Below are 72,089 nucleotides of genomic sequence, written 5' to 3' on the forward strand. Positions count from 1 at the left end.
TCCTCCGAGCAAGTTACCCATTGTTGGCGCCTTCGGACAGTAAAAAGGCTTGAGGAATGTGGCTACAGGCCGCTTTCTTGGCAAGTGCTACTCTATGTCTGCTCGTTCTTCGCCATTAACACACATGTAACACCTCGCGGGGATCAGCAAAACGATAAAAAGCGGAAGTCTGGGTCTCTGTCTTGTATAAAAGGGGAAACTCAGGCAGTGGAGAAGCAGTCGATCGCTAGCACCACAACGATTCATACCACTACAGCAATGTCTCGTGCTCAGGTAAGAGACCGACCTACTGGGATTCGAGGCTGATTCCTTTGGATGTCGTGGGCATCCGAGGGAGCCTCGCTAGCCTGTCTAGATTTTATCAAGAGACGAGCTTGAGAATAGCTTTTACAGATGCACAACTCCCACGGAAGTGTAATTATGCTTTATCATAAAGATAAGAAAAAATTCTAGAAACTTCCTGGCAGATTAAAACTGTGTGCCGGACCGAGACTCTAACTCGGGACCTTTGCCTTTCGCGGGCAAGTGCTCTGCCAGCAGAGCTACCCAAGCACGACTCACGCATATATGGAGTGGTTACTTTCGCTCTTCAGTGGCCTTATATGTTCTTTGTACTTGATATTAACATTTCTTGCAGTTGATCCAGTATATTTAGAGTAGCAGTTCATATATTCCTGAATGAGACCATGTTCAGTATACAACAGAATACGTAATGTGCAATGAATTTAAATGTGACCTATCAATAGGAAGTCAGAATTACGTGCATCTAGTGCCTACAGAAGAACACATCAATACGTCAAAAGGACATAAAAATGAATTCAAGTGTAATAAAAAGGCGCTACCATATACCTGTAGATAGTTAAATAACTTCTATGTACCGCCAAGACTCATTGCAAATCCCCTAACGAAATAACATGCTCACGCTAGCATGTAACATCGGTGGCTCGCGGTATATCGTCCTATCAGGCGACCTGTGTCACCGATGGCTCACGCTCGACTCTACCAACTATGGTACCAGCAATACTCTAACTACGATGTATTACCTAAGAGCCAGAGCTGTGAATACAATTTTGTGTGATCCTTCAGCGGGACAGCTTTCTAAACATATAATTTGTGATTTCAAAACCAAGCGAAACTAACTAGGTAGACGAATAAGACAAATAACATTAACAATTTTGTGGGTAGCTCATTCACAGTTAGAGCTAGTGATTGACACATGTAAGCACAAAGGATTATGTATTGTGACACATTCTGATTCCTGAAGACAACTTTTGCCAAAACGCGCTAATGTATTTGTTTGATAAGAACTGAAAGTGTTGTACAGGCGGAACACTGTCATAAAACACTATGCAAATGCTGCAGCCATTTTGAAGCGTAACTTTTGCTTTTAAAACCGATGATCCCTGAATCTGTCAATTTAAAAGTAAAAAAAAAAAAACAAAAAAACAGCTCAATAGAATTTAACTGAGAACATCACAATCACCCAGTGGGATAATTATCCACAGTGGTTGGGGATTGTGCAGCCGAGAGGGGAAAATTGTTTTAAATGTACGTGAGTGAAAGTAACTTTCACTTAAACTAGCTGCTAATTTCTGATAGGAAACACGTAGATGGAATTGATATCATTTGCATATCTGAACAATTTTTAGAATGTTCATTTCGTGGTTAAGCAATCAACACAAAGACAGCCTTGAGGCGTCTTCTCCAATACACGCAGCATGATTTCAAACAGAGCACCCAGCACACCCGCGGCACAATTTTTGTCTTTACGTACTTCTCTACAGACGTAATTGTGCTCTTTCCTACGTGTAGAAAAGTACCAGTACAGTGATTATCGTAATTCTTAACGTCACAAATGCTGGAAACATCCGATACCTCTTATGGCACTGGTGTTTCCCCCTTACTTCTGATTTTCAGTTTCTTCTTTTCCGGCTTCCAAGTAATACACCCACGTACAGCTTTCCCGTTCTCGTTCCTCATTCAAATCTGTTGTTTCCTCTTTCCATTCCTTACTTTCCTGTTCATTTCAGCCTCTTTCAGCTTAATTTTCATCGGGGGTGCACACCTGTTCCCCTACAGGGTGCCATTACCCCAGCCTGATATTACATACTAACACGATCAGATTCCGTATATTGAAACACATTTAGTAAGCAAACCCATGCAACGATGAAATGAATTACAGTTATTCTAACATTCAGATAAAGTAAAATATCAGTAATAACTGTAAGCATTCCTTCCTATTTTTAGTCTGCTGAAAATAGCAAGAAATTGGTCTGTTCTGTTTGCAACGCACGCACGTATTCCACAGATCAGACGGCACCTGTGTTCTTTTTCCGACTTGTCACTTACAGGAATTAGAAAATGGGTTGCAGTAGTTGAAAGTCATCTGATTTACCACGAGGTTCAAATACTGGATGGTACCATTACCGTTACTGTTTACTAAATCTGGACAACGTGACTACGGTGAAATTAGAGCTGTGAGATGTCAAACAAAACGAAAAGTTAGAATTACATTAATACCTTCAGCTGCTGACGGGCGTTGATACTCGTTTATCAACTGGGACAGGTGAAAATGTAAGCCTCGACCCGTACTCGAACCCGCGATCTCCTGCGTACATGGCAGACGCTCTTTCCATCTGAGCCACCGAGGGCTCAGAGAATAGTGCGACTGCAGGGACTGTCTCGCGCACGCCTCCCGCGAGACCCACATTCTCACATTGTATGTCCACACACAACATTCGTAGTGTCCCTCTCCAACACACTCATTACTTGGTGAGAACATTCTTACCAAGTCCCGTAAGAGTTCGGGTACTTCTTCAGTAACAGAGATGTATTTCACATTAGGGAAGATGAACAAGTGCTCATAGTTCTTAAGGTTTTCACGTTAGAGCCCTTGTTTACTGGACGTATTTTTCTTGTTTTGAACCATATTACCACCTCCGAAAGTCGCCTACCTTAGAATCTTAACAGCAACAGTACCGGTGTATGTATTCCACTGTCAGAGGTATCAGAAAGATTTTCGCACATAGCTCGTTTTCGGACCAGGGTACCTCGCCTGATACACTTACCCATCTCATCGTCCCTGAAAGATTGTAACTTTTACCCAGTATATGAGAGAACCTGAGTTAGTGTTTTGCAGCTAAACAAACACTCGGAAAGAAATGGGGCCAGCTATCTCGGTGAGTACGCGAGGAAGCCCTTATTTGTTGCCCGTGTGCTGTACATGGCTGTATCTCGTCGCAGGTGTCCGTGGCCCTGATGCTTGCGATGGCCGCCGTCAGCTGCCAGCAGGCGCTGTGCTGGCGCGGCCGCTCCTACGCCCACCAGACGGCTCCTGTGGTGGGGCCCGCGCATCGTGTCAGCGTCGGGGCTCACTCTTACGACTACGTGGTGAGCAACATTGTCTAGCTTCCATTTCATTTTTTTAGCTCATCTGCCTCTTGACTGGTTTGATGCTGCTCGCTGTCTTTTTCTATCTTGTGCTAATTTTTTCCCGTCTTCGTAACTACTACATCAAACGTGTTTCACAATCTGCATTGCTTAGACCTATTGTTATTCCCTTCTATGGCTCTTTCCAAAATAATGTTAACAATTACTCGGTGCTGTAATAGATCTTCCACTAATTTATTATTTTATTTTATATACATGTCTAGTTCCGAGGAACCAAACTGAGAAACCAATGTCCGTAGTCCCGGAACAAGTCAGTACATCAGAAAAGTTAATCATGAATAAAACAAAAGGTACACGAATCATCTACTGATAAGCTGCTGAGTCTATGGCATACTCAACAACTTAACACAGAAACGTGCTTGATTTTTTCCAAAAATCTTCCGGTCAGATCATAAGGATTGATCCATGAGGACATTCTTCACTTTGGACATGAAAATGCAAGGGTCACTGCTAAAATTTTTGAATTCTTGTGGTAGCTTACTGAAAATGAATGCAGCAGTGTACTGTACATATTTATGCACAAGAGTCAAGGAAGTGTGATCCAAACGCAGATAGGATGTCTGCCTAGTATTAGCTGAATGAAAGCTGATAATTCTTGGGAATAAGATCACATTGTTAACAACAAACGACCTTAAGGTAAATTTATATTAAGAGGCCAGTGTCAGAATTTCCAGACTCATGAACAAGTGTCATCAAGATGGTCTTGAACTTTTACCATACATTGCTTAAACCGCCCGTTTCTGTGCCAAAAATACCCTTTGTGAATGGGTTTACCCCAGAATACAACGCCGTATGTCTTAAGCGAATGAAAATATGCAAAGAAGACTAACTTTCGTGTCGGATTACCACGAAATGGAGATACTGTTGTAATGGTAAATATAGCGGTATTTAGTTATTAAACAAGATATTGAATATAGGCTTGCCATCACATCTTAAAACTGTGAAAAATTTGTCTTATTTTGATTAGTACCAATTTATTTTCCTCAACCCGTGAACTGCACTATTTGGTGTACTGCCTATATTGTAATCATCATCCTTCTCTAACAAGCTGTGTCATCACCAAAGAGAAATATTTTAGAATAACCTGTCATGTTAGAAGGCACGGTGGTTCCATCACTGACCGCTGAGGCAGCCTCCTCTCATCAATGTCCCAATCAGACCCCCCTTCACAGCTGTTCTCATTTCTGGCCCTTCTTTTTGTATGGGTATTTCCACAGACTTCTTCTCTCATCTATTCTGTTTAGAGATTGTTACATCTTACTGACTAATTAAATTTTAACTTTCTATGGTAGTGCCGCATTTGAAATGCTTCTAGCTTTTTCTTACCTGGCTTTCCTCATTTACACATCAATATCTGATACCAGTAGAGCTCTTTTATTGAAGAAAGCTTTCTTAACCTGCGCCACTTTACATCCACCATTTACTTACTTCCCATATAGGAGAATGCTTCCCACTTCTTCCATCACTGTGTCATTCTCAATTTTCATGATGAGCAAGTCTTTATTCTGTTGTGTATGATTCTTCGCCTTTGTTATTGGTATCCTTACTCATGATTCTGTGCTAAGTATGCTCCCCATTCCATTCAACAAGGCCAAGTTTTCCTTTCATCCAGCCAGAAACGTCACGTCCTCTGTACGCACTGCACTTTTATTTATCCGTAATTTTGCTTCACTTTCTTCAGTGCGTCTTCGACTTTCAAGTTGAATAACAGAGATGGTACGATGCATCCCTTCGCAACATGGTATTATCTTTCTTGGCCTTATTTCCACGTGGGTTTTGTAGATGTTTCAGAACACACTATCTCATAAAAAGTGTGCGGACTCCCTTACGTATTACGGAATTGACGGCTAGATGTCACGAGAGGGAGACGCGCCAGTGTAAATGGAGGAGGGAGGTATTGTGTTGTCAGGTGAGAAGCAGTAAAAGCAGAAACGCTCGGTCAGCGGAGCTCAGTGACTTCGAACGTGAACTAGGCGTTGGACGTCACCTGAGTAACAAATCCATCGGGGACATTTCAACCCGTCTGAAGCTGCGCTAGTCTTGGTGATATGGTTCTGAAGTGGAAACCACATCTAAACAAAGACCAGGCATCCCTTAATGTACTAACGGACGGAGATGTCAAGTATTGCAGAGGGTGGTTGCAAAAAATCGAGTGAAATCTGTGGCAGAAATCACTCGAGAGTTCCACAGCCCTGCCAACAGTCCAACTAGAAGAATGTTGTGCGTAGAGAGTTAAAAAGATTCGGTAAAATGGTGGAGCTGCTCTTCATATGCCACACATTTCTGTACTCAATACTAAAGAGCGACCCACTGGAGAGTGGGTAGATGGAAACGGCTGATTTTGATTGATGAATCACGCTACATTCTGTGGCAATCAGATGGAAGAGTTTGAATTTGTCGAATGCCTGGAGAATGTTGCCTGTCATCAAATGTTGTGGCAACAGTGAACTTTGGAGAAGATGGTGTTACGTTGTGAAGATCGGATCCCCTTATTGTTCTCAAGAAAACTTTAAATACGGAAGGATATGAATGTATGTTACAACATTGTGTATTGCGTACGGTGACGATGATTCTTTGTATCAGCGTGATAACGGACGCCGACATAACGCACCCTGTCGTAAGGCAGCATTTCTGAGACAATGGTTTTTGGACAATAAAATTTCTGAAATGAAGAGACACACCCAGAGTTTCGACTTGAAGCTATAGGAACACCTTTGTGATCTTTTGTATGTCGATCCTTCTAACTGATGGTCTATGGGATTCGGCCGATCAGGTACGTAATGAAATGAAACACCTGCAGCCGTCGTTTTGATGTTATTTTTTTGTATTGAAACCAGTTTCGGTGTCTCAGTACGCCATCTTCGTCTTCAGCCTCAGTTAAGCTCTGAAGATGATGTAATGAGTCACCGAAACGAGTTGCAATATGATAAAATAACATCAAAACGACGGCTGCAGGTGTTTCGTTTTATTACATTTGAGATGAGTTAGAACGTGGACTTCAGACCCGAGTACCTACCATTACTCTCTTTCCTGGCTTCAGTCTTGCTCAAGAATGGGCTGCCATTCCTCCTCAGAAGTTCAGGCATCTCACTGAAAGTGTTCCCAGGAGATCTGAAAGCCTTATAAAGGCGAAGTGCGGACGCACCCCATCTTATAGTCCACTAATAGATGTCCGGATATTTTTTTTATCGTATAATGTACTTGTGTCTCACTGAACTCCATTCTTAAAGTTTCGACAAGTGTGGTCTTTGTTTCACATGTAGATACAACACGCCGTACACCCCACTGAATGTTCTCTGGCTCACATCAAGCTACGAATACGAATTCATACAAGAGGGTAAAAGTGATAACATCATGGATTTTTATTGTTCTGACCACTCAACAGAGGAAACGAAGTGAGACAGAACGAAGCATGATCATAGAGGCTCCCTAGACTTCATAGAAATTATACGTGCCCTTAGATCCACTGTTAAGATATTGCTGTGAAGTGTAAACGGCAGGGAAGTCTGAGGTTTTTGACGTACGAATAAATTAAATGTAACCACCGAAGTTCGTAACAACCTTTCGTGAAACGTCCCTGTCCACTACTTCAGATAACTTTTGTTCTTTTTCCGAAAGGACATAAGGTAAAGTACAGAATGATCAGTCAAAATTCTTTATAATTCGGTTTGGTTGGTAATGCCATTGTAGAGAAGCTGCTCGTCACACAATGAATGCGTAACACAATTTGCAATAACACTAAAAGCGTCATCACTGTCTTTTGCAACAGCGTATGAAGATTTTAGGAAGAGATGAATCACGGTATTTTGATGTGCCCTGAGGTATCTGTGGTCCTGGCGTATAGCTCGCGCACACCAATACTCACGGTTCGATAGCAAAATGAAAGCAAGTTTTTATGAAAATGATTAGGACTACAGGATAATTGTCACCCGGTGGCAACAGTTTGGGATCGGACCTCGGCAATTGTGCCCGCAAAGTAAGGATCATTCCACTGTAGTTCGAGGAAAATCGAGTGGATTTGCTGGATTGATCTACTCTAGTGCCGAGTGACTAACGCCAAATAGCTTTACGGTGAACTAGAACGTCGGTTGCGTACCAGATCAACTTACACCTACCTCTCGTGAGCAACGATAAATATGGACGTGCATGTTCATTGTAACAGGACTTAAACGTAATTCTCATTTGACGATTAAACTGTGTTGAATAGCATAAGGATTATGTTCGTATTATTAAGATCGTAATTGCCTTTGGAACTAACCGCAACAGGTGTTCGGGACATTCGGCCAAATAGCATGTTATAATACAATAGGGCTTGACATGAGGTGGAATTGAAGTATGTGCAGTTTATCTCAATACTGTAGCTTAGCACATAGTTTCTCTCAGAACACCTGACGTACAGGTACAAGTGATACAAGATGTATCAAAAAGAATCATCCTATAAAAAAATCATAACTGCTTTGTTATTTGAGATATGTGCGTGCACAATACACCGTTGAAAAGAGAAAACTCTCGAGTTTTACATGGTTCCCGCTAGGTAGTAGAGTGTGCGCCCATTTCAGTTCTAGAAAAAACGGTGTCGGGACAACAGAAAGCGTTTTGTGCTCTACATTTTGCGCAGTGCCGGTGGGTAATAACTGTTGAGCGTGACTTTCTTACTAGCTATGGTGTGGATCCTTCTACAGCACAGGACATTAGACGATAGCATGAACAATTCAGAGAAACAGTTTGTTTGTGTAAAGGCAAACCACCGGGCCCGTCCCCGAGTGTCTTACACAGACGTCGAACGCATCTGCTATACTTTCACAAGGAGTCCGCAGAAATCCGTTCGCCGCGCGGCTCGACAGCTCGACGTGCCCCTGATGTCCGTCTGGCGTGTGTTGTGTCGACGTTTACAGACGAAACCACACAAAATTCAGCTACTGCAAGCTCTTCGTGAAGGTGACAAACAACAACTTGTGGCCCGCACCTCGTGGTCGTGCGGTAGCGTTCTCGCTTCCCACGCCCGGGTTCCCGGGTTCGATTCCCGGCGGGGTCAGGGATTTTCTCTGCCTCGTGATGGCTGGGTGTTGTGTGATGTCCTTAGGTTAGCTAGGTTTAAGTAGTTCTAAGTTCTAGGGGACTGATGACCTAAGATGTTAAGTCCCATAGTGCTCAGAGCCATTTGAACAACTTGTGGTGTTCTGTAATTTCGTTCTTGGCAAGATGGAGGATGACAGTTTTTTCCACACTTAGTGTTTAGTGACGAGACAATATTCCATTTTAATGGAAAGATGAGCCGTCGTAATGTGTGAATTTGAGGTAGAGAACAACCACACAAAGTTGTACAACATGGGAAGGACTGGCCAAAATTTAACGTGTTTTATGCACTTTCACGGGAAATGTGTACGGTCCATTTATCTTTGGCGAGAACACAGTAGCAGTAAGCACATATCTCGATATGCTTGAGAACTTTCTCTTCCCACAGTTGGACTCTGATTCGAACGACTTTATTTACCAACAGGATGGGGCACCACCACACTGGCATCTCGAATTGCGGGAATTTTTAAATCAAAGGATTACTGAACGATGGATCGGTCGCACTGGACCAAATGATCCAGCCTTACGTAACTGGCCTCCAAGATCACCACACCTGACTGTATGTGATTATTTCTCGTGGGAGCTTCTAAAAAAAACTCTGTTTATGTGCCTCCGTTAACAACAGCAGTGAATGAACTGAGGCATCGCATAACAGCAGCTGTGGACGCTCTAACTCAAGGCATGCTCGCTGCAGTGTGGTAACAATTTGAATACGGTATTGACAAATAGCGTGCATCTCAAGGGGGGCATATTGAACAGTTATGAAAAGGTATGAAAAAAAACCTTTTTCATCAAAAAACATTCATTGTATATGTTTATTAGTTTCAGAAATATAGATGTGCCAAATCGGATGATTCTTTTTGATACACCCTGTATTATGGCAACTATTTGTATTTATATTGTTTTCTCCGACTGGTATTTGAGTGATAACTCGGTCTGTTGTTGAGAGAAGAAGTCTTGTTGGCATAATAACTCAATGACAATATGTCGCCATTTGGTGCCATTGCTTTCATCAGGCTCTACTCCTGGTCCTGGGAAACCGTACAATTGCACAGAGTAATAATGCCCTCTCACCAAACCCTGTACCACGCGTATGAAGTGGTTTGGTTGTACCTCTGATGTTAATGCTTGACAGGCTATGTAGGATACAGCAAGAGCGACAACATAAAAACGTAATTGTATGCTCTAAAGTGTAACCTGACTTGGGTGGTCGCTACGTGTCTACGGCAGGCAGTCCTGTGTCTGTACTGATGAAACCGTAGTATACTACTCTGTCGGTCTGGTAGGAAGAAGACAGTTGTCGGTGGACGTGTAAGCGGGTAAGACAATTGGGAAATTAATATTCAAATATCCTTTCCTTTGGCAGGCGTACCCGAAGTACGAATTCGAGTATGGGGTGTCTGACGGTCACACAGGGGACCACCACTCCCAGAAGGAGCACCGCGACGGAGACGTCGTGACTGGCGAGTACTCGCTCAAGGAGGCGGACGGCAGCGTGCGCACCGTCAAGTACCACGCCGACAAGTCCGGCTTCTACCCCGTCGTGCACCACTCGCACCACGGTGAGTGACTAATACCAAAAATGTCAACTCGTTTGTCTATTCCGAAGTCCCCAAGTCGTAATTCAAGACAAATAACAGTCCAATCGTCTCTATATCACTGTTGAGACCAGAGGACGGCATTGCTTGACTAGGCTCGGTACAATCGGAGGCGGCATGCACTGAGCTTCGCCAGACCCTTTAACTGGTTTACCCAGCCGCTTATATGGGAACCAACAGTCATAGGTGGATTCTGAATGATGCTACTGCTTGTCATTTTTCAGATGGCACATCTTTGCCAGAGGTGACAGTCTGACACTTGCCGACTGGGTCAGCCATCCACACAACCACTACCTATATCTTCCCCAAAAATTGCTGAACGTCAGTAACAGTCTGCTCTATTAGACGATTCACTTCAAGCCAAAGTGGATCTCATTTTCTGTAAGGCCCATCCAAATCTCTTGGTAGTCTCGGGAAGCTAGAGATAGAGGTTCAAGAACGCTCCTTGCTTGCTAACTCATACCAGAACATCTATAAGAGCTAGTATTTTTAATACACTGCTTCACTTGTGTACGTATACTTTACCACTTTGATACGAGTTTCATTTGAGTTTTGTTGTTACTGTCTCACACTTATTTATAATACTCCAGCCCATGGAGTATATTCATCATCTTCTTAGCCAGCATTCATTTACTTTTCTAACATGAGTTTCACAGTCGCTAGAGAATTCACACTTCTTTCTTTCCTTCTGTCCCTTTCTGAGCGTGCATCTGATGCAGTGCATGCGTTTTAGATAGCCCAGTAGCCTTTAACACGTTGTGACTTACTACGTTTCATTCAAAAGATAATTAGTGTTTTTTGATTTCCGATTCTTAGTCGCATCGGTGTCCACAGGTGTGACATTTCTGTTTTATACTGTCGGCAGTCCAACAAGCGAACAACACAATTAGATTTTTACTCAAAGTGTTAAAGAAGACGATTAGGTCTTTCATCGAAATATTAGACATAAAAATCCAATTGTCACCCACCTAGAAACCCGTAGGAATATCTATCAACTATTGTTTTTCTTCAGCAACTAAGCTTTTCGTTGTTTACCTCCTGTACCTGAAATTTTCATTTTCAATTTTTTATTTCTGTTTTTCAGCCAATCTCAGTGCGATATTCAAACGTGTTTTCCATGTCTCTCAATGATTCGTAAACATGCAGCCCGTTTGATGTCTATTTATAAGGCTGTGGTTGCTTACTGCTGTTCCGTTATGAACTTCCTGTAATGAAAGCTAGTGCTACAGAAAGAAAACTGGCTGTCCGTACTGCACAGAACAACGTGAAACATTAAATTATTCGATGATATGGAAAATAAAAGCATTAAGCAAGATTGTCGTAAACCAGAAGTTAAGATTTATTGTTGTGACTTCGCAAGACAGCCAAGTCACAATGAGAGGAAGCCGAAAGGCACGCGCTTAAACTCACGCAGGCTGGTGTGAGGTCTGAAACAGGATACGTAATGAATGCTATAAAGAAAAGTACGTAGCTGCTGGAATACTTAACTTTAATCCACAATTGGTGAACATTGGTTTTGTTGATACAGTATTATCATCTCAATATAACTTGGTGATGGCGCCTTGCTTGGCCGTAGCAATTGACTTAGCTGAAGGCTATGCTAACTATCTTCTCGGCAAATGAGAGCGTATTTGTCAGTGTGGCTTCGCTAGCAAAGTCTGCTGTACAACTGGGGCGAGTGCTAGTAAGTCTCTCTAGACCTGCCGTGTGGTGGCGCTCGGCTCTGCTATCACTGACAGTGGCGACACGCGGGTCCGACGTATACTACCGGACCGCGGCCGATTTAAAGCTACCACCTAGCAAGTGTGGTGTCTGGCGGTGACACCACATTTATCACTTCCGTTGCTTTTCACATGACTGTAAAATGAGTTGTCCAGGGATTTAAATGTGTCGGAATAAGATAAATTGAAATGATGATATAAGGTACAATAGCTCTGCATCTCTTCCCATGCAAAATTCAAACCCATCAGCCATTAAGCTCCAGGGCCATGGAACAGCTGTTGTGTTCCTCCACCATTATTGTCCACATAACTGACGGACAGGACTTCGATGTGATTATGCTTTGTTTAGCAACGAAACCAAGTATCATTTCAATGGGTTCGTTAATAAGCATTTCGCGTTCGAGAAATCTCCTCACCATCAACGTGTGACCGTGTGGTGCGCAATGTCAAGTCACGGGATAAACAGCGCGATGTTCCTTGATGACACGGTGACTACCGCACTCTCCGTGAAGGTTTTGGGAGATGATTTCATCCCCATTATCCACATTGACCCTGATTACGACAAGATGCGGTTCATGCAAGACGGAGATCGATTCCATTCAAACAGGAAAATGATGTCCTGGAGGAGAACTTTGGGGACCGCATTCTGTCCCTGGGTTACGCAGAGGCCACTGGCATGATCCTCGATTTGACGCCATATTCTCCTGATCGAAAGATATGCGACTCCTTTTTATGGGGCTATGTTACAGACAAGGTGTACCTCAATAACACCACAGCCATTGATAAGCTGAAAACAGCCATTCAGGAGGTCATTGACAGCATCGACGTTCCGACACTTCAGCGGGTCATGCAGCATTTCGCTATTCGTCTGCGCCAAATCATCCGCAATGATGGCAAGCACGTCGAACATGTCATAGCCTAAAACCAAAAAAACACTTTTATATGTTGGATAAAGTGTGGGCACGCCGTAATTTCTAACTAATTTACGTTCTTTTTCATACATAAACATCAAAAAAATTTTGCATCACCTCGGTTCCGAAAGTTCCGGAATCTGAACAGAAAATTGGAATAGAGATCAACATAAACATCATTTCCGCCCTTTTTATGACTCATGAAAACCACACCGGTACCTCTAATACACAGTAGCACGTCTTCGGAGGTGGTGGTCCAGATTGCTTTTCACACCAGTACCTCTAATACACAGTAGTACATCCTCTTGCAATGATGCAGGCCCGTGTTCGTCGTGACATACTATTAACAAGTTCATCAAGAAAATGTTGGTCCAGATTGTCCCACTCCTCATCAGCGATTTGGCATGGATACCTCAAAGTGGCCGTCCGGTGTGGCCGGGCGGCTCTAGGCGCTTCAGTCTGGAACCGCGCGACCGCTACAGTCGCAGGTACGAATCCTGCCTCGGGCATGGATTTGTGTGATGTCCTTGGGTTGGTTAGGTTTAAGTAGTTGTAAGTTCTAGGGGACTAATGGCCTCATATGTTAAGTCCCATAGTGCTCAGAGCCATTTGAACCATTTGAACCCTCAAAGTGGTTGGTGGGTCACGTCGTTCATAAACAGCCTTTCTCAATCTAAACCAGGCATGTTCGATAGGGTTCATGTCTGGAGAACATACTGGCCACTCTAGTCGAGCGATGTCGTTATCCTGAAGGAAGTCATTCACAACATGTGCATTATGGGGTTGCAAATTGTCGTCCATGAAGACCAATGCCTCGCCAATATGCTGCCGATAGGGTTGCACTATCGGTCGGAGGATGGCATTCACGTACCGTACAGACATTACAGCGCCTTCCATGGCCAACAGCGGCGTATTTATGCCCCACATAATGCCACTCCAAAACAGCAGGGAACCTCCACCTTGCTGCACTCGCTGGACAGTGTGTCTAAGGCGTTAAGCCTGAGCGGGTTGCCTCCAAACACATCTTCGACGATTGTCTGGTTGAAGGCATACGCGACACTCATCGGTGAAGAGAACGTGATGCCAATCTATTAGCCATGTTGTAGGGCCCATCTGCACCACGCTGCATGGTGTCGTGGTTACAAAGATGGACCTCGCTGTGGACGTCGGGAGTGAAGTTGCGCATCATGCAGCCTGTTGCACATAGATTGAGACGCAACACGTCGTCCGGTGGCTGCGTGGGAAACATTATTCAACATGGTGGCGTTGCTGTCAGGGTTCCTCCGAGCCATAATCCGTAGGCAGCGGTCATTCACTGCAGTAGTAGTCCTTGGGCGGCCTGGGAGAGGCATTTCATCGACAGTCCCTGTTTCTCTGTATCTCCTCCATGTCTGTACAACAAAGCTTTGGTTCACTCCAAGATGCCTGGACCCTTCCCGTGTTGAGAGCCCTTCCTGGCACAAAGTAACAATGCGGACGCTATCAAACAGCGGTATTGACCGCCTAGGCAAGGTTGAACTACAGACAACACGAGCCGTGTACCTCCTTCCTAGTGGAATGACTGTAACTGATCGGCTGTCGGACCCGCTCGGTCTAATAGGCGCTGCTCATGCGTGGTTGTTTACATCTTTGGGCGGGTTTAGTGACATCTCTGCACAGTCAAAGGGACTGTGTCTGTGATACAACAGAAATGTTCAGAGTCACCTTATGGCTATTCAGTTTACTTAGTTCTCCTGACATTTCTATTTTTTTTATATTGGAGATGTTAAATTTCGTAAATATTTACCTCAATAAATTGTTCAATCTGAACAAGATCAACCACTATCTGCTTTTGTATGTGTTACAGGACATGCCGCAGAATCTGCGATAGGAACATCTGTCGGTGCAGGAAATGGCTTGGGGTATTACTAAAATTCTAAACTTCTTCGTAGGAGAATATCATTGAAGAAACCACCTTCAGCCCCAACCATTTCGCATACCAATCGCAACAACGTGTCTGCATATCAGCATTGTACATACCTGTTATTAATTATAAGATTTTATTTGCAATATGTTTTTTACATTTTTGAGAAATAAAACAATTCTAAATCTCACAGATGTCATTTTGTTTCAAACTTACTTTTTCCAGACTTTGAAGAAAAAGAGGTTTCTTGTAGAACAAGGAAAGTCTGTAACCAAGTCCAAGATTTTCTAGTGTAGTTGCGGAATACGAGATGCCTTTTACCGGCCGACCGGAGTGGCCGAGCGGTTCTAGGCGCTACAGTCTGAAGCCGCGCGACCGCTATGGTCACAGCTTCGAATCCTGCCTCGGGCATGGATGTGTGTGATGTCCTTAGGTTAGTTAGGTTTAAGTAGTTCTAAGTTCTAGGGGACTGATGACCTCAAAAGTTAAGTCCCATAGTGCTCAGAGCCATTTGAACCTTTTTTTTTTTAATTTTTTTTTTTGCCTTTTACCTTATGAGTAACTTACAGACTGTAAATGAACTGGGAGATATATTACTGCTGATCTAACGGCTGTGATAGTAAGACAGCTCTGCTAGCTAGCACCCACATTTTTTGTTCTTGTTGTTGTTGTTCGCGACAGTTGAAGATATGACATGAGTGAGCACTTCATACTCGAACGTTTAACTTGATAGCACCTTCTGTTTGAGTGGCCGATTTCGTCAGCATCCTTGAGGTATTATCTCCACGTGATCTTTGTATGAGGTTCACACCCGATGTTTGCTTTCCAGCTGGAATCATAGCTATCAATTTCTCGTTCCTATCATTCTTACAATCCTCAATGTCAGTGAGCGTAAGATTTCTATACCTAAACACGGACACAGTAAACAGCACCTATGAACTGGTTCATGGACTTGTATTGTGATGCCAGTATATTTATGTAGTTTTTGTATTTCATTTTCTATCTGGCTACGAACAATAAAACTAAAATGGGGTGTATACAAATTTATTTCAGATGGAAACCTTAGGAGTCTCTCCTATTGACATAATATTCTGCGGCTCTGCATCTCATTGTAGATCGCCAGTTCATTCTGAAGTTGCTGAGAGCGAATAGTTTAGCTAACGCCACGCTGTTATGAGATTTAACAGGAAAGTCTAATGACAGAACAGATCACGATACATATATATTTCATTGTCGAATCGGTAGCCATGCCATCGAAGACGACGACGACGAAGAGAATAGCAGCACAAACAATAACATTCATTATCATCAAAGGCACCTCTTTGCGCAATATAAAGCTGTATGTGAAACATTGTGAGTGGCTTAGCGGATTGGAGGAACTGTGTCTCTGATATTTTGGCAAATAGAACGTAATGTTTCGAAGAAAGTCAAGCGACACACATGTCGGACTGTGTAGTGGAATGTCGGCATATGTTTATCTCTCAATTTTTGTAGGGTATGGGAACCAGGTAACGGCACTCATTCGCCAATTAGCACAATACATTTTCATGTGGAGGTGGAGAACTAATTTATAAATTTATAAATAATCCAAAAATATTCCACATCATTCAAAAATATCGTTTTCCTGATTCCAGAAACTTGAAGAAATTAATAAACATTCAAGAAAAGTCATAGAACTGTAAGAAATTCACGAAATTCCTTTCGAAAACATTTCTGAAATATCCAGAAAGCATACAGAACTTTTTGGAGTAGAATTAGGTTTCGATATACACTACTGGCCATTAAAATTGCTACACCAAGAAGAAATGCAGATGATAAACGGGTATTCATTGGACAGATATATTATACTAGAACTGACCTGTGATTACATTTTCACGCAATTTGGGTGCATAGATTCTGAGAAATGAGTACTCAGAACAATCACCTCTGGCCGTAATAACGGCTGTGATACGCCTGGGCATTGAGTCAAACAGAGCTTGGATGGCGTGTACAGGTGCAGCTGGCCATGCAGCTTCAACACGATACCGCAGTTCATCAAGGGTAGTGACTGGTGTATTGTGACGAGCCAGTTGCTCGGCCACCATTATTGACCAGACGTTTTCAGTTGGTGAGAGATCTGGAGAATGTGCTGGCCAGGGCAGCAATCGAACATTTTCTGTATCCAGAAAGGCCCGTACAGGACCTGCAACATGTGGTCGTGCATTATCCTGCTGAAATGTAGGGTTTCGCAGGGATCGAATGAAGGGTAGAGCCACGGGACGTAACACTTCTGAAATGTAACGTCCACTGTTCAAAGTGCCGTCAATGCGAACAAGAGGTGACCGAGACTTGTAACCAATGACACCCCATACCATCACGCCAGGTGATAACGCCAGTATGACGATGACGAATACACGCTTCCAATGTGCGTTCACCACGATGTCGCCAAACACGGATGCGACCATCATGATGCTGTAAGCAGAACTTGGATTCATCCGAAAAAATGACGTTTTGCCATTCGTGCACCCAGGTTCGTCGTTGAGTACACCATCGCAGGCGCTCCTGTCTGTGATGCAGTGTCAAGGGTAACCGCAGCCATGGTCTCCGAACTGGTAGTCCATGCTGCTGCAAACGTCGTCGAACTGTTCGTGCGGATGGTTGTTGTCTTGCAAACGTCCCCATCTGTTGACTCAGGGAACGAGACGTGGCTGCACGGTCCGTTACAGCCACGCGGATAAGATGCCTGTCATCTCGACTGTTAGTGATCCGACCGTTGGGATCCAGCATGGTGTTCCGTATTACCCTCCTGAACCCACCGATTCCATATTCTGCTAACAGTCATTGGATCTCGACCAAAGCGAGCAGCAATGTCGCTATACGATAAACCGCAATCGCGATAGGTTACAATCCGACCGTTATCAAAGTCGGAAACGTGATGGTACGCATTTGTCCTCCTTACACGAGGCATCACAACAACATTTCACCAGGCAACGTCGGTCAACTGCTGTTTGTGTATAAGAAATCGATTGGAAACTTTCCTCATGTCAGCATGTTGTGGGTGTCGCCACCGGCACCAACTTTGTGTGAATGCTCTGAAAAGCTAATCATTTGCATATCACAGCATCTTCTTCCTGTCGGTTAAATTTCGCGTCTGTAGCACGTCATCTTCGTGGTGTAGTAATTTTAATGACCAGTAGTGTAGTTCTTTCTGATTCAAAAAATACTTTATTTAAATAAATACGTATTTAAATCTAATGGGAGTGTAACAGCCAGCTGCTACATCGTCCGATTCTCAACCTTTGCCGTCTATCACACCCCAATACGCAATGGAAGACGCAGGGCTGCGAATACACACATACAACATACAAACACACAGTCACAGGCGAGTGGCAGTGAGGACTGTAGAGACAAACCTGCATAGATACATACTTTCATTTATATATAGATTCATATACTTATTTTTAATTTCCATGTTATTGATAGCACAATGCATTTTGCTGTATACTTCCTCAGTTCTTATCTCGTCGTTGCTGCTCCTCATGTTTGGATAAAAACAAGCTATTGGAAACAATAGATCGTCGTATAACGGACTGCTAAACCATGTGATCAAAAGTATCCGGACACCTGGCTGAAAATAACTTACATGTTCGTGGCGCCCTCCATAGGTAATGCTGGAATTGAATGTGGTGTTGCCCCACCCTTAGCTTTGATGACAGCTTCCACTCTCGCAGGCATACGTTCAATCAGGTGCTGGAAGGTTTCTTGGGGAATGGCAGACCATTCTTCACAGAGTACTGCACTGAGGAGAGGTATCGATGTCGGTCGGAGAGGCCTGGCACGAAGTCGGCGTTTCAAAACCTCCCAGAGGTGTTCTATAGGATTCAGCTGAGTACTCTGTGCAGGCCAGTCCATTGCAGGGATGTTATTGACGTGTAACCACACCGCCACAGGCCGTGCATTATGAACAGGTGCTCGATCGTGTTGAAAGATGCAGTCGCCATCCCCGAATTGCTCTTCAACATTGGGTGCTTAAAACATCAATGTAGTCCTGTGCAGTGATAGTGCTACGCAAAACAACAAGAGGTGTAAGCCCCCTCCGTGAAAACCACGGCCACATCATAACATCACCGCCTCCGAATTGTACTGTTGGCACTACACACGCTGGCAGATGACGTTCACCGGGCATTCGCCATACCTACACCCTGCCATAGGATCGCCACATTGTGTACCGTGATTCATCACTCCACACAACGTTTTTCCACTGTTCAATCATCCAATGTTTACCCTCATTACACCAAGCGAGGCGTCGTTTGCCATTTACCTGCGTGATGTGTGTATTATGAGCAGCCGCTCGACTATGAAATCCAAGTTTTCTCACCTCCCACCTAACTGTCATAGTACTTGCAGTGGATCCTAATGCGGTTTGGAATTCCTGTGTGATGGTCTGGATAGATGTCTGCTTATTACACATTAAGGCCCTTTTCAACTGTCGGTGGCCTCTGTCAGTCAATAGACTAGGTCGGCCTGTACGGTTTTGTACTGTACGTGTCCCTTCACGTTTCCTCTTCACTATCACATCGGAAACAGTGGACCTAGGGCTGTTTAGGAGTGTGGAAATCTCGCGTACAGACGTATGACACTAGTGGTATCAAATCGCTTGACTACGTTCGAAGTCTTTGAGTTCCGCGGAGCGCCCCATTCTTCTCTCTCACGATGTCTAATGACTACTGAGGTCGCTGATGTGGAGTACCTGGCAGTAGGTGGCAGCAGAATGCACGTAATATGAAAAACGTATGTTTTTGGCAGTGTCCTGATGCTTTTGATCACATAGTGTATTTGTGGATATCGTAGTTTTAACAGTACATTCCATGAGTCAGACATGATAAGCCCTGTTAGCAATGCTTAAGGAAGAGCCTACAGCACTTAAAGATGAGCACCATGCGTGTGATTCACAAGTTAACAATAGTAGTAGCTCGTTTTTGTTATTACAAAGGGTATTCAACCAGATGTACTCAGCTTCATGAAACATAAATAATAAATGAGTTTTGATTATACTGCCATGGCAATTTATAAATGTTCATCTCGGCTTCTCAGATAATTTTCAAACGATAGTGAATTGATCCCATACTTTGCGTGAGTGAGATCTCAACAGCTGAAATACAGTTTTTCAATGCATTCGTTGTCATTTGGTGGAGACAGCAGGGGAACAGTTTATCTTTGGAACCCCTCACAAGAAAAAATCACACGGCGTGATTTCAGAGTGTCTAGAGACGAAACAGAAACGTTGATTCCGATTTCCTCATGATTTGTGATGTCAAAACAGTCTTGTGTATGTTCAGGGCGGAGTATTACACTCTAAAATTAAAGTTTTCCTTTCACCACACCACTGGTTGCCCTTCAGCTCTTCTTCCATTATGTCTGCAGTTTCGGCGTGTATTTGGAATTCAATTGTCGTTCATTTGGTCGACATAATTCAGCCACATTTTTTGGTCCAAGTTCATGGAGGGTCTCATCATTTCTTTCTCTGTCCCTTTGCGTGCTGCCTCGTTTTGGGCACTTGAACTTCATATCATTAGTTCAACTGCTCTTACCCTTCATATGTGAGATCCATGCCTCATTATCATAACAAAGCATTAGTTTTGCTAATGTTTTATGAACAAGATCTGGTTTCATTACCTTGTTTATTATTCCCATAGCCTTATTAAACTTCATGGTTTTTTACACCTACCAGAAATTATAGAATCCATCGTTGATACAGAAATTGAGAAATTGTTGATCTCGATTCCAAAGAACTGTTTTCCTGAGCGGTTAGAAAATTAAATTCTGTGCATTGTTTCGTTGACGTCGTCTTTCCAGCATCTCGCAGGTGTACCGCACTTTCTTCTTTCATGTGGAGTCCATTGCTATACAAGTTTTGGCCATGCGCTGTAAGTTACCATGCCAGAGTAGGTGCTTCCTTTCTATGTAGTCTAGGATTGTGCTTTCGACATTCATAACCTCTCTGATCCTATCATTTGTAAGTTTGTGCGTGTGCTATTTTGACGAGTTGCCCAACGGATTGATCTGACAAGTACCCTTTGGCTCCTGCAAGAAGAAATTTCCATCCCACACTACTACAGAAGTCAGACGACGCTCCTAACGTACTAAAAAGAAATGCCTGAAAAACTTTCAGCAATAAATATCTTCTGGAGTCGTACACTGTGAGGAAAAGACACAAAAATATTCTATTTTCTTACGTAACTAGTGGAATACTTGGGTACTGGAGTATTGGAAGTTAGTGTAAGAAAAACATTAAACGAACGGAAAATATTACTTATTGCAAAATCTGAGAAAATCAAGTGAAACTTTTATTTATAAACTGATACACAAATTTCTGGGTTCTTTTCAGAATAGGAGGTTACCTCTTATGGATAGGAATCCTGTTAATGAAATTTATATGCAAAGTGTGGGAAAGCTCTTTTATCCCTTTTCTTTAAGAATGTTATTTGATGATGATGAGGTCCCATACTCCGAGGAGCGTAGAGAACGATGCGGGAGACGCGCACCGCTCTACTAGGCAAGGTCGTAGTGGAGGTGGTCTGCCATTGCCTTCCTCTGGCCGTAATGGGGATGAATGATGATGATAAAGACGACACAACAACACCCAGTCATCACGAGGCAGGAAAAATCCCTGACAGCGCCATTTACTCGGCAGAATAGTTGGGAGCCGCGCCTACTCAACTTGAATAATTATCCGATCGAATTTTTCTAAGTATGGTCAAGGCTGTCGCGTGAGAAATGTAATGGAGTGACGTGAATGAAGTATGTTATTTGTAATGGAGGAAAGATAGGGCTTGCTACGCTGTAGCGCACAATACCATGAGCTGGAACGACTGCTGCCTGCATCGTTCGCTGCTGAAAAATAACAAAACTATCTCTTTCTATCTGGATTGACCTTCGCCAGTCGAACTCTCACCACGCCCTGATGAAGTCAAGGACTCCTATCTGCCCCTAGTCTAACTATTGGCGTGGAACACCTGTCAGATAACCAGTCCACTATGATGCCACTCAATGTTCGCTCGCAGGCGCTAACTAATACTCTGTGTTCACACCACACATTAAGTGTCGCGGCCAACACAGTGAACAAATGCTTAATCGCGAGTGACTCAATATAGAGTTTTACTCTGATTTGCTAGCGACAGAGGTGCTCCCACAGTGCAGTACTGAGTAGAGACTTTCTTCCTCAGTCTCTGCGTACACACACGAGCGCACTCGATCCCGTTACATGTTCCCACTGCAAGAGCATCACCGGAACTCCTCTCCACGCAAAAAGTGGAAGGCTAGATTATCCGCTGTCTTTCCCTCACTCCTCCAGCTCATTGTGTCAGAAATAGTCCGCCAGTCAGCGTTACTCTTAGAAACGGGAGAATGGCGCTCCATTTAAGCCGACCAATCCGGAAACATATAGCATCTGCGTTAAGCGTTTACTGTCCACCTGTGAGAACTGTGAAACTGCACACTATGTCCGTCAGAAAATGTGTATGCTGGGGCTCTCCCAAACAATACAGCGGGTTTTGCTTTTAAGGTGAACACGCAAGCCATTATCCCTTTTCTCTGGCAAAAAACTGTTTTGGTCCCTGGGTGGACAGCCGGCCAGCTCAGCTGCGTGCTAACTCACCCTCCTACGGACTTTCCAGCGGGCTGGTTGCCTCTGTCGAATAAAAACTCCTGTGGCGGCCGTGTCTTGAATGTTTGTGTATGCCAGTCTCTGTTTTTTAATCTTGGTGTGCACTTGCGATTTATTTATTAGATTTGCAAATCGATTAAATGGAAATACACTCCTGGAAATGGAAAAAAGAACACATTGACACCGGTGTGTCAGACCCACCATACTTGCTCCGGACACTGCGAGAGGGCTGTACAAGCAATGATCACACGCACGGCACAGCGGACACACCAGGAACCGCGGTGTTGGCCGTCGAATGGCGCTAGCTGCGCAGCATTTGTGCACCGCCGCCGTCAGTGTCAGCCAGTTTGCCGTGGCATACGGAGCTCCATCGCAGTCTTTAACACTGGTAGCATGCCGCGACAGCGTGGACGTGAACCGTATGTGCAGTTGACGGACTTTGAGCGAGGGCGTATGGTGGGCATGCGGGAGGCCGGGTGGACGTACCGCCGAATTGCTCAACACGTGGGGCGTGAGGTCTCCACAGTACATCGATGTTGTCGCCAGTGGTCGGCGGAAGGTGCACGTGCCCGTCGATCTGGGATCGGACCGCAGCGACGCACGGATGCACGCCAAGACCGTAGGATCCTACGCAGTGCCGTAGGGGACCGCACCGCCACTTCCCAGCAAATTAGGGACACTGTTGCTCCTGGGGTATCGGCGAGGACCATTCGCAACCGTCTCCATGAAGCTGGGCTACGGTCCCGCACACCGTTAGGCCGTCTTCCGCTCACGCCCCAACATCGTGCAGCCCGCCTCCAGTGGTGTCGCGACAGGCGTGAATGGAGGGACGAATGGAGACGTGTCGTCTTCAGCGATGAGAGTCGCTTCTGCCTTGGTGCCAATGATGGTCGTATGCGTGTTTGGCGCCGTGCAGGTGAGCGCCACAATCAGGACTGCATACGACCGAGGCACACAGGGCCAACACCTGGCATCATGGTGTGGGGAGCGATCTCCTACACTGGCCGTACACCACTGGTGATCGTCGAGGGGACACTGAATAGTGCACGGTACATCCAAACCGTCATCGAACCCATCGTTCTACCATTCCTAGACCGGCAAGGGAACTTGCTGTTCCAACAGGACAATGCACGTCCGCATGTATCCCGTGCCACCCAACGTGCTCTAGAAGGTGTACGTCAACTACCCTGGCCAGCAAGATCTCCGGATCTGTCCCCCATTGAGCATGTTTGGGACTGGATGAAGCGTCGTCTCACGCGGTCTGCACGTCCAGCACGAACGCTGGTCCAACTGAGGCGCCAGGTGGAAATGGCATGGCAAGCCGTTCCACAGGACTACATCCAGCATCTCTACGATCGTCTCCATGGGAGAATAGCAGCCTGCATTGCTGCGAAAGGTGGATATACACTGTACTAGTGCCGACATTGTGCATGCTCTGTTGCCTGTGTCTATGTGCCTGTGGTTCTGTCAGTGTGATCATGTGATGTATCTGACCCCAGGAATGTGTCAATAAAGTTTCCCCTTCCTGGGACAATGAATTCACGGTGTTCTTATTTCAATTTCCAGGAGTGTATGTAAAATCGACTCTACCCTATCGAGTTTGGGCTCGAATGAAACGTCTTGATACGCTGAATACGATAGTGAGGTCGGAATATGTAAGAAATAAAGGTCACGAGACCACGCCACCTTACACATTTCTAATATGATCAAGCCTGGAATATCCACAAGTCCGTTCCCAGAAATACATCTCGACAGCCAGCAGGCGATCTTTCTGTCTCTAAGTTAGTTCATACAACTCTGCGCCATATGTTGTGATACTTTCAATAATTGTGTGGTAGATGGTATGTTTTGTTCTGCACATTATGTTTTTGTTCCAGAGAGGACCATTTAGTTGTTTTACGACTCGCCTACCATGGCTAATTATATTGTTTATATCATCCATACTTCTACCACTGGACGACAGTGTCAGTGGTTAGCGCAGCCAGCAGGGTGCTCAGCATGTTCGGTCAGAGAGCTGGATAGTCTCTGAAATAATAACAATAATAATAAAAAAAACCTGAGTGTGGGGATCAAAAACGAACTTCTACGAATGTCATCTGACGCCGCTATGACCGAATATAACGAACAATTAAGAACAAAATGCAAAAAAAAGCGCATCTGAGTTCTATGGCAAGGACACAAGTTCGATTCCCGAGATTGTCGAAGATTTTTCTCTGCCCGGGAAGCAGGTGGTGTGTTGTCTTCATCATATTGTCGTCGACCCACTCGTCGCCCAGTGTGCCATGACATGAAAGGACTTGCGGCCGAGGTTCCCCAGAAGGGGACACCCGGCCATCAGTGCCCAATGATCATTTCATTCTGTGGGACTATTTCGATTTTAAGTGTTGGGTGAGGATTCTGCATTTCTCAATGCGCCATATGTTGTGATACTTTCAATAATTGTGTCGACTATACTACTTCGACTATACTAATTTACTTGATGAAAGGAGAAAATATAAAAATGCAGTAAACGAAGCAGGCAGAAAGGAATACAAACGTCTCAAAAATGATATCGACAAGAAGTGCAAAATGGCTAAGCAGGGATGGCTAGAGGACAAATGTAAGGATGTAGAGGCTTATCGCACTAGGGGTAAGATAGATACTGCCTGCAGGAAAATTAAAGAGACCTTTGGAGAAAAGAGAACCACATGCACGTATATCAAGAGCTTTGATGGAAACCCAGTTCTAAGCAAAGAAGGGAAAGCAGAAAGGTGGAAGGACTATATAGAGGGTCTATACAAGGGCGATGTACTTGAGGACAATATTATGGAAATGGAAGAGGATGTAGATGAAGTTGAAATGGGAGATATGATACTGCGTGAAGAGTTTGACAGAGCACTGAAAGATCTAAGTCGAAACAAGGCCCCCGGAGTAGACAACATTCCATTAGAACTACTGACAGCCTTGGGAGAGCCAGTCCTGACAAAACTCTACCATCCGGTGAGCAAGATGTATGAGACAGGCGAAATACCCTCAGACTTCATGAAGAATATAATAATTCCAATCCCAAAGAAAGCAGGTGTTGACGGATGTGAAAATTACCGAACTATCAGTTTAATAAGTCACAGCTGCAAAATACTAATGTGAATTCTTTACAGACGAATGGAAAAACTGATAGAAGCCGACCTTGGGGAAGATGAGTTTGGATTCCGTAGAAATGTTGGAACATGTGAGGCAATACTGAGCCTACGACTTATCTTAGAAGAAAGATTAAGGAAAGGCAAACCTACGTTTCTAGCATTTGTAGACTTAGAGAAAGCTTTTGACAATGTTGACTGGAATACTCTCTTTCAAATTCTGAAGGTGGCAGGGGTAAAATACAGGGAGCGAAAGGCTATTTACAATTTGTATAGAAACCAAATGGCAGTTATAAGAGTTGAGGGGCATAATAGAGAAGCACTGGTTGGGAAGGGAGTGAGACAAGGTTGTAGCCTCTCCCCGATGCTATTCAATCTGTATATTGAGCAAGAAATGAAGGAAACAAAAGAAAAATTCGGAGTGGGTATTAAAATCCATGGAGAAGAAATAAAAACTTTTAGGTTCGCCGATGACATTGTAATTCTGTCAGAGACAGCAAAGGACTTGGAAGAGCAGTTGAAGGGAATGGACAGTGTCTTGAAAGGAGGGTATAAGATAAACATCAACAAAAGCAAAACGAGGATAATGGAATGCGGTCAAATTAAGTCAGGTGATGCTGAGGGAATTACACTCCTGGAAACTGAAATAAGAACACCGTGAATTCATTGTCCCAGGAAGGGGAAACTTTATTGACACATTCCTGGGGTCAGATACATCACATGATCACACTGACAGAACCACAGGCACATAGACACAGGCAACAGAGCATGCACAATGTCGGCACTAGTACAGTGTATATCCACCTTTCGCAGCAATGCAGGCTGCTATTCTCCCATGGAGATGATCGTAGAGATGCTGGATGTAGTCCTGTGGAACGGCTTGCCATGCCATTTCCACCTGGCGCCTCAGTTGGACCAGCGTTCGTGCTGGACGTGCAGACCGCGTGAGACGACGCTTCATCCAGTCCCAAACATGCTCAATGGGGGACAGATCCGGAGATCTTGCTGGCCAGGGTAGTTGACTTACACCTTCTAGAGCACGTTGGGTGGCACGGGATACATGCGGACGTGCATTGTCCTGTTGGAACAGCAAGTTCCCTTGCCGGTCTAGGAATGGTAGAACGATGGGTTCGATGACGGTTTGGATGTATCGTGCACTATTCAGGGTCCCCTCGACGATCACCAGTGGTGTACAGCCAGTGTAGGAGATCGCTCCCCACACCATGATGCCGGGTGTTGGCCCTGTGTGCCTCGGTCGTATGCAGTCCTGATTGTGGCGCTCACCTGCACGGCGCCAAACACGCATACGACCATCATTGGCACCAAGGCAGAAGCGACTCTCATCGCTGAAGACGACACGTCTCCATTCGTCTCTCCATTCACGCCTGTCGCGACACCACTGGAGGCGGGCTGCACGATGTTGGGGCGTGAGCGGAAGACGGCCTAACGGTGTGCGGGACCGTAGCCCAGCTTCATGGAGACGGTTGCGAATGGTCCTCGCCGATACCCCAGAAGCAACAGTGTCCCTAATTTGCTGGGAAGTGGCGGTGCGGTCCCCTACGGCACTGCGTAGGATCCTACGGTCTTGGCGTGCATCCGTGCGTCGCTGCGGTCCGGTCCCAGGTCGACGGGCACGTGCACCTTCCGCCGACCACTGGCGACAACATCGATGTACTGTGGAGACCTCACGCCCCACGTGTTGAGCAATTCGGCGGTAGGTCCACCCGGCCTCCCGCATGCCCACTATACGCCCTCGCTCAAAGTCCGTCAACTGCACATACGGTTCACGTCCACGCTGTCGCGGCATGCTACCAGTGTTAAAGACTGCGATGGAGCTCCGTATGGCACGGCAAACTGGCTGACACTGACGGCGGCGGTGCACAAATGCTGCGCAGCTAGCGCCATTCGACGGCCAACACCGCGGTTCCTGGTGTGTCCGCTGTGCCGTGCGTGTGATCATTGCTTGTACAGCCCTCTCGCAGTGTCCGGAGCAAGTATGGTGGGTCTGACACACCGGTGTCAATGTGTTCTTTTTTCCATTTCCAGGAGTGTAGATTAGGAAATGAGACACTTAAAGTAGTAAAGGCGTTTTGCTATTTGGGGAGCAAAATAACTGATGATGGTCGAAGTAGAGAGGATATAAAATGTAGACTGGCAATGGCAAGGAAAGCGTTTCTGAAGAAGAAAAATTTGTTAACGTCGAGTATAGATTTTAATGTCAAGAAGTCTTTTCTGAAAGTATTTGTATGGAGTGTAGCCATGTATGGAAGTGAAACGTGGACGATAAATAGTTTAGACAAGAAGAGAATAGAAGCTTTCGAAATGTGGTGCTACAGAAGAATGCGGAAGATTAGATGGGTAGATCACATAACTAATGAGGAGGTATTGGTTCAAATGGCTCTGAGCACTATGGGACTTAACATCTATGGTCATCAGTCCCCTAGAACTTAGAACTACTTAAACCTAACTAACCTAAGGACAGCAGACAACACCCATCCATCACGAGGCAGAGAAAATCCCTGACCCCACCGGGAATCGAACCCGGGAACCCGGGCGTGAGAAGCGAGAACGCTACCGCACGACCACGAGATGCGGGCAGGAGGTATTGAATAGGTTTGGGGAGGAGAGGAGTTTGTGGCACAACTTGACTAGAAGAAGGGATCGGTTGGTAGTACACGTTCTGAGACATCGAGGGATCACCAATTTAGTATTGGAGGGCCGCGTGGAGGGTAAAAATCGTAGAGGGAGACCAAGAGATGAATACACTAAGCAGATTCAGAAGGATGTAGGCTGCAGTTGGTACTGGGAGATGAAGAAGCTTGCACAGGATAGAGCAGCATGGAGAGCTGCAGTCTCAGGACTGAAGACCACAACAACAACAACATACTACTTCGGCGTTTCATCACCCTGTCGCTACAAATTAAACTTGTCTTTGCAAAAACCCCGGCCATCAGTGCCCAACGATCATTTCATTCCGTGGGACTATTTCGATTTTAAGTATTGGGTGAGGGTTTTACATTTTTCAATGCGCCATGTGTTGTGATACTTTCAATAATTGTGTCGACTATACTGTAAGATGGCAAGAACTATGCCCCATACATGAAGTCATTAAAGATCACCTAACACACGTTGAGCGAACAGTAGGGCTGAACAAAAATGACTGACAAGGCACAGTGCATCTTGTAGAGGGTATAGTATGGACGTATTAGAATAATTAATGTTGGGTGATGGTTTTAAAGTAATTCACACGACATGAAAACTGTGGAAACTCATCGATTTACTGGAGGCTAGTTTATCCCAGGGAAGTGTTCAAGAGTTGACCGAGGCCGGCTGGGAGTGGCAATAGGCCGGCTGGAAGCGACAGTAGGCAGCTTAGGGCGGCTCAAGCTCTGAGAAAGCGGTAACGGGGCGCGGCCTCCAGCTGCCTTAAGATGAGTGACAGTGAGTGGGTGGTTGACCCCATGCTGGTGTACCGGGAAGCAGACGGAGAACTTGTACGCCTGTTGATAAATGGCCGTCGTCCCGTTTTCAGTGAAACATGCGAGAAAGCCACGCAAAGTTACGGTGGAGTGGTCAACAGAGGCCAAAATACGCGTGTTCGTGACTATAGCAACTTCACGCTGAATTCACGGTTTGTAGAGTCTGAAGTAAATCAGGTGAAGAGCGACAGAATGAAATACGCCGGCCTCCGATGGGGATGTAGGACCGAGGAATTTGAAGTACCCTCCTGGGGTACTCCGGAAAAATTGGTGTTTTGTGCAGACGCTAACCTTCATGGGTGGCCTGGGAGGAGCTAAATAGCAGAAGTTGAGAGGAAGGGAAACGTTGTGGGAAATTTGTTCACTTCCCAGAGCAGGCATTGGTCGGCGCTGGGAAGCGACGCATAAGTAACGCGACTTGCACTGCAATTGCCGTAAGTGATTTTGCTGGAGGGGAAACCGAGGCAAAGAGTGGACTGGCAGAAGTCTCCGTAGAGGTCTTCCGTTCCCAGCTTGCCTAGAGTACGGACGTGGCGTTCTTTTACTCAGCTTGCCTGAGAGAGAGTGAGCATCTCTGCACTTTAGGACTTAGCAAACGGAACGATTGAGCTTGGAGATAGAAAGTTTTCGTTCAGCTATGTACTGAGCAAGATAGCTAGAAGTGAATAGACGAGCGCAGACTTGCAGCACCACGAGGTCGGCCGTCGTCCGCATAACGACGCCGAGCCACCACGCTGAATTCGGTTGTATTGGGCCCGCTCAGGCCACTGATTAATTTGTTGGATCACGTCGGCAAAGTTTTCACGAGGGTTTCATGGGCCGTGTATTGTAGAATTCTTCTCGCACTTCGCATTACGCCTGGGTCAGTCGATAGGAATTACTTTTGATTTATCGCGCTTTACTCCACGCAAACGCAGTTTATTACGCCTGTTAGGAGAATCATGTAATGTGATGATTGAAGGTCGTGACTTAAAATAAATCTGTGCTAATCGACTGCATCTGTTTTCAATCAAGTAGTTGAAATCCCAAGTCACTTCCTTAATTAATTTTATGTTCCACATTTGCATCTGGTGTTCAATATCTGAATATAACATCAATGTGCACCCCTTTTTAATTAAAAGGGATCAATTCTGAATCAATTAATGTCAACACTGCTACCGCAGTTCATTCAGGAGTCACAGGGCCTTATTACTTTCTTTGTGTTATCCGACATTGCGGCAGTTTTGCACACCCTGTTGATCTGTTAGTCAATTACCTGGGGTGAACACACACCAAAACCAGATAAGGGACGGGTGGGGTGTTACAATACTACTTAGGCGTTTCATCACCCTGTCGCTACAAATTAAACTTGTCTTTGCAAAAACCCCATCTGAAACTATTGGAACTGCTGAAATTTTTGCTGTCTGTCGACATCTCTAAAAATTATTCGTGAGAGAAAATTTTCAGCTTTAGATAGCATTATCATAAAATTCTACTTGCTTCACCTCTTCGTTTTCGCGTTAGTAGTCAATATGCTTAGAACAGAAACCGGCGCTTCAAAACAGGGTATAGAGGAGCTGTTTGCGGCGAGAAGGCTACGGCCAAACGAACTTGTTTATTACGCGCATTTGCACCGGAATTCACGCAACATGCACGGCATTGTCAGTGTTGGCCACACGGGCACTTTCATCACCAGCGCGAAGGCCAGGGAAAGCCCATCAGCAGTGCGTCGGTGCAAGCTGCGGCAAGATTTCCTGCGCAGAGTTAGTATCAACTTTGAGCAGAATTTCATTAAATAAGAATATGGAAATGAGTTTTTGGCGTCATTGGCTGGGAGCCCCTTATGAGGCAGGTCCGGCCGCGTTGGTGCATGTCTTATTACAGGGTTATTACAAATGATTGAAGCGATTTCACAGCTCTACAATAACTTTATTAATTGAGATATTTTCACAATGCTTTGCACACACATACAAAAACTCAAAAAGTTTTTTTAGGCATTCACAAATGTTCGATATGTGCCCCTTTAGTGATTCGGCAGACATCAAGCCGATAATCAAGTTCCTCCCACACTCGGCGCAGCATGTCCCCATCAACGAGTTCGAAAGTATCGTTGATGCGAGCTCGCAGTTCTGGCACGTTTCTTGGTAGAGGAGGTTTAAACACTGAATCTTTCACATAACCCCACAGAAAGAAATCGCATGGGGTTAAGTCGGGAGAGCGTGGAGGCCATGACATGAATTGCTGATCATGATCTCCACCACGACCGATCCATCGGTTTTCCAATCTTCTGTTTAAGAAATGCCGAACATCGTGACGGAAGTGCGGTGGGGCACCATCCTGTTGAAAGATGAAGTCGGCGCTGTCGGTCTCCAGTTGTGGCATGAGCCATTTTCCAGCATCTCCAGATACACGTGTCCTGTAACGTTTTTTTCGCAGAAGAAAAAGGGGCCGTAAACTTTAAACCGTGAGATTGCACAAAACACGTTAACTTTTGGTGAATTGCGAATTTGCTGCACGAATGTGTGAGGATTCTCTACCGCCCAGATTCGCACATTGTGTCTGTTCACTTCACCATTAAGAAAAAATGTTGCTTCACCACTGGAAACAAGTTTCGCACTGAACGCATCCTCTTCCATGAGCTGTTGCAACCGCGCCGAAAATTCAAAGCGTTTGACTTTGTCATCGGGTGTCAGGGCTTGTAGCAATTGTAAACGGTAAGGCTTCTGCTTTAGCCTTTTCCGTAAGATTTTCCAAACCGTCGGCTGTGGTACGTTTAGCTACCTGCTTGCTTTATTCGTCGACTTCCGCGGGCTACGCGTGAAACTTGCCCGCACGCGTTCAACCGTTTCTTCGCTCACTGCAGGCCGACCCGTTGATTTCCCCTTACAGAGGCATCCAGAAGCTTTAAACTGCGCATACCATCGCCGAATGGAGTTAGCAGTTGGTGGATCTTTGTTGAACTTCGTCCTGAAGTGTCGTTGCACTGTTATGACTGACTGATGTGAGTGCATTTCAAGCACGACATACGCTTTCTCGGCTCCTGTCGCCATTTTGTCTCACTGCGCTCTCGAGCGCTCTGGCGGCAGAAACCTGAAGTGCGGCTTCAGCCAAACAAAACTTTATGAGTTTTTCTACGTATCTGTAGTGTGTCGTGACCATATGTCAATGAATGGAGCTACAGTTGTAAGTAGGCTGTTTAGGTTTTTTTATTGGTAACGCCACCTCTGTATGAAAATCACTGGCTGTGCTGTGTGCAGTCTGTGGCTGCTTTGCATTGTTGTAATACTCGCCATTGTAGTGTTAGGCAGCTGGCTGTGAACAGCGTGTAGCGTTGCGCAGTTGGAGGTGAGCCGCCAGCAGTGGTGGATGTGGGGAGAGAGATGGCGGAGTTTTGAAATTTGTAATGAACTGCTATGTATATATATTATGACTATTAAGGTAAATACATTGTTTGTTCTCTATTAATATCTTTCATTTGCTGACTATCCCTATCAGTAGTTAGTGGCTTCCGTAGTTTGAATCTTTTATTTAGCTGGCAGTAGTGGCGCTCGCTGTATTGCAGTAGTGGGAGTAACCAAGATTTTTGTGAGGTAAGCGATTTGTGAAACGCATAGGTTAATGTTAGTCAGGGCCATTTTTTTTGTAGGCATTTTTGAAAGTCAGATTGCGTTGCGCTAAAAAATATTGTGTGTCAGTTTAAGCTCAGTCATGTAAAATTGTTAAAAAGGGGACGTTTCATATGGCGACCCTTAGCCGAGGATACCTCACTGGAATCTTCTGATTTTTTCTTGTAGTTTGTGTAATTAGTGTAGCTTTTGTTTATTGCTAGCGCGTAATTGTAGAGAAAATCTCCTTTGTAGTTGTAGTCTTTCATTGTTGTACAGTAAAACAGTTGTGGCATGCATGTAGATTTGCACCAAGTATTTCGCAGCTGCAATTAACTAGATATTATTTTCAGTGTTATGTTAATGTGTTCTCTTATTTTTGCTCTTCAAATTGTGTTTTTCTGTGTTGTCGTGTGAAATACTGTGACAATAATGGCGTGTGAAAAACGTAATACTAGGCTCCAAAGTAAACTGAGAAATGACAGTGAAAACGAAAGCAGTGTGTTAGCGCCACCGAGTAATGAATTAACTGATGTTCAAAGTAGTAATTTGGTAATTGTGCATAGGGAAATGGAGCGGGTGGCAAACAATGGCGTGGACAGTGAAACAATTAGTGAAGAGGGAAGCATTATCGATCGATCGGTCGGCAACAGCTCGCCTCAGGAATCGGGAATGACAGGACACAATTTTGCAAATATTGTAGATTCAGGTTTTGGGTCCTCACCGTTTTCTCAAATGAGTCAAGACACATTTTCCACTTGTCAAAATGTGAATGTTGCCGGTGAAAATGCACTGCCAAAAAGCATAGAGAAACTGATTCCAGACACCAATACATTATTATTGCAATTAATGCAACAAATGGAACAAAATCAGAGACAAATGGGACAAAGTCTTCAAAAGTTAGACACAATGGAACAAAATCTTCAAAAGTTAGACACAGTGGAACAAAATCAGAGACAAACACAGCAACAGTTAGACACAATGGAACAAAATCAGAGACAAACACAGCAACAGCTTAAAAAGTTAGACTCATTGGAACAAAGTCTTGAACAAACACGTGAAGATTTAACTACTGAGTTACATAAAATTGAATCGAAATGTCAAAAAGCCTGTAATGACGTAAAAACACAAATTTGTGAGCATTTTCAACCTATTTTTTCGCGGCATGAAAATGCATTACAGAATCACGAAGCAGCCATAAAAGAACTGCAAACTATTGTTCATGAAAATCATGAGGCCTTGCAAGCTAAATTTGACTCAGTTGCATCTACTGATTTGGTTACGCAACTTGCAAAAACTCAGGAAAACTTAAAGGACACAGTAGATACTCTGAAACTTGGTTCAGAAAAACACACTGAGGAAATAAGTACACTATCAGATAAAGTAGCCGAACTTTCAGATCAGTTCACTAACTTATCTACAAAGTTAGATGATGATCTGAATGACACAACAACTGTAGCCTTCACTGACACTGAAGAGTATGAAGAAATTAGAAAATTCAAACAAAATCAAAATCAAATCAATACACAGTATAAAAGAGAAATCCGGGAAGTGCAAGATCAGTTGGCACAAGTAGTACAAGAATTACATATTTCAGAGGACAATCGCGGTACAATACGGGAAGAGGGACATAGAAATACGGAACAGCCACAAAATAATAACACAGCGCATTTCGGAAATTATGAAATAAATTGGCAATGTGCACCGAATTTTGAGATTGAACCGCCGACACGACGTAACAATGACCGACATGCGACTCGTCGACACAAAGACATAATTGATTTGGCTATTAAAAATATAAAATCTGCAGCAGACAAAAGGAGAAAACTACACGGTAAAGCAAATGCAAAGAAATTATACATTGATCAGAAAGTTCTCATTAAAGCTCATTCATTGTCACATAAGAAGAAACACTTAAGTCACAAATTCTTTCTAGTTTACAATGGACCTTACAGAATCCGACGTATACCACATGATAATTGCGTTGAAGTTGAAACTCTGCGTACTAGGAAGAGTAAAGGTTTACACCACATTTCACACGTAAAACCGTTTATTGAAAGATAATCTGCTTTTTAACTTTGTTTTTGCCATAAAACTTTTCACTTCACATTTCTGGTATGCTTTGTCAGACTTAAGAAACTGTTAACATGCAACAATGTTTGAAGTTAAATATCCAGTCTAGAACCTAGGGAACATTTTTAAACAGAAATTACGAATGCATTGTTATAGTGAACAGACGACACAGTGTTGTATTTGTACATTCTTGCTTGTTAGTTGCACGATTACGTAACGACTATCAGGCTTACATACTTAGGACACATACTGGTACTGCTAATGAGATTTTAATGCAACATTTTGGTTTACTTGAAAATACATTCTGGGTTTAAAGTACTTTCTGTGAGATACCAGACGACACAGTGGTTAGTTTATGTGACAGCTACACGATTTTATCATGACGCTAATAATGAGTGACAATTTACAATGTTGCTTTTGCGGTGTATCTGTTTTATATCTGCACAGTTTTTCTGTATTATTCTGGAAAGTAAAACATGTTTTAGTAGTAACTTTTGTGGTATAGCTACAATGAGACTGCCTTTTCCGTAGCACAACAATACGTCAAAGCACAGTACTTTCTTCATCACGGCAATAAGCGTAATAACTAAGATATCTATACGCAAAGCATTTCACTTTTGTTTATCATGAGGTAAGTACATTGACTTTAGCAGAACTTTGCTTACAGAGGACGATAACTACGACAGTTCCACAGAATTATCTTACAGCAAGACGCGCATTTAGCGCTACAGGACACGCATTTGAGTGATTAATTTTGTACTTAAAACATTTATTTTGTAAAGATATTTGAGGTACAATGATACAAAGGTTTTCCGTGATACATTTCATTCCGTTGCTGTAATCTGTAACACCTGAGGGTATAATTACATTAATCCTCAGGGGGGTACACGCCTACTTTGTGTACCATGTGTTTGGCAAGCACAAGGAGCCCTAGCTAATATGGTATTTGCTTATACAACTTTACTCATCGGTACCATATTTCTCTAACACAGAATTACACAGCTATCTGATCATTTAACTGAGAGAGACAAACATTTATTTTACTACATCAGTGACAGACGTTTACGTAATTACACCGTTGGATAACTTCACACTTACGAAATTGTATTTTGTCTGTACTTTGTGAACTGTTCATATTTTTTTGTAACATTTGTGATACTATGAGAGCTTTGAATGATGTATTTGGTATGAGATCATGATTTTTAAAGTACGTTTGAGGTAGATGACACTATTGAAATGAGCAGAGAATATTTTTTAGGGTTTGAAATTATTGCAGAAAGCTACGACGATTTTGAGATTTGACTGAGGTGTTATGATGTTATTTTTACGACGACGATGTGTATTATGCTGTTGAGGTACGTTTATGATAAATAAGCTGATGCTATATGAGGAATTTGATTATGCTACCTATCTGTTATGATGAAATATTGTAGAAGTGTCGACGATATGTATATGTATAATAAGGTAAGGAATAATGAGTAGTGGTTAGGCACTCTGATTTGTGGAAAAGGTTGTTGGAAACCAAGATCGTACTTTAAGAGTTATGAAATGTATGTAAATGTGTGTGTGTATTACAATGCCGACAAAATTTTTTTGGACACTTATATTCATGAGATATTGTTTCTACACATTTGTAACCAAATTCTCAACCTGTGAATTTTTTGATATGAGACTGTCACTGTAGCGGAAACTACTGTTGTAAATATTTCGGTAAGAAAGTTAAGTGACCACCTGCACGTAATGCATTGTGGCGCCCAGCTGGGCCAGCCGCCCGGAGAAAAAGCCATTAGGTGAAAAAAAAAAGAGGCCATTAACCTCGCTTCTGACATTCCTTTGTAGAAAGCATCGCAAAAACGACACGGTCGAACTTGAAAACATATGATTACACTGTGGAGCTCTTAATTTACGATATTTACTGAAATGCCTAATGAAATGACGAGAAATATTTTTACATCTGCACACCTGATTATGACAAGCGTCTTTCTACGAGAATTGAGAGAATTTCTACTAACTTATGAAATGTCACATGACTAATGAATGATATTTTTATGCTTTGCTTTTCATAGTTGCTTATTTCATTTGATATCTAGTTTCCAGCTGTGTTGCAGCATTGCTTTTATAAAATAAAATGCATTTGCTAATGTGAACACTTTCTGTCAACAGATCTATTAAATAATAATTTTGTAATCCACATTCTTAAAAAAATAAAGGAGCACTTGGAAAGGAAAGAACAATAAGAAGGGACTAGTAACAGTAACTGCACACATAATTTTCTTTTCAAGTACATGGTAATATTTTTTTACAATAAGTTGTTGTAGTGCACCACTTTAATTACATAGTCATTAAGATGTGAATAGACATTTCCCTTATATGTATTGTTGTCTTTAGTGTACTATTTTTTCTGGTTGAGCTTTGTCATGTTTAGGTATAAATTATTTCATTTTCTGCTGCTGGTTGCCAGGCATAGTGCTACTGAATTTTAATTTGTGTTACTCTGCTAAGCCAGATTTATTTTTCTTGTTTGCTGCTCATTGCCTTATATTAGTTGTAATATTGCTGCTTGCTTTGACAATTTCCATTTTTTTCATTGCTATTTGTATTAATTTTTTTGTGCTGCTGCATTGCCTCGTCCCTTAGTTTAGCATCTGAGCTCAGTAGATTTAAGTTAGCTTAAGAGGGGTAGATTATATAAGAAACTGACTATGGAGAATAGGGAAAGAAATGCATTGAGAAGTCATACGAAAAAAGTACAGAAAACAGGTATAGATAGGACTTTTTGGAAATAATGAGGAACGAAGGGAGATCTCCAAGAAGTAAAGAAAGTTTTGTTTGCAAAATACTGCAGTAAAACAAACCCTGTCCTTTCCCCCTGTGTTATTCTGGTATGTGTTTGTGTACTCTTGTATATTTGTGGTTTTCCTGTCTTTATGTGTTTAGCTAATAAGAGTTATGTTGTAGAATTTTTCTGATAATATGTTATTTACTTTGTAAAGATGTTTAAACATTATTTGTTCTGTTTTGTTTTAATGCACATGTGTGAAGTTGATGTTTCAAAAGTTATTCTAATCTTTTATGTATTTACTTATGTCATAATTCCTGTAACACTGATGTATATGTTTATTTCTATTCTTTTGTAAAGCCCTTATTCCTACAAATGTTATCTGTATTATTATGTTTTTAATGATGTATTTTGTACCGTTGTTGTTGTATTCTTATGCTATAAAATTGTAATTGATACCAGTTCATCATATTATTAACTTGTAAGTTCCATTTCACTGCACACGTTTCTGTTGGTCATAGTATATGCACAATATGTGAGAAGTAGGGACTGTTAGTGTTTGCACGTGTGTTAATAATTCAGCAAGGGACTGGATAACAGCATTGCTGGTTCTAAGGACATTTAAAAAAAAATTTGTGAGTGCACAAGTGGTGGTTTATGGACTTGCTATATTGTCCGCAAGACTCTTCAATGGTGATTGTGCACCTGCACAGTCGCAGCAGATGGTTGCTGGCTGTCTCTACAAGGACTATAGTGGGTCTGCATCTTTGATGGCCCACCAATACCATTATCTCTACAAGGACTACAGTGGGTCTGCACCTCTGGTGGCCCACCAATACCGTAATCTCTACCAGGACTACAATGGGTCTACTCTGTGATAACCTACCTACCAATATTCTTCAAAACTTCGACTGACTCTGCTGTGGGTTTGCTCTGTTGTGACCCATTACCTGTCTGCATGTCAAGAGTCAGCACTGTCTTTCCGTTGGAAGGACAACACTACTTCTTCAAGACTGCATGGAAATCCACTACTTCTGTGTGCAATTTCGTTTACTAATGAGACTTTGTGAAAAAAAAACTGTAATTACTATTATGATGAATGATCAGGACTATCTTTATGGACTGTGAGAAAATTTTAGCTTTTGACCAACATTGTATCAATAAGTGTGTGCATTTGATTTCTTTGTTATTGTAATTACGATTATGAAAAATTTTAACAAATATGTATTGCACAGTGCCCAAAACAATTTGTAAAATTTTTTGTGGGGAGCATGGGGGCTATGTAAGTAGGCTGTTTAGGTTTTTTTATTGGTAACGCCACCTCTGTATGAAAATCACTGGCTGTGCTGTGTGCAGTCTGTGGTTGCTTTGCATTGTTGTAATACTCGCCATTGTAGTGGTAGGCAGCTGGCTGTGAACAGCGCGTAGCGTTGCGCAATTGGAGGTGAGCCGCCAGCAGTGGTGGATGTGGGGAGAGAGATGGCGGAGTTTTGAAATTTGTCATGAACTGCTATGTATATATATAATGACTATTAAGGTAAATACATTGTTTGTTCTCTATTAATATCTTTCATTTGCTAACTAACCCTATCAGTAGTTAGTGGCTTCCGTAGTTTGAATCTTTTATTTAGCTGGCAGTAGTGGCGCTCGCTGTATTGCAGTAGCGGGAGTAACCAAGATTTTTGTGAGGTAAGCGATTTGTGAAACGCATAGGTTAATGTTAGTCAGGGCCATTTTTTTTGTAGGCATTTTTGAAAGACAGATTGCGTTGCGCTAAAAAATGTTGTGTGTCAGTTTAAGCTCAGTCGTGTAAAATTGTTCAAAAGGGGACGTTTCACAGTGAATTTATGAAATAGCTTCAATAATTTGTAATAGTCCTGTACATTCGATGCCACACTGGGCGACCTGCGCGCCAGATGGGGATGAAATGATGATGAAGACAACACAACGGAGAAAATCGCCGACCCAGCCGGGCATCAAACCCGGGCCCGTTAGGACGGCAGTCCATCACGCTGACCATTCATCAATCGGGGCGGACATTAAATAAGAATGCCGACCTTAGATTATGTCCTGCGAATGTTGCCCACAGGCGGCGGATAATGTAAAAAAACACATGTTTTTTTTTTTTTTAATTAATGACCCATCTTTATGTAGATGGCAAATGGCTCTGAGCACTATGGGACTTAACATCTGAGGTCATCAGTCCCCTAGAACGTAGAACTACTTAAACCTAACTAACCTAAGGACATCACACACATCCATGCCCGAAGCAGGATTCGAACCTGCGACCGTAGCGGTCGCGCGGTTCCAGACTGAAGCGCCTAGAACCGCTCGGCCACTTCGGTCGGCTCTTTATGTAGAGTTTTGCTACTAAGTTTATATAAATATCGACAATTAACTAAAAATTGCACACGTTTTTATACGTTACAGCAAAGAAAACACAACATTGGAGCACGTCTGAGATGGAAAACATCACTAACAAATGATATATCACATAGAAACGCACTTGAAAACGGGAAGAATTTCCCGAAAAGCGTCTTGCGAAATATAAGTAAAAAGAAAATACGCATGCTTTCACTGACCATTGCTAATGTATCAAATCAAATTTTGCAGGTGTGTAGGTACTGGGTATTCGATGTGTTCTCAACGTTTTGTGTCTCTTTTCGACTGACGTACAATTGCTGGCATTATTAGATACATATGCACGTTCATATAGTGGAGGACAAAAGAGGAATGTATGAACCCGCAGACTATAGAAGCCCGGAATAATATCGGCGACCAGTATGAGATGACAGCAAACTTTCTTCAGCATGTGGAGTCCATTGATGGAAAACACGTAAAGCATGGGGATCAGGTAGCGAACTTATTTATGCGTAGAAAAATAATATTTCTGCCGTACTAATTACCATAGCAGACAGCTGTTACTGTTTCAGATTCGTAGACCTAGGGGCATTTGATCATAAAGGTAAGTAATTTATTCAAAACAACTGAATTAGATAAAAGAATTTCAGTCTTTGAATTTGCCAGATGCAGCATCACTTCCAGATGATCCTTGTGGATTGAAAAATTATTACATGCTACTAGTTGATGAAGCTTTTGTAGTGAGTGGCAACTTAATGAAATCATAACTCCAAAAAAAAAACTGACCAATAAACAAAAAGTCTTTAATTACAGGCTTTCACGAGCATGGCATTATGCAGAATGTGCACTTGGTATTTTACTTAGTAAATGGAGAATCTTTCGTCGTCCACTCGATGTAAAGTGTTCATTCTCCTCAGTCAACATATAAAATAAGGATTTTCACGATTATATTTAGAAAAACCGATGAAGCAATCAACATAAAACTTCTCGCACATTCCACATTATTTATTGATTCTTGGACTACACTTCCCGCTTTTTTTTTTTTTGAAGAAATTAATTCAGCCATCACTAAGCCCGCCGCCATTCGAGGAGTTAAAGGGTCCCTGTCCAAACTGAGGTGTGTCCATGACGGAAGCCTCGCAGTCTGAAAATCTTATATGAATTAAAAAAAGAAACAATCTTATTAATCTATACGACAGTTTTTGAAATTTGAAAAAAATAGTAATATGACTGATGTTTTAAGCAAAGATGTAGTTTTGTCGTGTGATCTGGTCACGTTTTTTGCAACAACTAAGGAATAAATTAAAATAGAAATTGAGCTATTACTCCTTGCGGAAATGCCCAAGGAGTAATTCAGCCATATTTCAGAACAATATATTTATCAATGTAACCGCAATATATTCCGTCAGCTTGAGATATAGCTTATTTGTGTAATGTCCCGCAAATTATCTCTAGCAATACCAAGGTATTTTCCATAATATATTACCGACGGGTGGGGAGCGGGGGGTGGAAGTACTTTATATAAATCCAAAAAAATTAAAAAAATAAAAATTCGTAAATTATATTAACAACATATTTTTAAAGAAGTACTGTTGTGAAAGTAGGGTCCCGAATCTGAAAGTAATTTGAGCGCACTGTTAGCAATATCAGCTCACTTTCAATAACGTGTACTATCTAACTTCATTACCGCCCTACCTTCGTCACCGTTGGTGGACATCCTGTTGTCGGCGATAGCGGCAGCCACTGACGTTCGTTTGCATGCTCGACCTCCATCTTAGTCGAATTCGTCACCTTAAGCGTTAACGGCGCTCTTTGTATCACTGCCTAACGTCCAGCGTATGGTGGTGTTCAAGGTGGGTGGACGGAATCATCTCGCAGCCAAAGGCGGATAGGACTGAACAGTTTCCTATGAATGAACACCCGTCACTGTGAGGCGTAAGTGCTGTCGGTCACAACAGAGACATAGTCTCGCGGAATAGCTTCCCAAATTCAAAAATGCTCGTCGCCGGTACAATCTGTTTTGGCTTGTCGGTCCCAAGTCTCAAGTTTTCCTACAGACTAACTGCGCCACTGTGTGCCCTACGTCTTCTTTCAGAGCCGGCCATAAACCCAGCACGATCAAAGCGAAGGCATCCATCTAATTTTCATCTCTGCACATCAACGCCGCTTTCAAGGAGCGGTGCAGCCGTTCCACCTTCCCTTTACATCCGGGATGGCAACTGGTGGTGCGAATGCGTCAGCAGTCGCATAGTCGAAGCAACTCCTGAAACAATGAAGCTTGAAATTAACTGCCTCGATCGGTGGTAGTCATTTGTGCAGATCCGAATCGTGAAATCCAGCCATTAACGAGCATCTTTGCCACTGTGACGGCGTAACGGCCTTTAATGTCTGCAGTGGTACATGCCTCCGCCCATCTTGTAAAACACTCCATAGCCGGGAGCAAGTAACAGTAATTGTCTATATATGGAAACGGTTCTACCAAGTTCACATGAATATGCGAAAATCGCGCAGTATGCGTAATAATGGTAACAGGCACCTACTTTGCTTTACAAGCAACGTTGTTGCACTTTGTTGTTGTAAAAGCCATGTCAAGTTACGTATTCTCATTATGAATTATGCATAGGCCTCTGAGTGCCATATGAAGTTACAGTTAATGATGTTTTACGATACATTCTCGGCTTTGATGTTTATGCTATGTAAAACTAGGCCATCTTGTGCCACAAAGATGTTTTCTGCCAAATTTTTGCTATCAAGGTCAGCATTTATTTCATCTAAACTAGGCCACTATGAGCCGCTAAGATGATTTTTGTAACATTTTCTTAGCTACTAAGATCAGCACTTATGTATGTAAAAGGGCCACTTAAAGCCTCTGACTGATATTTCCTATTCAGTTGTTTTAGATATTAAGGTTTGCATGTATTTCATGTACTAGGCCACTTGGAGCCCCAAACATTTTATAGCTACTAAGATCAGCATTTATGTATGCAGAAAGACCACGTGTAGCCTCTGATTCATATTTTCTCTACAATTGTTTTAGTTATTAAGATTTGCGTGTACTTCAAGTACAAGGCCACCTGGAGCCATTCAGTTTCTTGATTTTACTGTTTTATGTCTCAATATTGCGTTTATAATGCCACTGAGAGCCACAGTATAATATTATGAACCAGTGATGTTCTCTGCCATGTTAGGTTCTTCTATGTCTAATTGGCAGTCTGATGCCACACCTATTGATGTTGTCTCATTAAGAGTGCACTTTTGCCTACTCACTCTGATGTAAAGCATTGTTGCTTCATCCAGCCTGTAATTTCATTTGAATACTGAACCTTTTGCGATCAGGTAGATTACTCGATGTTGACATAGGTAGAACTGGTCATGTACAACTACCTTACCTTTGCTACCTTTTCATACCTTCCTGTGGTGTGTGTACTGTAAGACCTTCAGTACACACACCATCAGATTATTTGACTTGTCGCTCTAACAAAGTAGGCGAGTGTCAGAAATATGTCTCGTGGTCTTATCGTGTCGTGTTTATCTTCTGCCATTAGGTCAGACGGTAGAAATGCCACTTGCACGCTTAGAGTAGCAGATTGACGGTGACCAACTTTAAACAGAACATGATTGTTTTTCACACACATTTATTAAAATAATAACAAGCATAAAATTACTTAACTCGATTCTGGATGCTATTTACAATTGACAATCTGAAGTTCCTTTGGTATTGGTATGTTAATCTGATTCTCACATATATCTCTGATACTTGACAAAAGTGTCTATACATTTATCTTCATGGCTATGTACAGGAATATGGTAATCTTATTAGGCGCAGATTGAAACTTGACTATAGACTGGTACAGACAAATGTAGAACTCGTACCGACTGGTACAGACTAATGCAGATGGGTACAGACTGGTGCAGACAAATGCAGACTGACTAATCGGAGGTCTGTACACTCGTTATAATACCTCGCGCATTCATGTATCACTGCGCGAGTGTGATCTGCAAGGAGAAAAGGTTCTACGTTAGCAGCAATCTCATTGGCTGCATTACATATTAATACGTGGATCGGCGGAAGTAGAATTTGGTCCGTCTCTATGGCAGCACCATCTCGTAGTGCGGAGACGGACGAGCACTGCGCCTGCACTGTTGTGCTTAGCGGGGCGCGCTCTAGTGGGAAAGTTGTGTACGCGCTGACTACGCGGAACTATTTACACAACACTTCCATTATCCAGTCTCCTACCTCTGTTCATGGTATTTGAGCAATTTAGTACTGGTATTCATACTTCAACGTAAGTGGCTATATATGTCGTTTGGATTTCAGAAGAATTTCTACTATGAACAACAGTGATGATGCTGGACATCATGTTACTGACATTATGATAATTGACAACTATGATTGTTGATAATTTGTTGCTGAGTACCTCTTGTATCTCTGCACATGACTGAGGAAAATAAAATGGAGTTCAGATGTCTTGGTACACTGAATGCGGTTCACTTTGGTCACTACTCATTTTAAAAGGAAATGGCGTTCTTGATGCAGTCACTTCAACGTGCTCGTAGGCTTCAGCCATTACTCTTCCTCTCCCTTGCCCAATCCTATACAATCATCATGACAGTTAGGATTGTATATTGATTCTGCTCTACACGATTTATTTGTCAGCAACTTTGTTTATGAGAAAATTTACTCATAATATAACAAGATGATGATTCATACAAGTGCACCTGAGCACTGTCATTTCTTTAAAGTTTAATGATGATATACAGTTCGATTTTTTTTGTACAATCAAGACACGTTACTTTACAACGATCCTTAGGACTACACTGTAATGGTTTTATACTACTCAACATTTATATTTATCAGTAATGTGATAAAATTTACCACACGCTTGTTGTACAAGGTACTCCCAAATACGTGTCGAATTTGTTAAACCCCGCTGGAGGGTTGTGAAAGGAGTTACTGGGGCACACTTGTATGTGGCACCTGAATGTGATAAGAATATCTATGTTAACTAAACTGAAACTATGATATTATAAACAATGTATGTCTGTGATAGGCTTTATAAAGCGGATCGCTGACTGTGAACTACCGCAGAGCCAAAGATACTGTTTCTGATCTGAGATTGTAGTGTTGGAGGAAGAAAACGCTGGGAGCACAGTTGTAGGTAGCTATCTGTGAGCGAATGACGATGGAGTAGGCAGTTTTTGTGGTTTGCTGTGTGAAGCCACCAAGTGTTATATTAGTGGAGGTTTGTCAATATTGTGAATCTTGAAAACAGAAGGCTTCATGCAAGCAAGGTGAGGATGTTAAATAATTATGAGTTTTGTTTTGCCAGCGCGTTGGTATAGATGAGTTGGTTGATAATCTGTAATTGTTGAGTAACCCCAGAATGAACGTAAACTGATTTGATAAAAAGGCTTGTTGGATATTTCACATTTGCAATGTTACTATGATTTATTATCAGAGTTATGTGTAATTTGATGATTTGCATTTATGCTGGTTTTATTCTAACCAATGTAATTACAATTGCAGATGTTTTCGAAATGACAAACTTAACTTGCTATAATTTTACTAAAAAAACTCAGTGTTAGTAATTGAGCATAATCAGTACCGCCTTCCAGTCCAGGTCATACGTTTTTCAAAGTAGTTGGAGTTTTCATAAATGTTTTCATTTATAAGCCAAAACAATTTCATGTGCATTTCAAAGTGTTACAGCCAGCATTGCACACCGCTGAGCCTGTAGATAACATATTTATTTTTTTCATGAGAGACCACATTATACCACATTCCACAATTTATTGTTACGTGCATAGGGACCGTAGTTATCAGTTCTCAACAGTGCCAGAGGATTCAGTGCCTAAGGGACTGAAAGTATTTCACAGTGACCATATTTATTTATTGATATTGGGAGTTGCATTGCCCGAAAAAATGGTTCAAATGGCTCTGAGCACTATGGGACTTAACTTCTGAGGTCATCAGACCCCTAGAACTTAGAACTACTTAAACCTAACTAACCTACGGACATCACACACATCCATGCCCGAGGGAGGATTCGAACCTGCGACCGTAGCGGTCGCGCGGCTCCAGACTGAAGCGCCTAGAATCGCTCGGCCACTCCGGCCGGCTGCATTGCCCAATCAGTTCGTATAAAGTTTTGCTAACAATAACACAGAGTAAGCACACCACTTGCAATTACAACACGATAATTCGAGTTCAGTACCCGTTTCACAGTTCAGATAATCATTCAACGTAATCGTAAAGTTTTCGTAGTTAAAAGAACGTTACAATGTGAGCAAATGGCATGTAAGTCTGTATTCTTTAATGTTATTCCACATGTCTGAAATGTTTGCATTACACATGTGGATGACAAGTTGTTTAAAGATTAAAACTTTAACCGATTTTGTTCATAGAACTAAAAGAAAATGGACTGTGCCTATTCTCGTGGAAAGAGGACATTTATTGTGTTTTTTATTCTTGATAGATGCTCAGTTTAGGAGGAGCGTTGAGGAATGCAGAACGGTATGCAGTTGTGGGCGGGGGATGGGTCCAGTGTGTATGTGATCGCCCAAGGCAGATGCGCTCCAGCCAGGGCGCAGCAACATTTTAGATGAACAAGCAAGCTGTACTCGGGGTGCGCATCATTTATCTCGTTTAGTGTTAGCCGCCTTAACGACCTAGCCATGTGCTCCATTGGTTAAAGACTCTGCCACCAGATGGGCGGAGGGACACTCTCAAGGCATTTAATTTCGTTCATCATACTGAAAGAAATCAGTATGACTTTTGCAGTTTGGTCATCTGTAATCAGCAGCAGTGTTTTAGTTTTCTTTTTTTCACTTAATTGGATGTTGCAAAATAACAGGAAGTGGGAGGGAGAGAGATATGCAAATATTATACTACAGTTGAAAATTAAAACTTTAACCGATTTTGTTCATAGAACTAAAAGAAAATGGACTGTGCCTATTCTCGTGGAAAGAGGACATTTATTGTGTTTTTTATTCTTGATAGATGCTCAGTTTAGGAGGAGCGTTGAGGAATGCAGAACGGTATGCAGTTGTGGGCGGGGGATGGGTCCAGTGTGTATGTGATCGCCCAAGGCAGATGCGCTCCAGCCAGGGCGCAGCAACATTTTAGATGAACAAGCAAGCTGTACTCGGGGTGCGCATCATTTATCTCGTTTAGTGTTAGCCGCCTTAACGACCTAGCCATGTGCTCCATTGGTTAAAGACTCTGCCACCAGATGGGCGGGAGGCTGCGGTCAACATAGGTACCATGCGGAAGTAGTACGAGCAGACCATTTGAAAACGCCTATATCCCCATCTACGGTGAGGAGAGGGAGGGATGATGGGAGGTAGGTGTAGCTCTAATTTCGGTAGTTCCTGACCATACATGGAGGAGAGCGCACGTACAACTGCCCCCCCCCCCCCCCCCGGTCCTTCCCTCTCTCCTGCTGCAATATTTTGGGACGAGATTTTTCCTAGTCACTAGTACATGTGTATCATTATGAACCGTTGATTACGAGTGTTAGTTTTTTTCACGATGTGCTATTAGAACAGTGAAGTATTTTCCATCTGTTGTGGTAGTGTGTATTGGCTTTCTTGAATTTCGTTTACCAGAGCTGCAGGGTGACTGTCAAGCAATGCAGCAGGAGGCGTCTGTAACGAACTCTGACGTCTCAAAGCAATAATACAGTCATCAGCTGTATGCTTACAGGTAATAGTCTTACTAACTTATTAAACTACTCTGTGTCCAACACCAGTATCTCGTCAGTTGAAGTTATTTCCACAAAAAAAAAGAGGGTACCTTCCACCTCAGCCTTTTTCCTGCCAGGTTGTAGGTGAAGAGTAGAGACTGAATATATCTGCCACTAGTTTCGAGTGGTATTGGGAAATTTTTCCCCATCAGGATAACACGAGCTGTGTGGCACTATCAATTTTTGAGCTGTATTGCGATTTTAGACAGTCCTTGTGCAGCGCTATACATGTTGTGTGATTAGGACTGATTTGATTAACTATGTAATTAGGACGAGTCTTTACTTCAGCTTCCAAACCAAAATAAATAAAGAGTACTAATCTAATCTTCCTCTCCTGCATCTGGACAGTTTCCATGTCTTGGGGAGTGCACTTGGGCCCACCGTCGAGGAATGAGGTTCGAGTCCCAGAAAGGGCAACACTATATTTAATTTCCCACCAGTTCCCAGGTGAGGTGTTGGGTGGTACGTCAGCACAGTCCTGAGACAAAGAAATTCCCCCCAAATTCGAAATTTACGCCACAGTTCGAAATTACCGACAAAATTAGAAATTCCTGCGAATGGGGTAGGTGGGCGAGAGGGTGGGGGAATGGGTGGGTGGGGACGGCGAGGGGGCAGGGACTCATGTGCCTGCTGGGGAAAACACGTGATGTCATCTGGGGGTAAGGGTGGTGTTGGGGGATGGGTGTAATTAATTGATCAGTTTAATTAATTTGCATACCAATTTGATATCAAGATCCACCTGAGCCGTCATCTCAATATTAGTTACAGCTGCCTCACGGGACTTCCCAGGCACAATTAAAATTTATAACCAATAGTAGTGTGTGCGTCTACAGGAGCAGACATTTAAGAACGTAATGTATATCAGTTATGCAGTTCAGCATGCTCTTGGCAGATAGCTAAGCTTACTGTCATTTGTGTACAGATTCTGTGGGAAAATGTGGACCAATCTGACGGAGTCTGCGCGGCAAACTCCCGAACCGTCAGAAGAAATCATCAACCAACAGTGTGACAAATGTTGTGCATCGGTACATGGTAATATGTACGAACCAATCATGCCTGATGTGGGAATCATATTTAATAAAGAATTTATAAATAAATAAAAGTGCAAGCGCAATACGTGTACCGACAAAACTAGAAAATTGTGAGTCTAACAGTAGATAACTGGTTTAGTATATTGTCTGCTATGGATAGTTTTGTAGAGGATGTCATGCACTCATTCCAAAGGTGTGATGAAGATTCATATATGAATCGATGCAAAAATTGAAGGTCTAAAACCTCTACTGCCGCGCTGGGTAGCCGTGAGGTCTGAGGCGTCTTGTCACGGTCCGCGCAGCTTCCCCCGTCGGAGGTTCGAGTCCTCCCTCGACCATGGGTATGTGTGTCGTCCTTAGTGTAAGTTAGTTTAAGTTAGATTAAGTAGTGTGTAAGCTTAGGGACCGATGACCTCAGCAGTTTAGTCCCATAAGACCTTAGCACAAATTGTCAAAAAAAAAATTCTGAATGCTCTACTGAAAAAAATCAACCGCATACTGCAGAAATACAAGCATAGAGCCTCAATACGGTAACTATAAAGGTCCATGAAACTGAAGCAACATTAGAAGATATGAAAAAAATCTTGTAAACACAGGGGAAGAAAAGCACATGAAGAAAACATAAGAATCATCCTGATGTTTTTAAATGAACACACCGCCATTTGACTGAATTGTTGTTTATTTAATAACGCTCTAGGTTTCAGCCTTTCATGTCATTTTCAACTCATTAGGTTTATTTCATTAACGTGTATTATAAGACATCCAGTTTCTTAATTTATAGCCAACTTTGAGCTTGATGTCCTGCAAAATATGTTAATGACATGAATTCAACCACTTGAAAATGGCATAAAAGACCAAAATCTGGGTCATAATCAAATAAACAACAATACAATCAAATGGCTATTTGTTCATTTACAAATTATTGTATGACTGTTGCTCAGTAACATCAGAAATCATTATGAGGTTAATCGTTATAATAAATACAAAGGTTAACGACGAGGAATGAGTGTTGAATGTACTAAAGGGAACCATTTTTCAACTGATAAATAATTTGACTAAATTCATTGTTTTCTGAATGGATAGAATAAATACACATCTTACATGAAATTAAACGGCGAATGCTGTCGAACAACCTTGGGGTCAAGCCCTTCCATGTAAGTGGTTTTAGTAGAAATTCCTTGGGGGCATAATTTGCCCAATCCAAATGACTATCCTGGTGGCCACGTTATATTTTGGTTGCATATTGGCCAGCGGGAAGAACTCGTTTCGTGGACCTTTAGTTTGGCCATTAAAGCCATATCTGCTTAGAATGAAGCCGATCTTCTACAGGCGAAAGTATTACTGTCCCAGACTTTGAATCCTGCATTCTATTTGCTTCCTGCTGCATATGTATTGCCAGAGTGGTCGAGAGCTGGCTTGAGATTGTATTTTAAAAGACTGCCTTCATCCGCTTTGGTTCCAGCTGCATGCAGAGTGACATGGTTAAGCTTGCATGTGAGCGATTTGTTTTAAATTCATGAATTTATATATACTACATTAATGAAAATCTTGATGTGATTTAGTATTGCCCACGTGGACCGCTAAGTTTGAACTACGGTATATCATTCGGCGATTGTGCTGCTGAGTGTATCTGACCTATTATTTGGCCATGGGCTATCTTCTGGAACTGTGGCAAACTGTGAGATATTGAAGCTTAATTTGCCTTCTTTTCAGTCTTGGGATTTAACATGTAACATAATGTGCAACAGTTTAGGTCTTGGGGATGTAAATTTGTAACCTACTTTACACTTTATTGCAAATAATATATTTAATTTTTCTGGTGCTGTTGGGGCAGCATATTCATTACATTTTATTGCGCTTGGAGATCATTCGTGTTATTGAGGTTTCAAGATAATAAGCATAAATTTGTGTCAGTAACAAGCATAGTGGGCTGGTACAAGGTTTCACTAATGAAAATTTACCACTAATAATGTAGATCAAATTTGGCTTACCTCCCTGTGCAGTTAATGCGAGTTTTGCTTGTACCTCAAGTAATAGGTTTCTGTATCATAGGTCTGTCTCCCATCTTACAAAGTGTACTTGCTTGTCTGGGGCTACCTTGCTTGTGTTTATGTTGCACACTTAGGTCTCTGAGAGTGTCGTAATACATAGTGCACACACCTGTGATCCTCTAGTGACACCTTGACGTCGGGCTACTCACCTTGTGTGTGATGACGACAGGCGCTCAGTTCTGTATATCGTGCCCGTTGCAACTAATCCACATAACTAATGGAAAAAGTTAAGTATTTATTCATTATCATTTTAAATTGATCTGGGGCTTTTAATATTTCATGAAATAAGAAATACTTTAGTTTTCATGTTCCATGAAGGTGCTTACTGAACTCTTTCATATTCTTTTATATGGTCTGTTAATGCGTTGCTTAACATTTTTTGCACCTAGTCTTTTCTTGATAATACATAATGCTGACTTATATTTGACTAAGGGAGTATTGTTGGTCAAATCTTAATTAATCTTATAAATTTGATGCAGTTACATTTCCTAAAATGTGCAACTCTTTGTTTATCTACTTGTCCCTCAAGGCTGTTCCCCATGCTAATTGAATTTAATTTTTATTTGAAATAAAGAAATTTAAATGTACAGTTTTATTCTAAGAATTAACCATAATTTGAATCTTGATTTTGATGTTATTAATTAGTCACATTACATCGTTTGTAACGTAAAAATATAAAAACAGTAATATTAAAAAAATATACAGCGGTCTGCCAATGTACTCGTATTCTTAATGAGTCAATAGTAGCGGTTGAAAACACGTCTCTGAAAATGACTCACAAGAATGTTCTTAAAAGTGCAATATCTTTTAAGTTAGCCCCACACAGATCAATAACTAATATACTAGCCCAGTTCTCAGGGTAGTTACGTAAACGTCGAGAGTTAATTGTCCTCTCCTTCTTTACCCAACACTACATATATTACTACACGCTCGTGAGAAGTCGTGTGCTTATTGCACCATAGAGTATTTCACAAGTCTGTTCGATGTGAACTACTGGAATACGTAACTTAATATCGTGGTTTCGTCTCGATTCCCCAATGTAAGATAACAAGAGTTGTTGTTGTTGTTGTGGTCTTCAGTCCTGAGACTGGTTTGATGCAGCTCTCCATGCTACTCTATCCTGTGCAAGCTTCTTCATCTCCCAGTACCTACTGCAACCTACATCCTTCTGAATCTGCTTAGTGTATTGATCTCTTGGTCTCCCTCTACGATTTTTACCCTCCACGCTGCCCTCCAATGCTAAATTTGTGATCCCTTGATGCCTCAAAACATGTCCTACCAACCGATCCCTTCTTCTAGTCAAGTTGTGCCACAAACTTCTCTTCTCTCCAATCCTATTCAATACCTCCTCATTAGTTACGTGATCTACCCACCTTATCTTCAGCATTCTTCTGTAGCACCACATTTCGAAAGCTTCTATTTTCTTCTTGTCCAAACTATTTATCGTCCATGTCTCACTTCCATACATGGCTACACTCCATACAAATACTTTCAGAAACGACTTCCTGACACCTAAATCTATACTCGATGTTAACAAATTTCTCTTCTTGAGAAACGCTTTCCTTGCCATTGCCAGTCTACATTTTATATCCTCTCTACTTCGACCATCATCGGTTATTTTACTCCCTAAATAGCAAAACTCCTTTACTACTTTAAGTGTCTCATTTCCTAATCTAATTCCCTCAGCATCACCCGACTTAATTTGACTACATTCCATTATCCTCGTTTTGCTTTTGTTGATGTTCATCTTATATCCTCCTTTCAAGACACTGTCCATTCCGTTCAACTGCTCTTCCAAGTCCTTTGCTGTCTCTGACAGAATTACAATGTCATCGGCGAACCTCAAAGTTTTTACTTCTTCTCCATGAATTTTAATACCTACTCCGAATTTTTCTTTTGTTTCCTTTACTGCTTGCTCAATATACAGATTGAATAACATCGGGGAGAGGCTACAACCCTGTCTCACTCCTTTCCCAACCACTGCTTCCCTTTCATGCCCCTCGACTCTTATAACTGCCATCTGGTTTCTGTACAAATTGTAAATAGCCTTTCGCTCCCTGTATTTTACCCCTGCCACCTTCAGAATTTGAAAGAGAGTATTCCAGTCAACATTGTCAAATGCTTTCTCTAAGTCTACAAATGCTAGAAACGTAGGTTTGCCTTTTCTTAATCTTTCTTCCAAGATAAGTCGTAAGGTCAGTATTGCCTCACGTGTTCCAACATTCCTACGGAATCCAAACTGATCTTCCCCGAGGTCAGCTTCTACCAGTTTTTCCATTCGTCTGTAAAGAATTCGCGTTAGTATTTTGCAGCTGTGACTTATTAAACTGATAGTTCGGTAATTTTCACATCTGTCAACACCTGCTTTCTTTGGGATTGGAATTATTATATTCTTCTTGAAGTCTGAGGGTATTTCGCCTGTCTCATACATCTTGCTCACCAGATGGTAGAGTTTTGTCAGGACTGGCTCTCCCAAGGCCGTCAGTAGTTCCAATGGAATGTTGTCTACTCCGGGGGCCTTGTTTCGACTCAGGTCTTTCAGTGCTCTGTCAAACTCTTCACGCAGTATCTTATCTCCCATTTCGTCTTCATCTACATCCTCTTCCATTTCCATAATATTGTCCTCAAGTACATCTCCCTTGTATAAACCCTCTATATACTCCTTCCACCTTCTACCTTCCCTTCTTTGCTTAGAACTGGGTTTCCATCTGAGCTCTTGATATTCATACAAGTGGTTCTCTTCTCTCCAAAGGTCTCTTTAATTTTCCTGTAGGCAGTATCTATCTTACCCCTAGTGAGACAAGCCTCTACATCCTTACATTTGTCCTCTAGCCATCCCTGCTTAGCCATTTTGCACTTCCTGTCGATCTCATTTTTGAGACGTTTGTATTCCTTTTTGCCTGCTTCATTTACTGCATTTTTATATTTTCTCCTTTCATCAATTAAATTCAATATTTCTTCTGTTACCCAAGGATTTCTATTAGCCCTTGTCTTTTTACCTACTTGATCGTCTGCTGCCTTCGCCACTTCATCCCTCAGAGCTACCCATTCTTCTTCTACTGTATTTCTTTCCCCCATTCCTGTCAATTGTTCCCTTATGCTCTCCCTGAAACTCTCTACAACCTCTGGTTCTTTCAGTTTATCCAGGTCCCATCTCCTTAAATTCCCACCTTTTTGCAGCTTCTTCAGTTTCAATCTGCAGTTCATAACCAATAGATTGTGGTCAGAATCCACATCTGCCCCAGGAAATGTCTTACAATTTAAAACCTGGTTCCTAAATCTCTGTCTTACCATTATATAATCTATCTGAAACCTGTCAGTATCTCCTGGCTTCTTCCATGTATACAGCCTCCTTTCATGATTCTTGAACCAAGTGTTAGCTATGATTAAGTTATGCTCTGTGCAAAATTCTACAAGGCGGCTTCCTCTTTCATTCCTTCCCCCCAATCCATATTCACCTACTATGTTTCCTTCTCTCCCTTTTCCTACTGACGAATTCCAGTCACCCATGACTATTAAATTTTCGTCTCCCTTCACTATCTGAATAATTTCTTTTATCTCGTCATACATTTCATCTATTTCTTCATCATCTGCAGAGCTAGTTGGCATATAAACTTGTACTACTGTAGTAGGCATGGGCTTTGTGTCTATCTTGGCATAACAAGAGTAGCATCTACAAATGAAATCCTATAATGGAACTGGAATCCTGTGACCAGATCTTTCCTGCCTTCGATCTCATCTCGTTATATAAAGAAAAGCTGTAAGTAAAAAATTGTTAAACTATTATCAGCTGCAGCCGGGCTCGTAGGATCTGCAAGAAAGTTAATTGTCCTAACCGATGGCAAGTCTCGTCGATCAGCTAACAGAAAAATGTTAAAGTTTTTCTAAGATGGCGCCTAAGAATGAAACTTCTTTGTTAAGGCCCATATCTACTTAAGACAATCCTGGTATAAGATTACAAATTGATTGACCTCATACACAAATTCTTTTGATAAAATAACCATTATATTTTACTGGTTTTAAGTACAACTTACATTGTTAGCTGGTACAGCAAGATGAGCTTTACACAAGAACGTCCTCTTAGGTCTGAATCAAAGCAGATAAGATAAGCGAATGACAAAGGAAAGATAGTTCATGCATAGAAGCGCAAGAGTCCATGGAATAACATGTCCATTGTAGTTCTATCTCTTCTTCCTTGGCATAACTTGTCGGTTCTTTATAAAATTTATCGTAATATTTAGTTTACATTTTTTTAAACTCAAGACAACGCAGGAGAAATAGTACACGTTTTCAGATTGGTAATATAAATTTGGCATAAGTCATGGCTTGAATTAACCTTTTTTAAACAGATTAGTTGTTTAACTAAATTGGTTGTTTTCTGAATGGTTATAATAAATATATATTGTACATGCAATTAAACGGTGAATGCTGTTGAACCACCTTGGAGTCAAGTCCTTCCATTTAAGTGCATTTCCTAGAAATTCCTTGGTTGGATAATTTGCCAATTCCAAATGGTTGTCTCAAAGTGTGGCTGTTCCGGTAAGAAGTAAACAGCGGGGGGAGGGTTGGAAGGATTTCTCTTATTCCCTTGTTGGCATCTTTCACCATTTTTTGTATATCTGTATCACTGTGAATTACGTATTAGTGATAATTGAGTTTGTGTTTCAGAGAGCCATTACGAGCATGGACGTCAGAGTATGTCTGGGAACTATCTTTCTGAACTGAGAGCAGTTATCATGTGAACTGAGAGTTCGTCAGCAGGTGGCCGCCAGCACCATAGAAGAGTTAGCTGCCCGTTTGGGCGCCCCCTTGGAGAGACCATTGAGCCTCCTCCCTGGCAGCCTTCGCAACGTATGTGCAGTGCTCAGTTCTTGTTCAGCGACTCTTGCAGTGTTACTTTCTGATATCGAATTTCCGGAAGTCAGCCAACTTACCCGAAAGCAGATGTATAGGATTCAGGCTCAAGTCACTCATTGAGGCAATCATCTCGTGGATTTAAAGCAACTATATGTGGGTGCCGAACAAGCTAGTTCTATTGATCAGTTGCTCAATCAGCTTAGAGAATTACAGGGGAGCGTCAGTGTTCTTGGTTTAGATGATGATATGGGAGGTAGCAACGGAAGTACTTCAGCCGTTGCTCAGCCTAGTCCAACCTAGTGTCCAACTTCTGCCTAATTTTTAATACCTTTGTTCATTTGCTTCAGGGAATTACTGATATTTCAGTTGTTCAGGTTGAAGCTATCTTATGGTTGACCGTTTGTTGTGAATTTCGTGCTGAAGCCTTGGGAATATCACATCGTCTCGTTCCCCAGCTCTTCTACTCGTTAATCCATTGTTATTATGTAGGATATTTTCGGAGGCTTTATAGGTGCAAGGATTGTCGCACGATTTGAGCGAGTGCATTATACAGTTAAAATTATCTCCCCGTATTAGAAGTGAATTTGGATGTAAACATTTTTAGCAAGTGCAATGGCTGAGTGAAATACAGGGAAGATATATTGAGGAGATTCGCATGATAGTTTCTATTTTAGAATTACAAGTTACTAATGGGAAATTGTTAACAACATATTGGAACCCATGAAACGTTTGTGTGTAGCCCTCTCACGGAAGTCCATTCGTGGAGGTTGTTGCTTTGGTCTCTGACATCGAAAGCCTTAGTTTTGAGAATGAGAAGCTACAGTTGGGCAGTCGATCTCCCCCACATCCATAGGTCAAACAGGGGAATCTTATGAGCATCCTTTCTTGCGAATCCAAGTCGAATCTGTGTTTTTGATTGGGGTGATAAGGGTCATTTTGTGCGTGACTCTCCGGTAAGGCGTGGCGCGCCTGGGGACAGTTGGCGTCAACAGAAACGAGGAAAGAAGCGTGCTCCTGTTCCATTCAGGCGCTGCGCTAGTGTTAGGCAGTTGCCAGTCAGGCGCTGCCGTTTGTTTGTGCTCAGTTTCATCGATAGCCAGTCTGCTCGTTGTTCGATTCTGGTAGCATTATTCCCTGTCAGACTCTAAGTGGTACCTTGAGTTTAGAACCATTCGTAAGATGCCATATTTACGGTCTTCCTCTCAGAGATATGGGGTTGTCAATAGGCAGGTGTTGCTTCTGGTGGGGGTACTGCGGAGTCAGTTTAGTATATTCGATTTTTCATGGTCTGTCAATTTAATGGTGGTTAAGAAATTGTCCGTTAACCTTATTTTTGGATGTGATTTTATGCAGCGAATTGGCTAGGTTCTGGATTACGCTGCTGGAGAGTTTTCCTTTTAAATTCCTCCCTTGTGAAAGGATAGCCTTATGTTCTTGTCAGGTCTTCCAGAGCATGAATAGTGCTCAGCCTCAGAACTCTGATTTTGAGGTTGGTCATCTAGTGCCAGTTGAGGTGACCCAACTTTTATATGTTGTGGGTCATTTTCCTACATTCTGAATAAAAAACCTGGAGGCTACTAATAAGTTTAAACTCCCCGACACATAGAACTTATTCTTTCGTTGCTTATTCAATCTTTTTCTCATAGTCATCTCCCCAGTTTCAGGCCCATCCCACAACTGTGAATAGGTGACTAGTCCGGAATCTTTTGTGATTTGAGAGATCATTATGACATTTTTCAACTACAGGCTACATGTCCTATGATCATTGCTGATTCCTCTACGTTTTAGGTGCAGTTTCGCACCCAGAGGGCAAGAGAGCGTCCTGAACCTCTGTCCGGTCCTCTGCCCTCTTTGACAAGACCGTTCAGAGAATGAAGATAATTTCTTACGCCGGAAGTCTGCAGCTGCAATTGCTGATTATTTTTATACAAAATTTAAGCAGTGGTGGGGTTTGAAACTGAGACTTAGGAAGTTTTGATTGTTAATCAAAGAACCTGCCCCTAGACCATGGCTGCTGAAAAATCTGGAAAGGGAAATACTACGACACAGTGCCAATGAATTAAAATGGAAAGAAGACCGGGTGATATTAACAGCAGCAAAAAATAGTATACTGTGAGTAGGATTCATTATGGGTAGGAAGATAGGACAGAGGGTGAGTTACTGTGAACAATTCAGATTCGTTCATCAGAAAATTCACATGCTTGAAGAGAGACGACAACGGTACGCAAAGCTAATCGGAGTGTGTGTTGCCATACAGCGAGCGCAAATTATAGCTCCGCTCTTTCTCGGTACTACCATCACTACCAGTGACTATTTGTAACGGTGCCACCGAACACCTTAAAACAGCAATCGATGCTAACGTTATACCTCTGCGAGGAATTTTTGAATATTGTGACCATGAGATAGCCTAATGGAAAAAGAACAATCAAACTGGGATTCGATTCCGAAAGACTCTAGCAGAGTAGAACAAACAATAAACCAGTGGATTAGGAAACACATGTTCTCCCAGCGCAAAAGCAAATTGTAACATTACATATTAAAATCGGTCGCCAGCCTAATTAGGCATTCTTGTGTCAAGCAATATAATAAAGCAGAAGGCAGTGCTAAGGCTAACCAAATCTTTATTGACACTCACACTAAACTCTTTCTTCATATCCGTTCGTACTACAGCACAGTAACCTAACCGTGCAGACAAATGTTCTACTAACAAACAAATAGCCAATGAGATAGTAAACAGTAACATATGCCTCTCAACAACGCGTACCTTAAATGAACTAGGTGTAACAGTTTATAAAACCAGTTACCGACTCACATGAAACTAGTAGCAGTACTGAACAGGGAAAAGCTTGAAATGATTCTGAATTTAAATTAGGGGTATACTAATGATCATAATCTATAACTTCATTGTTTAGTAAGGGTCTCTATGCCTGTGCATTAACCAACGTGCATTAGAATAGATAACACAGTAAATAGTTCTTCCTTAAACTCGGTTTGAAGCAACTAAACATAATGCAGATCTAACTGCACTGGCTCTGAAGGGGCTATTGCATTAACTAGCTTAGTACATGAGGACCCTTAAACTGTCATGGTCCGAAGAACCATGTTCATTAACAAAACTATATCAGTTTTTATGAGAAATGATAAGTATTCTTGTCACTAATTATTAATGAAGTAAAGCACAACAAATCATAACTCATTAAATAACAAATATGCTTTGGCAAGCAGTCTTTTGAACTACTCAGAAATACAATTGTCTGTACAAATGTCACAGAACGTTAAATTCAAACTCAATCACATTCTCATAATAAATTAGGACACTCGGAATTAAATTCAGTAGGACAGGATTCCTGTCCAGGATTATGGTAATCACGTGTGTAAGATAGAGTTTTTAGCAACACCATAATTATTATTATAAAATCAACCAAATTTCACAAATACTTGGTCCAGTTGCAGAGTGCCGAATATAAACAATTTTGTGCAAGGCTGGTGGTACTAGTAGCGTAATTTTCAATGCCTATAAAACTGGTGGCGATGCAATCATAGCAATACTGTTGACCTCACCCTGATACATATCCTCTTGGCGTCGGTATTATAATTATAGGGCCGAAAACCATGCCATGGAAATGGTATTCATTGGAAGAATCCTAAGGAAATGCAATCCGAAAACAAAGGAAGTAGATTACAGTACGCCCACTGCTTGAATACTGCTCAGCAGTGTGGTATCCGTACCAGATAGGGTTGATAGAAGAGATAGAGAAGATCCAACGGAGAGCAGCGCGCTTCGTTGCAGGATCATTTAGTAATCGCGAAAGCGTTACGGAGACGACAGATAAACTCCAGTGGAAGACTCTGCAGGAGAGGCGCTCAGTAGCTCGCTACGGGCTTTTGTTGAAGTTTCGAGAACATGCCTTCACCGAGGAGTCAAGCAGTGTATTGCTCCCTCGTACGTATATCTCGCGAAGAGACCATGAGGATAAAAGCAGAGAGATTAGAGCCCACACAGAGGCACACCGACAATTCTTCTTTCCACGAACAATACGAGACTGGAATAGAAGGGAGAACTGGTAGAGGTACTCAAGGTACCCTCCGCCACACACCGTCAGGTGGCTTGCGGAGTATGGATGTAGATGTAGATTCAGATGTAGATGTATCACCAAATGCAGCATCTGAGGCCCATAAATACTGCCTGATACGCCTGGTTAAATCCGCAGGACAGAACAGGTAGTTGGAATTGTGGAAAGGGGTAAAAAATGAGCGGCTGTCAGTTACACTCGAACACATATAACTTTATTTAGTTACCGGAAGATTACGGCGCAAATTTCCGACCTTAACTTTCGACTGAAAATGTCACACAATCTTATGGCTTAAGGGCACAAACTCTTTAATTTTTAAAACGGATGAAGGCCCATGATTTAAAACGCAAATACAATAAGTTTTCAAAAGGCAGAAAGCGTCAGGTGTTATCCTTAAGTAATATTTCAAATGAGGCTGAAGGCCCAAACAATCTAAGACTTGACAAGTATGGAATTTAAATTTTAAGACGGCTGACGACCCATGATTGAAAAACCAACTACAATAAATTTTCAAAAGGCAGTAGGCCCAAAGCTTTATCCACTGGTGCACTTGGACTTCAAATAACCAAAATACAAAAAAATATAGTTAAACACCACCGGATGGTAGACAAACCTTCACCATTTCGAACACTCGCTGTTTCTCACTGGAATACCCCCAACAGCCAACCATGAAAACCAGCGGCACAATGTGAACAGACTGGCTTCGGTAATTAAATTGCCACTCAACTTTGATGTCCTGGGGCGGTGAGCCACGAACCTCATAGCAATCGGAACAGCTCCCACACACTCCGACACTGTGTAGAGATCGCCAGCGGGCCAGGCCCACTGCGCCACGCGGAGATTTCCTGGCTGATCCACACCAACCGACCGACTGCTGCACACCGGCTAGCCAGAAACTATAAGCACCAGACCAAAGATAAATACAAGGTGCGAAAATCGATACACACCACTGCTGCCACATATAGAAAGAGGAAGAACCATGGCATAACCGCAATAACCATGGGAAACCGAACGCAGAGTAACAGTCAAGGTTTAAACAAACGCATAAGCCGGGGCCAGCATGGCTCACTGCCCTTAAGCTCTCCTGGCCTCAAAACTCCAGGAATATGAGCCACAATGATCCGCTACTGCTTTTTTTTTTTTTTTTGGTCATCAGTCTACTGACTGGTCTGATGCGGCGCGGCCCGCCACGAATTCCTTTCCTGTGCTAATCTCTTCATCTCAGAGTAACACTTGCAACCTACGTCCTCAATTATTTGCTTGACGTATTCCAATCTCTGTCTTTCTCTACAGTTTTTGCCCTCTACAGCTCCATCTAGTACCATGGAAGTCATTCCCTGATGTCCTATCATCCTGTCCGTTCTCCTTATCGGTGTTTTCCACATATTCCTTTCCTCTCCGATTCTGCGTAGAGCCTCCTCATTCCTTACCTTATCAGTCCACCTAATTTTCAACATTCGTCTATAGCACCACATCTCAAATGCTTCGATTCTCTTGTGTTCCGGTTTTCCCACAGTCCATGTTTCACTACCATACAATGCTGTACTCCAGACGTACATCCTCAGAAATTTCTTCCTCAAATTAAGGCCGGTATTTGATATTAGTAGACTTCTCTTGGCCAGAAATGCCTTTTTTGCCATAGCGAGTCTGCTTTTGATGTCCTCCTCGCTCCGTCCGTCATTGGTTATTTTACTGCCTAGGTAGCAGAATTCCTTAACTTCATTGACTTCGTGACCATCAATCCTGATGTTAAGTTTCTCGCTGTTCTCATTTCTACTACTTCTCATTACCTTCGTTTTTCTCCGATTTACTCTCAAACCATACTGTGTACTCATTAGACTGTTCATTCCGTTCAGCAGATCATTTAATTCTTCTTCACTTTCACTCAGGATAGCAATGTCATCAGCGAATCGTATCATTGATATCCTTTAACCTTGTATTTTAATTCAACTCCTGAATCTTTCTTTTATTTCCATCATTGCTTCCTCAATGTACAGATTGAAGAGTAGGGGCGAAAGGCTGCAGCCTTGTCTTACACCCTTCTTAATACGAGCACTTCGTTCTTGATCGTCCACTCTTATTATTCCCTCTTGGTTGTTGTACATATTGTATATGACCCGTCTCTCCCTATAGCTTACCCCTACTTTTTTCAGAATCTCTAACAGCTTGAACCATTTTATATTGTTTAACGCTTTTTCCAGGTCGACAAATCCTATGAAAGTGTCTTGATTTTTCTTTAGCCTTGCTTCCGTTATTAGCCGTAACGTCAGAATTGCCTCTCTCGTCCCTTTACTTTTCCTAAAGCCAAACTGATCGTCACCTAGCGCATTTTCAATTTTCTTTTCCATTCTTCTGTATATTATTCTCGTAAGCAGCTTCGATGCATGAGCTGTTAAGCTGATTGTGCGATAATTCTCGCAATTGTCAGCTCTTGCTGTCTTTGGAATTGTGTGGATGATGCTTTTCCGAAAGTCAGATGGTATATGGCCAGACTCATATATTCTACACACCAACGTGAATAGTCGTTTTGTTGCCACTTCCCCCAATGATTTTAGAAATTCTGATGGAATGTTATCCATCCCTTCTGCCTTATTTGACCGTAATTCCTCCAAAGCTCTTTTAAATTCCGATTCTAATACTGGATCCCCTATCTCTTCTAAATCGACTCCTGTTTCTACTTCTATCACATCAGACAAATCTTCACCCTCATGGAGGCTTTCAATGTATTCTTTCCACCTATCTGCTCTCTCCTCTGCATTTAACAGTGGAATTCCCGTTGCACTCTTAATGTTACCACCGTTGCTTTTAATGTCACCAAAGATTGTTTTGACTTTCCTGTATGCTGAGTTTATCCTTCCGCTACTGCTAGCGAGGTATTAACCACAACACTGCTCAGCCCACACTCCTTACCTGTAAGAAAGGACGAGTTGCCACATGCATGCCGACCACACCTTTACTACTCTGCCAGGGTGCTTCCGTAGCTGTGGGGCTTCCCCACGTCTTTTACATTCAACTCTACATTCACTAATTATGGACCAAGTTATTTACAGTACATTATATAAAAATAATTCCAGTAGTTATTTTAATTCACAAACACTTTTTAAACAATATCGTTCAAAAGTTTCACGTAACTGAAACACTTTAACATAGTCGAAGCATTTCCATGATAGATACAACATTATACATAATAAATACTAAAAAATGACAGAAATATCGATACAGATACAAAATAGGTCAAAAGTAGGTGTTACATATTGTTTCCAATAATTTACCCATTTATTTCCCTGCTGAATAAAAATGAGATAACTCATTCATTTTTCCAACAAGACAACGCTACTGCTCATATGGGACAGCTGTTCCTACGACTAATAGATGAAATCTTTAGATACAGTTACGAAATATCTCTGCCGGCATCCCCCCCCCCCCCCACCGTCATTTTCTGGATCTGTCACCACCCGACTATAGATGAACTGAAGACAGCGATAATAGATTATCTGCACTCGATTACATATGAAACGTTGGTAAAGGTGTTAGCAAATAAATGTCAGTTTTGAACTATGCCTTCAGGAAACAGGAATATATCTCCAGCACATACTGTGATATTGGCGAGTACAGTGTCTTTAATTGTAATTAATATAATTAATTAATTTAATTGTTTAACTTTAATCATCCTGAATCCCATCTCCCAAAATACTCCAGTCACCAGCATTGAATCTCAGCCTCTAGTTTGTACAGAGAGTTGAAAGTGCTGCCAGTCTTGGACGCCCCGAAAGGCGAGACACGTGGAGCCTGTCGCCACGGGGATCTTTGCTGATAAACTGCAGCAAAGTCAAAACAACCTTCGGTGAATTAAAAGTAAGTGCTGTAACATTAAGAGCACAATGGGAATTCAACTTTTAAACCCAGAGAGAGAGAGAGAGAGAGAGCGGATGGTTGGAAAGTGTACACTGAGGGCCTCTATGAGGGGGAGTGCTTATCTGATGGCGTAAGAGAAGAGGACGCTGGAGTCGCTAGGGAGGAGATAGGGGATCCAGTATGAGAATCAGCATTTAGAAGAGCTTTGGAAGATTAAAAGCAAATAAGACGGAAGGGATAGGTAACATTCCACTGGAATATCTAAAATCATTGAGGGAAGTGGCAACAACACGATAATTCACATTGGTATGTAGAATGCATGATCTGGCGATATACCATCAGACTTTCGAAAAACATCATCCACACAATTCACAAGATTGCAAGAGCCCAGAAGTGCGAGAATTATCACACAATCAGCTTAAACAACTCAAGCACCCAAGTTGCTGACAAGAATAATTTACAGTAGACAGGAAAAGAAAACTGGGGATCTGTTAGATGAGGATCACTTTGGCTGTAGAAAAGATAAAGGTACCAGTGAGACAGTTCTGGTGTTGTGGTTGATAATGGAAGCAAGACTGAAGAAAAATCAACACACGTTCATAGCATCTGTCGACATGCAAAAAGCTTTCGACCGTGTAAAATGGGCAGGGATGTAGTCGTTCGCCCCTGCTGTTCAATTTATATGTTGAAGAAACAATGGCGGAAATAAAAGTTCATAAGTGGAATTAAAATTCAAGGTGGAAGGATTTCAGTGATAAGATTCCCTGATGACACTGCTATCCACAGAGAAAGTGAAGAAGGTCTGTTGCATGGAATGAACTGTCTAATCCCTGCAGAATATGGATTGAAAGTAAACTGAAGAAAGATGAAGTAATGAGAAGTAGCAGAAATGAGAATAGCGAGAAACTTAACATCATAACTGTTGATCACAAAGTAAATGAAGGAATGTTCAAATCTTGACACCAAAATAACCCCTCACAGGTGTAGCAAGGAGGACATAAAAAGGTATCAAATACAGGTTTTAATTTGAGGAAGAAATTTCTATGAACGTCTGGAGCACAGCATTGTACAGCAGTGAGACATGATCTATGGGAAAAGTGGAATAGAAAATAATCGAAGTAGTTGAGATGTAGTGCCACAGGAGAATGTTGAAAATTGGATGGATTGGTAAGGTAAGGATTGAGGACAATCTCTGCACAATGGGCGAGGAAAAGAATATTTGAATAAGAAGAAGGGACAGTAAGATAGGACATCTATTAAGATCACAGGGAATAACTTCCATGGTGCTAGAGAGAGCTGTAGACAGTAAAAATTGTGGAGAAAGGCAGAGATTGAAATACATCTAACAAATAATTGAGGTCGAAGGTTGCAAGTACTGCTCTGAGATATAGAGGTTGGCACAGGAGAGGAATTCGTGACGGGCCACATCAAACCAGTCAGAAGACTTACAGCTCAATAAATAAACAAAGCTAAGTACAAAATTCCCCTAACACATAAGGTTCCTATCCGACAAGCGCGATGTAGGCTTTCTCCCTCCAACATGAACATTTTGCGGGGGTTGTAAATGGGTGTGCTCGGTGATGGGGGTGATATGCTTCCCTCATTTTTTGCCCTTAAGTGGCATCCTGGGGACATCTAGCAGCCGTGGACTATAGGGCACTAAATCAGAAAATTGTTTTGGAATCTGTTCTGCTCTCCGATCTCCGTAAATGTTTCACCCGATTCGTGGATGTGCGTGTCTTTACTGTATTCGATCTTAACAAAGCCTCTTATCAGCTCCCATTACCTGAGAACATGGTTGTCTTCTGCACAGCTTGGAATCCATACGGATTCAACAAGGTTCCTTTCGAGCTCTGGACCGGTGCTGCGATACTGTAATGTCGCTTAGACCATGTACTGGGCGAAGTATGTTTCAAATCAGTTTCCAACTATTTAGATGAGGTCGTAGTCTGTAGTGCTACATTTTCTGTAGTGCTACATTTTCTGAGTATTTTCAACATTTGGAGAAAGTGTTGGTCTGTCTTAGTGGAGCTAGACTCTCTGTTAAGCCTTCAAAAATTATCTTGGCCCATCCACAAATTTCTTTTTAGGGCATTTAGTTTCTGCTAATGGGTTTAACGTTGACCAAGAGCGGATTTGAGATTTGCGGGTGTGTCCCCCTCTGAAGAACAAGATAAGGATTGCCAGATTTATGGGCATGGCCAATTTCTTTTACAAATTTGCACCTAACTTTGCATAATTAGCGGCTTCTCTGAACAACTTACACATGGAGGGTCAAACTTTGAAGTAAGGTGAAACCAACAAGAATTTTTTGAAGCCATTAAGAGGGCCTTCAACAGTCCTCCGGTTTTGGTAATTCGCGACTTTGAGAGACCGTTTGTTGTTCAAATGGCTGCCTCTGATTCGGAAGTTGCATCATCTGGGTGAGTGTCTTCATGTCGCTTACATTTCGAGGGGCCTGGCGCCAGCCGAACTTTAGTGTTGGGTGTATGAGTATGAGGTTCTGACAGTCATTTTCGTCTTGGTTAAGTTTAGGTTTTACCTGGAACACAGGGAGTTCAACTTAGAAACAGACTGGTTTTGACCCGCCCCAGGAAAATGGGAAAGATTGTACAAGCGGCTGTCCACGTTTCCGCCTTCCAGTTAACAGTCAAGCACATTAGAGGCCTGGAGAGCAGGATCGCAGATGCATAAAGCCGTATGTTTGATGAAGATAACTGTAGGTACAATGATGACTAATTCCAACAGGTTGCATGGGTGTGCGGTGACAGCGGATTTGTTTGATGACATTAAAAGCAAACGAGAATGGGTCCACTTGGTTCTTATTAAGAAAAAATTACTTGGGGGGATGGGGAGAGAGAGATAAGGTTTCCACATTCGTCTTAAATAAAGACGTTGTTCGTTGTAAGAAGCCAGCTGACAAGAATTTTAAGATTAGTTTATGTAAGGAGTTGGAACTTCAGATATTACATCATTTCCTTAATTCCTTGCTGGGCGGGACCTTGATGTTCACAAAACTCTAACCAAGATATGAGAGCATGTAACTTCGCCTTTCATTATAAGTGTTGGCGAGTTTTGTAAAGTTGCCAACCCAACACCAACTCACGTCAGGGCACCTTGCAGTCAACCTGGGAGGGCTCTCCTGTGAATAATCTCAGGGTGAAAACCGTAATATTCTCGTCGTCTTAGATACATTTGGTGTGTCTAGGAATCCTGCCTACTCGGTTCGCTATACAAACAATCAAACAACTTGTATTAATAACCTTTACTACAATAAGAAAATTACAATACTTAACTTTGCTAGATGTGTCACACGCAAAGGGAGACAAACAAAATAATAAATTTTCTTCAGAATAGACAAAATAAGTCTGTGCTACATAGGGATTTCTAACGAAATCCTGATGGACTGAAAGCTGTGGCTGGAGGGGATGTCAGACTTCCGGTCGTACCCTGCCATCCAGCCTTCGCTCTGGTGGGAACGTCCCCTGGAAAATGACCAGAAGGGTACGTGTCCACCTCCTGAGGGCCATGCCATGACGTCGAAAGCGTCTGACGCTGTGGTGTGGGCGGGTCCAGCTCCATTGGTAGGACGAGAGGAGGCAAAGGCTTCATCTACATGTGGTCGTCCCGTCCTGTTGTGATGACACCCTCTGGCGGCTGCTGTGGCAGAACTGTCCTTGGGATCTGTGAATCTGGGGGAAAAGATACAGATGGATCACTGTACACCTGACAGTGGCGAATTTGATTGTGATGTCGGCGCTGCAATCCATCTGGGCCTGATATGAGATACATGCATGCACCAAGTCGACGAAGGATCTCGGCTCACGCCCACTGTCTGCTGCCGCTAAAATCCTTGTAAAACACAATATCGCTTCAGCGATACTTGCGGCCTTCCTTCAGCGCCAGATGCTGAGGAGGGTGGAGCGGGTGGAGCAGTTTGCGATATCGGCGGCCTTAATGCAATTCCCCGGCGATGGTTCATCTCGTGGATGCGAACTATAGGAGGCGAGAAACAATTGAAACGCCTGATTCCTGGTGGGTGAGGTGCGAAGTTTGGCGATCTGTTGTTTGAAAGTTCTGACAAACCGTTCCGCTTCGCTATTCGACTGTGGATGGAACAGTGCTCTAGTTAGGTGCTGTACGACATTGTGTTTAAAGAATATTTCAAATTTATTTGACGTAAACTGAGGGCCGTTGTCCGACACTATCACTGCAGTCAAAACTTTGAGGCAAAAAATAGAGGACAACACCTGAACTGTGCTATGTGACGTTGTCGAGTTCATTGGTACACCAAAGGAAACTTGGTTACAAGAGTCTACCACAAATCAACCAACGAATGTTCGAAGAAGGTCCCGTAAGGTCTGTGTGCACATGTTTTTCAATAAGATGGAAATGAACAAAAAGTTTGTTGGACTGGCGTAGCAATAAAGAAACTGTTTGCTTGATAGTTTTGTTAATGCCTGCAGCAAGCTTTGAATACACTGCATTGATTACATAGGCCCCGTGACTAGATTTTTGTGAGTTGGCAGAATATTTATGTTTGTTGCATTGCAAATGTACGGATTGTACGTGGCTTTCTTGCAACAAGCGTAACACTGTGCTTGTCTGGACATTTTTGACATGAATAGCACTGAGGCCATGACTTAGTTCTATTCGCCCATGTAGCCGCCTGTTTAGAGAACTGTTTACGTGGCTTGGCGTGTGCATGCTGTTGCTGTCTACTGGACCAGTAGTGAGCAAGTGATGACTCAACCTGACAAATTGGTGGATGGTCAAATTTATCGGCCACTACGACACGTGAATCATACTAATCAGGAATTTCCTCTAAGTAATGCAACTGACTGTTTCAAAATCTGTCCTCTAAGTTTCACATCAGTGACATTGAACACGATCACAACATGCAACATAGCATCTGAACCTAAAGCATCACAAACACATTTGAATTTCCATTCCTCGTCATACCCTGCAAATCTGTTACCCACTTGCGATAAGTTTGTTCTGACCTTTTCTTTCAACGAAAGAATTGGTACATAGCTGCCACCACATTCACGTGTTCGTCATAATAGTTAGTAAGAGAATCTACAACCTGATCGTACACTTGGAGTGGCGTTAGGGAACAATTTCTGAACGAGTCGAAAGACTGCACTTCCTACTGTAGACAAAAAGTAATGCATTATAGTTTCACAGTACCTGATACTTTGTAAGCAATGATGCGGGCTTCATACTGTCGCAACCACTCGAGCCATTCCTCTTCTTTGGCGAAAAGGCGATATGGCGCTCGGAGCTACAGTTGTTGCATGTTGCACAGCGTTCGTTGCTTGGTTTGCGAGCAACTGCTGTACCGTATTGAGAAGGGTTGCAATCTGCTGCGTCTGAAACTGAAACATCTGTGTTAGCTGAATTGCATCTACCGCTTGCAGCTGAGGCACCTAAGCAAGGTGTGGGAGAGGTGGGCTGCTCATTTTGGAATAGGTAAATGCAATAAGCAGACAATGCAAGCAATAAAAATAAGCACACAAGCAAAGAAAATTTCTGCAGTGCCCACTTGAAGACAGTGAATAGAAAAAACACTATAAGAGACACTGCTGAAACGGTAAAAATACCCCTGAAAAGAAAAGACAAGGTAGAATTAAGGCGCCAGCAGAACACAAAAGCCCACGACAAAACAAAATCTGTGGCAGCCAGTTTGGTCTGGTAACAGGTTGTAGCTATTGTATTCGTTCATTTCCTCGCCAATCTTGTTTTGTCATGGAATCCTGCCTACTTTTCTCGCTAGACAAACATTCAAATAACTCGTATTAATGAGTTTTATTACAATAAGAAAATTACAATACTTAACTTTACTAGATATGTTGCAAGCAAAGGGCGACATACAAAATAATAAATCTTCTTCAGAATAGACAAATCCAAGTCTGTGTGCTACGTAGGAATTCCTAACCAAGTTGCTAAAGATGACGTTGCTATCCATGTGAGTCTCCACCAGTCGGGGGCGGCGCTTATGTCACGTTCTTTTCGTGGAGGGGATGTTGGTAAGTGTGCAATTGGCTCACTTCTTCTCCCAGCCTTCTCTTTCTTGTCGTTCCCAACTGGCGTGCTCGCGCTTGACTTTGCGCCATAATAACCTTCTCCAGGTTTGGTTAATGTCAAATCATGGAGTAACTGCCACCTTATCTGTTTCTCATCTCTCTATTTTCCAACTTTGGTCCACCCAAAGTTTGATGAGCGACAATGCTCCCACCTTCATTTTTAATTTAAGAGATTTTGCTTTGAGTATGCTGTCTGACACATTACAACTATTATTATTCACATTCGTCCTCCACAGAGGGTATGAACCAAAACCTTAAATCCGCATTGATTATGTTTCACGCTAGGTCGCAGATGAAATGGGACATGTCAATTCCTTATCCACTTAATTGTCCGTTGGCAAATTTATGGTCAATAGATGAGATCCTTCCTGAGAAGATAACTCCTCAGGTTTCCGAGTGCAATTGGAAAAGGGCAGACACATCATCAAGCTGGTACTTTGCAGGCAGGCGGGTCATAACAATCAAGGATGACGCTAATTTAAGGCCAAGGTAGGCGATAGCGTTCTTTTCGCTGGGCTGGTGACTGTAGTAAGCTGGGTCCCCACTTTTCAGACTCATACGAGGTGTTAAGCTTTTTGAGTCTGGTGAATCTCCAGGTTCGTAATTTGGCTTCTGAGAAGAAGTCCATGGTCTATTTTAGTCAGTTCAAGGAGAGTCTTTAATCTTTCCCTTCCTATTCCCTTCTGATAAAGGGGGAAAGAGAATTTACGTTTATTTATTTATTTTTTTTTTTTTTTGGGGGGGGGGGGGGAGACAGTCATTGCGGCTCGTCTCGAGTGTGTCCTTCGTCGTCGCTTATCTTTGTATCTGTGTTGCGTGGAGTGGCTATGTAGCACTCTGAGGCTGAAGAAGAGCCAAGTGAAGGGCATATGAGACAGCATGGTGAGTGCACCAAGCGGTGCCAGCCCGTTTACGAGGAAGTGCGCACTGTTGGGCGTGTTGCCCGCTGGTGGTAGCTATGCGGGCTGTGGGGCATTGCAGCGTTATTCAGTGGTCTTACCGTATTTAGGTTATACTTGACCGACGGTCAGATCTAATTTTGTGGACTTTCCGTTTGTTCATTGAAGCCATATCTGTGGAGAACGAAGCCGATATTCTGTAAGTGAAAGTATTATTGTCCTGAACTCTAGATCTAAGCACTGTAATAGCTTCCTGCTGCTTGTATATTGCCAGTGCGGCTGAGTTTGTATTTTAAAAGAATTCCTTCATCTGCTTTAGCTCTAGCTACCCACAGTGTGACATGGTTAAGCTTGCATGTGAGCGATTTGTTGTAAATTCATGTGTTTATATGTATTGAAATTTATGAAAATCTTGGTGTGTTCTAATACTGCCCGTATGAACTGCTAATTTTGAACCACGGTTATGTCATTGCGCGATTGTGCTGCTGAGTGTATCTGATCTGTTATTTACTCGTGGGCTCATTGCTGAAACTGTGGTAAAGTATAAGGTATTGAAGCTTTGATTTGTCTTGTTTTAAGTACATTTTACGTGTAGCTTGCTATGCAGCATTGCATGTCTTGGTGGTGTAAATTTGTAACCTAGTTAACACGTTATTGCAAATTGTATATTTAAGATTTCTGTAGATTTCTTGTGCAGTCTAGTTATAAGATTAATTGAATTTTGTTTCGTTTGTGAAGTCATTCATGTTATTGAGGTTTCGAGATAGTAAGCCCTAAATATTTCAGGCGATTGCTTAAATTTGTGCCAGTCCCAAACATAGTGGCCTGGTACAAGCTTTTACTAATGAAAATTTGTCATTTTTACTGTAGTTAAAATTTGGCCTACCTCCCTGTGCAGTTAACACAAGTTTTTCTTTGTACCTCAACTAATAAGTTTTTGATTCCTAGGTATGCTTCCTATCCTAGTTAGATGTACTTACTTTTGCAGGGCTACCCGGCTTGCACTAATCGTATGCACTTTGACAGAGAAGGTCGCGCTACGCAGTCTGCGATCTGCAAGCGACACCTAGACATCGGACAACACACCTTATTGTGTGTTTTCATCCCAGAGTCTCCGTCTGTATATTGTGCCTGTTGCGACTATCCCACACAATTAATGGGCGAAGTTCTCATCTCTTCACCATAGATTGAATCTGGCTCAGGGCCTTTAATATCTCATGCAATAGCAAACATTGTAGTTTTCATGTTCCATGAAGTTGCTTAATGTACTATTTCACATTCTTGAATCTGGTGGATTGCTGTGTTGATTAGTAGTTTTATACTCCTAGTCTTTCCTTGACAATATCTTGTGCTGGTTCATATTTCTCTAAGGCAATATTGTTGGTCAAATGTTAATTATTCTTGTAAATTTAATCCAGTAACTTGTCTGGAAGGATGTAACTTTTTGTTTGTCTAGCTGTGCCCATTAATGTTATTTTATTTATTTATTTTTTAAAGAAAGACATTTGAATGTACAGTTTTATTCTAACAATTAACCACCCTGTGAATCTTGGTTTCGATGTTAGTAATTAGTCACATTACATCGTTTTGAGTTGGTAAAACAAATTATGGATTAATTGGTGGCTTAAGTTAACTAAATTGGTTGTTTTCTGAATGATTGTAATAAATATATATCGTGTGTGAAATTGTACGATGAATGCTATTGAACGACCTTGGAGTCAAGCCCTTTCATGGAAGTATTTTTCCTAAAAATTCCTTGGGGGAGTAATTAGCCTATTTCAATTGTGCCTTTCTAA

General features: G+C 42.2%; 1 protein-coding gene across 1 annotated transcript; it reads left to right on the forward strand.

Moving 5' to 3' along the window:
* Window positions 1-230: 230 nt before the first annotated feature.
* On the forward strand, window positions 231-14,769 carry LOC126203661 (cuticle protein 7-like). Its single transcript, XM_049938028.1, has 4 exons — window positions 231-273; window positions 3,244-3,390; window positions 9,893-10,088; window positions 14,603-14,769. The coding sequence occupies exons 1-4, from the start codon at window positions 259-261 to the stop codon at window positions 14,665-14,667; spliced, it is 423 nt and encodes a 140-aa protein (XP_049793985.1). The 5' UTR covers window positions 231-258; the 3' UTR covers window positions 14,668-14,769.
* The last annotated feature ends 57,320 nt before the right edge of the window (window positions 14,770-72,089 follow it).

The sequence above is a fragment of the Schistocerca nitens genome, chromosome 9 (genome assembly GCF_023898315.1).
Source record: "Schistocerca nitens isolate TAMUIC-IGC-003100 chromosome 9, iqSchNite1.1, whole genome shotgun sequence".
Lineage (NCBI taxonomy): Eukaryota > Metazoa > Arthropoda > Insecta > Orthoptera > Acrididae > Schistocerca > Schistocerca nitens.

What these genes read in the sequence shown, in the direction of transcription:
- LOC126203661 (XM_049938028.1), top strand. An exon ending in CTCACTCTTACGACTACGTG is followed by an intron (nt 3,391 to 9,892) that starts GTGAGCAACATT and finishes TTCCTTTGGCAG; the next exon opens with GCGTACCCGAAGTACGAATT. An exon ending in CGTGCACCACTCGCACCACG is followed by an intron (nt 10,089 to 14,602) that starts GTGAGTGACTAA and finishes TATGTGTTACAG; the next exon opens with GACATGCCGCAGAATCTGCG.